We start from the raw sequence: 72,089 nt of genomic DNA, 5'->3' as shown, positions 1-72,089 counted from the left end.
CTTCAAGTGTGGCCATGGAATCTGTATCCTTGTCCCAATAGATTCCTACCAAGGCCACCAAACCTAAAATTTCTAAACCAAAGTCAAAGAAACCCAACTCTGTTGTTTCTCAAAAGACAACAGTTGTAACAAGTACCATAAACCCCAAGGGGAGTGAACATGGTGTGAGTGGTGAGGGGTGGGGTGAACATCAAGAAACCCCCCAGGATAAGGTAGGAGAGGTGAGTGGTACCCCAGCTAGCCAAGTCACAGTTTCTCAAAAGACCGTGGTGGTTGAAAATGATTCAAACTCATCCCTAGTTGCATCCTCCCAAAAGGGTGCAGCTATTAAAAATAATCCCCAACCAAGGACACAGAACAAAAGAGGGCGGGGCCACACACTCACCTGTAAAAGCCTTTACAAGAAGAAAGAAGGTCAAAACCTTAGTTTCCACACAGGGTGCATACACTGCACATATATACCCACCTGTATCTATGCCTTCTCAAATTCAGCTTGATGTGACTCCAACAAATGTGGAGTCACAGCCCCATTCTCTCAAAATTGACACACATCAATCACCAAATTCTCCATCACCATCTCTGGATGTGGACATGATATTCACATCAATTCCTGATTCTCCCTCTTTACAAATCAGGGAGGAGCCCCACTCAAATACTGGTGATCATCATCTTTTAGATGATTTGTTGGATCATCAGCCAATTCTTTCAGACTTAGTTGAAGAATCTGTGTCACCTAAATTAAAATCAATCCACACAGATTCAACAATTATGTCACTTTCAATTTCTACTTCTTTTCCTTCTTCAACGGATATTCCTCATCCGTTGACAAGTGGTTGTTCTTCGACGGATAAGCTTAATAGCAGTTATCCGTTGATACCATCGGTTCCTACTTCAACGGATACTCCCTATCCGTTGATAGTCTCTACGCAAATAACTGAATCAATTCCAAGTGTAGAAGACATGGTTACTGTACAATCACTTCTAGGATTGAGGGAAGGGAGTGAAAATTTGAGTGAGAGGTTGGGTTGCTCCCAGGAAAAAGGAGAGCTTGAGAGTCTAAATATGCATGTTATTTCTTCCAGCATGGCAAAAGAAAGTGAGAGGAGTGCCACCTTAGTAGGTGAAGGTGAGGGTGTGAGGAGTGTGAGCCAAGGGGAGCCCCTGATGCAAGAAAAGAGAGAAATTGAGAGAAAAGCAGGTACAGAAGGTATAAGGGTGGATCCAGCCATTGCTAATGAGTCAATGATTGTGGATGATGCTGAAAAGGAAAGACAATTTCAGCAACATTACAAAACTGTAATTGATAACATTTTCTTGGATGCTGACACTTTTACTCATCCTATGTCAGCCTATCAATTGTTGGCTACTCAGGGCAATGAGGAGGCAGAAAAGACTTTAAATCTAGTACATACTTCAGAATCTCTACAAAGGGATAAAACTGCTGTCAATTTGATGCATTCTACAGCCGGTGAGCCATCTGAAGAATTTGGAGTAAACTCTAATGATGATGACTCTGTTTTATTTGATGGAAGCATGAACTCAGGGGGAAATGAAGGCCCAAGTTCTATTCCAGATTTACCTGAATTGGCATTGACAAAAGAGTCAACACCAGGACAATTCAATGTATCCTTAGTCAAACAAATCATGTCTATCCAAAAAGCCATTCAGGACACCTCCAATGCTGGTACCAAGGCTCTTCTTCAACCCCACCTAGATTCTCTACATCTTATGAAGATACAACAATTAAGACAGAATCTGAGTGTGGTTGAACTCAAGAAGGATATAGCTGACTTGAAGTCCTATAATTCTGAGAAGCTGGATTTAGTCATGCCCTATGGTACCATATAGGACTTGTTACTGAGACTGAGAAGAGAATCAGATGCTGAAAAGAGGCTGGCCAAGTTGGAGGACAGAGTTCAAGTCATTGAAAACTCTGTGGTCACCATTCTTCAAAATCAACAGTCTCAAATAAGTCTTCTAATGCAACTGGCTAAAGCACAAGGCTTGACTCCTCTCCTTGATGATAACAAGAAGGGGGAGAATAAAGTCGAAGGGGGAGGGGAACTATCTACAAATATTCAAATATCCAAAGTGCTAGTTCCTGCCATCACTATTTTTTCAACACTTCAAATCAAAGGAAATCTTGATGAAATTGATCTAATCCAGCTAGCAGCAGCTGAGATGAAGGTGAAGGAGCAAAAGAAAAAAATTGATGAAAGGATGCAACAGGTGTTTGGCTCTACAACTTCAAAATCATTTTCTGTGAAATATAGCACAAAGGTTGAGCCAATCATTATGGAGCACAAGCCAGTAAGGAGGAATAAGGTTGGAGAAACTTCTTTCAGGAATTTGAAACCCATGGTACTCAAGCCATCCAATAGATTCAACAGGTACTCTACAAAGAACCCTCTAAACTTTAGTCAACTAAAAGAAGTGGATTTTCCTCTTCCAAAACCTGACGAAGACAAAGTTTTGGGTGGTAGCATCATAAAGCATAAAGAGACCAATGATGTAGTGGAAAGAATGAATATGGCTATCATTTATAGAGAGGGAAAGAGTATTTGTGTGATGCAAGGACATCCCAAATTCTCAAAAGCCAAGAGGGAAGAAACCTGAGCTTAAAGGAAGAAGCTAAAAAGATGAAGGCTGACAAAAGAGCACAAGCAAAGCTTGAAAAATAGCTAAAGTCAAGTCAGACTAAAGAAAAGAAGAAGATTGAAGACAAGAGTGAAAAAGACAAGATTGAAAGCAGAAATGTGGATATGGGGAATGTGGTTGGTGAGAGTGTGGAGGAAAGAAAGGAATGACAGAAAGGGAACAGAAAGAAGGCCAATGCAATAAGGAAGAGTGGAGATGACACTGTGGAAACCCAATCAAAATCTAAACCACTACCTCCCATTCCTGAACCTTTTTTTGCTGATCCTAGTATAAATGTACATGGTGAACCAATCATCCCTAAAGAAGAACCTATTGATTGGGACACCATCAACTTGCCTACCTTCCCGACTACCTCTCCACCACCAAAGAAATTGAAAAGAAAATCCAAATCAACACCTCCCCCAACCTCAAGTAAATTCACTCAGAAATATAAACCTAAGCCTAAGCCACAAGCCTCAAAGGATGATTATGTTCACATTTGTGACATAAAAGAGTTTACAGATATTGAACTCTATCTGGATGAGCTGGAGGAAGTAAGGGGAATAAGTGCATACAAACAGCTCCCAGAAAGGCTAGTGTTCAAGTATAAAGGAAGTGAGGAAAGGACTTGGCCTCTTCAAAGAATTCTGAATGAAGGCTATTCTACCTTGGTTAGAGTCTACTCAGCTATCAAAAGGGATTCTGGCTTTACCAGGACGACCAAAACTGAGATTCTCAACAAGATTGCCAACATAAGGAAAACTTGGTGGGAGTCTAATTCCTTGCCTAGAACATTACTCATACCTGAGCATGGAATTACAATTCATAAATCACCTCATTGATTGTTAGGAATATGTGTATTAGTTTGATGATAAGTTAAACAAAACACTTAAGTAGAAATCTAGTATTTGTAGCCTCAACGGATAAGACCATTTTGACTATCCGTTGATGGAGTAGCTTTACTTAGAAATAAGTTTAGTATTGTAGCACATTTCAGTTTCTGTATTTAAGTTATAATTCTTAGATGTTGTGGGAAATTATAAGTCATGTTGACTACTAGTGGATATGCAAATAGGAGGGCTAATTGTAAATATTTCATGCCTTGTAATTTTGTATAAATGAAGTAGTATCAACTGATAAATTAAAGGCCTTCAACGGATGAGATACAAAGCTTCAACGGATGTCTCTAAAGCTTCAACGGATAACATCCATCAACGGATGAGTGCATCAACGGATAAAGCTTCAACTGCTAATGCATCAACGGATAAAGCTTCAACTGATAAAACATCAACGGATGAGTGCATCAACAGATAAAGCCATCAACAGATGAAAGCTTCAACGGATGCTCTGTTCAATAGCAGTTGACAGTGACAATTCATAAGCTGACAGAGGCACATGGGTTGACAGAGATAATTGGAATGTGGTAGCCTCTTGGAGGAATCAAGAAAATGCAGCATTTCCATTCTGGTGCAAACAAGGAAGTATTCAAAGATTCACAGATTATCCTAGATTGCATTGGATAGAGGAATGAAGAAGAAACATGTGAAGAACCTTTTTAATTGTATTTGTACTTTTATCTTCACTTGTAAACTTGGTGATATATAAACCAAGTTGCAACTAGTAATTAGAGTGTGAATTTTTCCAGAGCTGTTTAGAAAAATCCAGAGAAAAAATCATCTAGTTTGTACTAGGACGCAGCTGTGATTAATTCTTTGAATCACAGATTTTCTGAAATACACATCTCTGGTGGAACAACAAATCCACCAGAAAAGTTTTTGAAGCCTTTGTGTTCTTTACATTTGTGTCTTGAATATATATCTGTCTGCACCTGCTCAAAGCAATTCACACACAACTGTTCATCAAAACACTTAGCCTTTGAAACTGCTCAAAACTTCAAAAAAGTTTTGAGATTTACATTCAACCCCCTTATGTAAATCTCATTATTAGTTCCTTGGGAATAACAAGAAGTCTATACTAAGACCCCTCCAAATTCCACAGTCAGTCAAACAAGTCTTAGTAAACTTTGATCTAGACACCTATACTGCTATATATCCTGATGTACAACCATCCCAACTTCCATCAGCACCTACAGCCAATCAACCACCTACCACTTCTCAACCTCAACCAACTCAACCAACCATCAGAACATATTTCCAGCCAGCTCAGTCATCTCAACCCCAACCATCAATACCTACCATCAGAACTTCATCCTCCAGGCCTAAAAGAGCAAAATCAGTTCCTAAATCTCCACCAAGGAGAAGAAAGATGATTCTTAGGGATGAATATGATAATGAAGAGGAGCAAGTCCAGGTTCATGCATCAGAATCTGTGACTATAGCAGCTAAAAAGGATACTTCTCAGAAAGAAACTGAAGCTGAAAATTCTGATATTTTGAAGAGAAAAAGAACTTCAAGTTCTGATGATGCTCAGGCAACTCCTTATCTATCAAGAAGATCAAAGAAACAGAGGGCAGGAAGGCATATGGCACAACCTCCATCTGAGGATACTTATGAAGCTGAGGAAGGGGATCAGGAATCTCTGATCTCAAAGCCAATAGTAATTGAATCTTTGCCACCTCCAACTTAGGCTGAAGACACTGTTCAGGATACAGTGATCACACCTCATGTCTCTCCTATTCATGATAATGTTATAGTTGAAGATTCAGGACTAAGTCCTGAAATTGACCTTCATTAACTGATCGTTCCAACTGTGCTCTATCTGGAAGCTCCTACTGCAGCTCAGCCAACTATTGCTACTTCTCCTATCTTACAGGCTGAGATACCAACAACTCCAATTCTGGAGATACATTCTGATGATCAGAACTTAGATGAAGTTACTGCGGAATCACCTTCAGTGACACATACTTTAGTATTGTCAGAAGATGATGAATTTTCTGCAAATTCTGGAGAGTCAGCTCCAGTTAATACTCCAGCTCCCATTCTTGGAAAAGAGGCATTGATTGAAAAATTTGTTGAACAAGCTGCTCAAATTCCTTGGGAAGAAACTCACAGAGGAGTGGAGTGGACCAAGAAGTTGAATGAATCTGAGTTCATTCTAAGCTCAAAAGTTCTGATAGAGCACATTGCCAAAGCTGATGAGCTGATGACAAATTCTGATTTCAAGACACAACTTAAAGTCACAGCTCTAAGTACCAAATCACTTCAAGGTCTACAATCTCAAACTAATGAAAAGGTTGACAAACTTCTGGAAAAAGTTAAAAAGCTGGATATGGAGATCAAGCTAGATAAAAAGAGGTTTATCAGACCTATTTCTGAGAAAGTTGAAGCTATTGAGAAGGTTTAAGAACAGCAACAGGCCCAAATTACTGAGGTCATGCAGAATCAAGCCTCTCAACAAGCTCAACTAAATGAAATTCAATCTTCAGTAGAACTTCTTCTCTCTCTCCTACTACCAGATGATGCCAAAAAGGGGGAGAAGGCAGTTAAGTCTAAATGCTCTCCTACTCAAACACCGAAGAAGAAAAATGATAAAGGTGATGACCAGGGAAACCCTAGCAAGGGCAAGGGTCAAGGTCAAGGGCACAACAAAGTTTCTTCAAGGAAACTAATTTCTGATTCAAGCAAATCTTCTACTTAAAAGAAGACAAATTATGATGCTGTAAATGCTCAAGCTCTGATAGCAAGTTCTGATAGTCAAAATCTGATATCAAGTTCTGATGTTCTGATTCAAGGAGGAAGTAAAGACTCTCAGAAGTTTTTGCAAACTCTGAAGCTCAAAGGAAAACAGACTACTATCTACTACAAATATACTAAAATTCTGACACTTGATGAAGAAATTGCTAGAAGACTATTTCTTAAGCATAATACTGGAATGGATTTAGAGAATCTCAAGGAGGAAGAAGCTAGATTTGCAGCTGAGAAGACAAATCTAAAGTCTAAAGCTTCTGATGCTAGGAAAACTCCAAGGCCTAAGGTAAAAGGCATTGTGATCAAGGAAAAGTCAAATTATGAGGATTCAAAGCCCAAGACAAGATCACAAGTTGAGATTGATCCCAAAGATAAAGGGAAAGGAAAAGTTGATGAACCAACAAAAGCACAGGAGATGAAAATTCTTCTAATCCTGATGAAACCTGTAAAAGTTTCATGACTTTTGGATTGAAAGCCAGAGAAGCAAGAGACGGAGCTGGACTAGGTTCTGATGAAGCTAAGATCAAGACAAGAGTTGAAGTACTTACAAGAGATCCATTTTTATTGACTAACAAACCTCTTGAAGATGTTCCAAAGAAACACCTTGATAAGGTTATATCTGTTCAAATGGTACTGGATGCTCATGATAAACATAAAGTCAAAGAAAATCTGATTCTATTTCTTGAAGATGGAAGGACATATCAAATGTTAGAATCAGATGTGCTGAACAAATCTCTGAAAGAACTTCAATTCTTTCATTATCTTTTAGAGATAAAGTCTGAGATTACCAAGAGATGGTCAAATTTCGTTATGAAGACCATAAGAGATAAAACAAGAATTTCTGGTTCAAGGGTTACAAAATTCATTCATAATATAGTTGAAGATGATGGAAGTGAAATTTCAATGAAGAAGGATTCTGCTAAACTTGAAGTGATTCTGAAAGAGAAATGTCTGTGCTACAATGGAGATTCTTCTCATCCAAGGGTGATCATACTTGGTGATGGTTTGAAAAAAAAACATATCTCAGCACTTAGGACTGCAATCTACCAGATTGGAAGTCAGAATGAACAATTGAAGCAAGTCAAAGCTACAATAGCTCAAGTCCTGAGGAATAAAGAAGAAAAGCTGATATCAAACTTTGTCAAGAATCACTTTGGATTCAGATTGACTCAGTGAGATTGGTAAAAGCTACAAGGACTGTAAGTTGTAGTTAGTTGTCTTATTAAACTCTCATTGCATTTGTACTTAAAATGTTTTTGACATCATCAAATCTATTAATTTGTATAATTTGTATATTTTGCATAATTTATAAGTTGGGGGAGATTGTTAGATATATTTGAGATGTCATGTCTAATCTGATTTGTGTTTAGTTTTCAGAACTTAACAACAGGACATATCAGGACTTACTGAAATTAGAACTTACTGAAGTCAGAACTTAATATCAGAACTTAAGTCGTCAGAAGATATATATCAGGATTTAAGTGCGGGACGACTTCAGATAAGGAATGCGGCTGATTTACAGGAGAAGATATGGACTAAAACAAAAGAAGATATGCATGAAGAGTTAGAGGACTAGAAGACTTGTAGAAGATATCTGATTGATATATTTTAGAAGATATAATTATATTCCATATCAATTAGAATATATCTTGTAACTGTGTACTATATAAACACAGCATAGGGTTTACACTATATGTGTTATCATTATCGAGAAGATTATACATTGTAACCTAGCAGCACTTAGTGATATTGTTCATCATTGAGAGAGAACAACAGTTCTATTGTAACAGAGTTTATTTGAATATACTTGATCTTTGTTACATACTTGTGTTGAAATCGATTTGATTGTATAAACACTATATTCAACCCCCTTCTATAGTGTTGTGTGACCTAACAAGTGAACCCTCCATGGTTTGCCACCCATAATATATATACTAAGATGATTATTAAATGATATACAAGATACCAGATATGTGCTCATATGATCAAATTTTAATATGGACTATAACTAAGTGGTACTAAAATTACCTCACATAAATGATAACATATAGACATTTACACGTATTTTGGCAAGTTAACTAATTTTTTTTATGTTAAAATAGTATATTTCAAAGTTGATAGTTCCGGAGTGCAAAATTTTGAAGACCGTCGGTCCAAGATGAATTGACCTAAATGTAAGGTCAGAGTCATTTCTTAAATTCTAAACAAAATTTTCCTTTGGATGCGAGATATTTTTTCCCAAAAAAGCAAACTCTCTGTTAATGATAAACTAAGATTGAATCAGAAAAAGATGATAATATTTTCTTCATTATTCGTATCTTATGATTTTTGATATTTAAGCGACAATACTGTTTTTGATCACTTGACAGTATTAAGTCATTATAATTGTTAAGGCCAAATTATTTATATGAATTATGTGTCTAAAATTTCTTTTCTTTTTTGTAATGTAATTAAAAAAGTCTGTTCGATAATACCCGGGCATCGTTGAAACCATTATTATCTTACGGATTTTACTATAATTTTTCTTATTCACGTATATATAAAATAGTCAATTTTTCTTGACTATATTGAAATAAATTAGACATGCATATATATATTTTTTTGCAATTCTTTCGGTGTTTATTACTAATTGTAGCAATGTAATGTAATGAATAATAAATTATCTTACATTCTGATGGTTAGTAGTTTTGTAATAGGCTTCAAATTTGACAATATGAAACGTGTGATCTATATAGATTTCGTTTAAAGAAAAATATATTAACCATGTTTTATAAATAAGATAAATCGGTCGAATTAGTACTCAGAACTTTTTCGCGTTTATGCAGCTACTTAGTCACTAAGTACTCGATGTTAAAAAAAATTTAAAAATGATGTTGTATAAATCAGTTGATTAATTGAATTTCGTAGAAATAATTAAATAAAATCGATATTCAATTTTTATAATAATGTTTTATTGTATAATTTTGAATATAAATTAAGAAACTCAATATGAATAACATTGATGTAAGTTTTTATAGAAATTTTAAATTTTATTGTTATATTTACTTAAGTTAAAAAGATAAAAATATTACATTTGCGTAGCACGGGCACATTGTTTGGGGCTGGAAAGGAAACAAGTTTTAAAAGTTATTTCGTTCGAATGTGGGGTAATGGATCCGTGATCGTAGCGAAAACATCAATTTCTATCATTTATCCGCTAATCACTATTCAAATTTTTAGTAGTATTCTTTCTACTGAATAAAATATAAGAACAGACTTTTTTTTTAATTTCTTACTTCATTCTTTTATAATTACAAAAATAATTGAACCCGTGTGCATAGCACAGGCATATTGCTATGTGAAATAATTGGTTGAGATGATTAGCAAAATTAATCTGTAAATTGGGTCAAAATCTCCATTATCTGGGAGTAAGGGGTCATTTGTTTAATCTGAATACCTAAATCTGAATAATTCAAAAATCTGGATGATTAATAAATCTGAATATGAATGAATAATATCGTTTGACATCTAGCTTTTCTGAACCACAAAATATAATGTATAATCAACTTTTATATTATAATAAATTGATTTTTTTTAAATTATTAACTTTTTTATTCAAAACATATAATTATAATATTTTTTATAATATTTTTTTTAAAAAATAATTGCAACTTATATATAATTATAATAAGTACATAAATAAATAAATTGACTATTAATTATAATAAAAAATTCAAAACATTAAATTCAGCAAAAAAATATTAAGCAAGAAAATGGTTCACTGGACAAATATAATACTTATAGATAAAATCACATGTATACATTTAAAACAATTTTAAAGATGATATAATAAGAGATAATATAGTAGATGAGTAGTAAAAGTCATAGTGCATCACACTTCAAAATCATTTCATGAATGGTTCATGTAGAATTTTTAGCATGAATGGTTCAGTTTCATATGGACGATTCATGGGAGAAAAAATTAAAAACAAATAATCTTATTGCATGAATCGGTCAGCTTAGATCTCATTCAGCCCTCTTCAGGTCCAAACAAATGGCCCCTGAAGGTCCAAAATTTCATATGGCGGGACGGAGTGTCCAAAATATCATTCAATAAGCATACATATTTTTTTAATATTTTTTTACAAAAAAACGTATGTATGACATTCACATTCATTGCTAAAGTACAAGGTATACGCATTTCCAACATGAGTATCTTGTTAACTTGCAGATTTATGATGATGACCTTATTCAAGATGTACGAAGAGAATGCAGATTATGGGACTTAGTTATTGTACGTGATAGGGTTTTTGTAATTTTATTTGACTGGGTAAATAAGTTTATCTTCAAAACAAACTCTATCTTGATAAACCTATTTGAACTATTCAAATCTTATCTTTTATACGGTTTATCTTTTACAACTAACTAACGGGTTGTTACAAAGACTTATTTAAATATTTTCAAACAAATAGATTTTCCAATCTTATCTCTTCTTTGTTTTGAAAATCAAACCTATTAGATTTGTGTTTATAAATACATAACATCTTGTTTTTCAGATTCAACAAAAGAGTGCTTATTCCACTTTCAATTTTCATTCTCTGAATAACTCTTCTTATTTCATTCTCTTGAATATCTTATTAAATAAGAAGACACATCTCATGTTTTCAGATTACACCTAATGCTTTCATGTTCAATCTTTATGCTCTGAAAACCATTCTTATTTTATATCTCTTGAATATCCAGTCAAAAAAGTAGCCTAGTTTGAGTTATAATCTTTCATTTTTATACACTGCGTGTATTCATATCAACTTTGTGTCGGGATGTGGCAAGGCTTGATTTCAAAGTATAGCAAGGTAGCTAGAAGGCTAAGGAATAGCAGTGGGCTAGGTAGCAAGGTTAGCTTGAAAAAGGGTTTCTTTCGGGTGCTATATTTGTAATCAAGGAAAAGATTGTAAGTTCTTTTATTGAAGTTGATATAATACATTCTCTATGCTAGTTGGCATGGGGACTTGGATGTAGGCCATAGACTAGGTGCAGGGGCCGAACCAAGTGAAAACTCTTGGTATTTAGCATTGTTTAATTTCTTTATTACTGCATTTTTATTTCAGTAATTTATTTTTTGCAGAGTAATTGAGACTGTCTCATTGCCTGTCTCATTCATAAATGGTCTGTCCCATTTACATAGGAGACTGTCCCATTTGCCATATCAGTTAGATAATTGTTTATATCATTTGGGCCTTTGAATTTCAATTGGTATCAGAACAGGTGCATTTAATTCTATTTTTAGTGTTTATTTTACTAGCGATCCATGGCTCAACCAGATAGGTATTCAAATAATTATCCACCACTGCTTCAAGGTGCTGAAAACTACAATGATTGGAAATTCCGGATGAAAATCTTTCTCCAGCGTGATGCATTCGAGTGAGATGTTGTAGAAAATGGCTTTACAATTTCAATGAAAGATGGGAAACCCATATCCCTCAAGGATATCTCTCCGGAAGAAGTAAATACAATGAACTCCAATACTAAAGCTATGAACTCACTTCTTAATGGCATGGTAGCTACCGAGTTACGATAAGTATCAGCATGTACTACTGCAAAACACATCCGGGATACGATCAAAGTCAGCCACGAAGGCACTTTTAAGGAACATGAAGTCAAATTAAGTATGCTAATGAGCGATTATGAAGGTTTCAGGTTGGAAAGAGATGAAAGCGTATGGGATGCTCAAGGAAGATTCCTGACACTTATGAACTCTATCTCACTATTGGAAAGGATCATCCCTCAATCTGAGATCAATAGGAAAATCCTCAGGGCAATGCCAAAGAAGTTTGCTCCAAAGGTTACCATTCTGCTGGATTCAGCACTTCTTTCGACTACGGACACTTTAACACTCTTCAGTGAATTGGAAGAGTTCGAAAATCAGCTACGCAGATTAATAAAGAAGATGAAGCTCCTCATAAAATGACTATTGCACTCAATGCCGAAGCTGATGAGTTTTCTGATGATTCTGATGAGGAAATTGCTCTTCTAACCAAGAAGTTTCATAAATTTCTTGCCAAACAGAATGCCTCTAAATGACCTATGAAGTCACAGTTCCCAAAGAAGGACTTCAAATCTATTCCTAGAAAGGAGAATAAAGCAAATTAAAGCAAGGATACATGCTTTGAATGTGGAAAGAAAGGGCATTTCAAAAGGACTTCTACAAGCTGAAGAACAAAAAGAAAGCATTGATCACTTGGAGTGATGATGAGTCTGATGTTGAGATCGATTCATATAATGAAGTGGTTCAACTATGTTTTGCTGGACTTGAAAACAGTTCTAGTGACAACGATGAGGTACAAAATGTTCAATGTTAGATATATTTGATAATGTCATGTCTAATATGATTTATGTTTAGTTTTCAGATCTTACTTAAATAGGACAAATCAGTACTTAACTGAAATTAGCATTTATACTGAAGTCAGAACTTAAGTCATCAGTACTTAAGGTTCAGAAGATAATATCAGGACTTAAAGGAAACGTTCAGGTAAGGAAAGCAGCTGATTTACAGGAAGAGAAGATCGAGACAAAACATAAGAAGAGATATGCATGAAGATGGGATTCTATGAAGAATAGAATAATTGGAAGAAAAGATATCTGATTGATATATTTTAGGAAGCAGACTTATATTCCATATCAATTAGCGATTATCTTGTAACTCTGTAGTATAAAAACACAGACATAGGGTTTACACTATAAGTGTTATCATTATCGAGAAGATTATTCATTGTAACCCTAGCAGCTCTCGTGATATTTGTTCATCACTGAGAGAGGACAGTTTCATACTGTAACAGAGTTTATTGTTTTGAATAAAGTTTGTCTGTTACTTGAGTTATTAAAGTTCGATTTGATTGTGCTATACACTGTATTCACCCCCCTCTACAGTGTATGTGACCTAACAAGTGGTATCAGAGCCTATCTATTAACACACAAACAGTTTAAGATCCAAAAACAATCATGTCAGAAGTAGAAACTCCAACTAAGCCCACCAAAACTAAAGAACCTCCAAAGACACAAATTCAAAGTCAATATGAGACTATTAGAGTTCTCATATTGAGACCATCTGAATATCCCATATGGAAGGTGAGGATGACCATGTTTCTGGAAGCTACAAATCCAGAATATCTTGATAGAATCAAGGAAGGGCCTCACAAACCAACCAAGCTCGGTGTTGCAGTTGCAGGTGAAGTAGCAAAGTCAGTATCAAAGGAAAAGAGTGATTACACTGCTGAAGATATCGCATCAATTGCTAAGGATGCTAAGATACGACACTTACTGCATAGTGCCATTAATAATATAATGTCAAACAGGGTAATAAACTGCAAGACTGCAAAGGAGATATGGGATGTCTTGGAAACAAGATGTCAGGAAACTGATACGATTAAGAAGAACAGGAAGACAATACTCACTCAAGAGTATGAACACTTTGACTCAAAGGCTAATGAGTCATTGACTGATTTATATGATAGATTTGTCAAACTCTTGAACGATTTGTCACTGGTTGATAAGGAGTATGATCTTGAAGATTCAAACCTTAAATTCCTGTTGGCTTTTCCTGAAATCTGGGATTTGAAGGCAACAACAATAAGAGACAACTATAATCTTGATGAAACAACTCTTGATGAAATTTATGGGATGCTCAAGACTCATGAACTTGAGATGGAACAAAGAAGCAAGAGGAAAGGAGGAAAGTCAAGGACAGTTGCTCTTAAGGCTGAAGAAGAATCCCCCAAGGCAGCTACCTCAAGGAAAGGCAAGAGTAAAGCTCTCTTCACAAAGTCTGATACTGAGTCATCAAGTTTTGTAAGTGATGATGACTCAGAATCTGAAAGCTTTCCTGAGACGGATGCTGATGAAGAGATGATGAAGCTGTGTGCTATTATGGTGAAAGGAATCACAAAGATTGCATACAGGAAGTTTAGGAAGGGAAAGAAGTTTTCCAGGAAAGGCGCAAATTATGATAAGAAGAATTTCAGAAAATCTGAGGGCAGAGGAGGAAAGTCTGACAGAGGAGATTATACAAATGTCAAATGCTACAACTGTGGTGAGAAAGACCACATATCTCCTGATTGCAAGAAAGTGAAGAGTGACAAAGGCAAGGCTCTTGTCACAAAGAATAAAAGCTGGACATACACCTCAGATTCTGAAAGTGAGAAAATTATGCCTTGATGGCAAATGCAGATATGGCAAGTGCTGAAAGCAGTTCTGAAGCTGCTGAGTTAAAGGTACCTCAAACTACTTATGCCTTTCATACTGATGATATTAATGAGTTGAGAAGATATCTTAAAACCATGTTCATTAGCTATAGAGATCAAACTTTAACATGTGAAAAATTAACTTCTGAAAATCTTGTTTGCAAAAAGAGGAATGATTATTTAGAAAAAGAGTTAGTCATGTTCCATCAAACTCAGAAAGATAGAGATGATGCTTTCTATATTAGAGATGAAGTGCTTAAAATGAATGAATCTCTAGAAGCTGAGTTAGAAAAGGAAAGAGAGATTATCTGGACTTGGTCTAACTCTGGCAGAACAACTCAGAATTTGTTAAGTAGTGAAAACTGGAAAGAGGGCTTAGGTTATGGAGAGGATAAGAATGATAAAGGAACTGTTGATATTAAGCCTATAGTTGTTAAATAAAAGCCAAAGTTAAAACATGTTAAGTTTGTAGCTGTAAAGTCTGATACTGAGAAATCAGAAGTTAAAAAGGAATTAACTTCTGACAAACTAAAACAGGAAAAGACAACTGAAGTAAACGTAGGCTTAATGACAAAGAAGCAGCTTAAGCATAAGCTGAAAGATGTTAAGAATGCAAACAAGGTAAAATCACCTAGGAAAAATAGGAATGGAAAGGAAGGTGTGAATAAAAGCAATGATTATAAGTCTGTTCCTGATGCTCCTAGAAAAACATGTCATAACTGTGGAAGTTCTAACCATCTAGCTTCTTTTTGCAGGAAGAATAAGAACATAAACTCCTTACCTTCAAAGTCAGGAGTTAAGAGTCAGTCTGTTAGATATAAGCCATAAAATCCTTGTTTTCATTGTGGTAGTTTATGGCATTTCATTTATACTTGTAAGGAATATCATAGTCTGTACTAAGATTATTATCAAATAAAACCTTCGTTAAAGAAAGTTAGCATTGTTCCTTCTAGTATAAGTTCTGATTCAAAGTCTGATAGTGTAAATTCTGATAAGAAAATTGTTAACACAAACTCTGATGCTAAATCCGCTGTAAATGTTAACAAACTTAATAAGGCCAAAGGATCCAAGCAAATCTGGGTCCTTAAAACTAATCACTAGTGGTCTTTGTGATTGCAGGGCAACAGGAAAAACATCCTAGTTCTGGATAGTGGATGTTCAGGTCATATGACTGGAAATAAAGCCCTGCTATCAGACTTTGTGGAGAAGGCTGACCCAAGTGTTTCTTATGGAGATGACAACATTGGAAAAACATTGGGATATGGCAATACCAATCTTTGGAATGTCATCATTAAAGAAGTAGCTCTGATCTCAGGACTTAAACATAATCTGCTGAGTGTCAGTCAAATCTGTGACAGAGGTTATCATGTGGATTTCTTTGAAGAACACTGTGAAGTTGTAAGTAAATCTACAGGCAAAGTTGTTCTGAAAGGATACAGGCGTGGTAACATTTATGAAGCCAAGCTTTCAACAAGTAATGATGGTTATGCAATCTGTCTGATGAGTAGAGCATCAATTGAAGAAAGCTGGAATTGGCACAAGAAACTCTCTCATTTAAATTTCAACAATATAAATGAACTAGTCAAGAAAGATCTTGTGAGAGGACTGCCAAAGTCAGTATTTGCTCCTGATGGCCTTTGTGATTCTTGTTAGAAGGCTAAACAAAGGAAATCCTCATTCAAGAGCAAGACTGAATCATAAATTCTTGAGCCTTATCACTTACTGCATGTTGATCTATTTGGTCCAGTAAATGTCATGTCTATTGCAAAGAAGAAATATACTATGGTCATAGTGGATGAGTTCACCAGATACACATGGGTGTATTTCTTGCACACAAAAAGTGAAACTGCATCTATCTTGATTGATCATGTCAGGCAACTGGATAAGTTGGTCAAAGATTCTGTGAAGAAAATAAGAAGTGATAATGGTACTGAGTTCAAGAATTTGATAATGGAAGAGTTCTGCAAAAACCATGGAATCAAGCAGGAATTCTCTGCTCCTGGAACTCCACAGCAAAATGGAGTTGTTGAAAGAAAGAATAGAACTCTCATTGAAGCTGCACGTACAATGCTTGATGAAGCAAAGCTTCCAACCTATTTCTGGGCTGAAGCTGTGCAGACTACTTGTTTTAGTCAGAATGCAACACTCATTAACAAGCAAGGAAAGACACCATATAAGATGGTGAAGAAAAAGAAGCCAAATCTGAAGTATTTTCATGTATTTGGATGCAAGTGTTTTGTTCTTAAGACTCATCCTGAACAGCTATCCAAATTTGATCTAAAAGCTGATGAAGGAATCTTTGTTGGATATCCACTTTCCATAAAAGCCTTCAGAGTCTATAACTTGAGAACAAGAGTGGTCATGGAATCTATCAATGTCTCTTTGATGATAAGAAGATTACTGGACTTGAAGATTTCAATGATCATGATCAGCTGAGATTTGAAAATGAAGACTTAAATTCTGATACTGAAAATCCTGACAGTCTAAATCCTGATACTGCAAACTCTGATGGATTAAACTCTGATGTTATTAAAACTGTGGTGACTACGCCAAAGGAAGATGCACCTATGCAGGGGGAGCATACTCAAGATACAACCACATCTCAAGAAGCATCAGAACATACATCTGGCTCTTCAAGTTCTGATTTGTCAAGTTCTGATAAGCCAAGTTCTGATAGTTCTGAAAATCTAAATTCTGAAGGATCCAACTCAGAGAGCATAGTTTCAGGGGGAGCATCAGAAAATGTTGATGAAGATAGCATGGATCATGGGGGAGCATCCGGTTCTAGAGAAAACCTTCCATCTGCAAGGAAGTGGACTAAATCACATACACCTGACTTAATAATTGGAAATCCTGATGCATGAGTCAGAACTAAAACAACTACTTCAAGTGAATGTCTTTACAATTCTTTTCTTTCTCAGACTGAACCAAAGAAAGTGGAAGAAGCTCTTCAATATGCTGATTGGGTGCAAGCAATGCAGGAAGAGTTAAATGAATTTGAAAGAAACAAAGTCTGGACCCTAGTGCCAAGACCAAAGAACAGATCTGTTATTGGTACAAAGTGGGTATTCAGAAATAAAACTGATAGTGATGGCATAATTACAAGGAATAAGGCAAGGTTGGTTGCAAAAGGATATTCTTAACAGGAGGGAATTGATTATGATGAAATATTTGCACCAGTTGCTAGATTGGAAGCCATAAGGATATTTTTGGCTTATGCTGCTCACAAAAAGTTTACTGTCTTTCAAATGGATGTGAAAAGTGCTTTTCTCAATGGAGAATTGGAGGAGGAAGTATATGTTGAACAACCTCCAGGCTTTGTAGATTCCAAATATCCAGATTATGTCTACAGGCTTGATAAAGCACTTTATGGCCTTAAGTAAGCTCCAAGAGCATGGTATGAGACTTTAGCTCAATTTCTTCTGGAAAGTGGATTTAACAGAGGAACTATAGACAAAACATTGTTCTGCCTCAACCATGGAAATGACTTACTTCTGCTTCAGATATATGTTGATGATATCATTTTTGGTTCTACAAATGATAGACTTTGCAAGAAGTTTGCCAAACTGATGCAGTCAAGATATCAAATGAGTATGATGGGGGAACTTAGCTATTTTTTGGGCCTTCAAGTCAAGCAGAATGAAGAAGGCACTTTTATTTGTCAAACCAGGTACACCAGAAATTTGCTGAAGAAATTGGGATGCAAGATTGTTCAAGTGCATCCACTTCCATGGCCACTGCAACAAAACTGGATAAGGATACTGGTAAATCAGTAGATATTACTGATTACAGAGGTATGATTGGCTCTCTACTCTATCTAACTGCTAGTAGACCTGATATCATGTATGCTACCTGTCTTTGTGCAAGATTTCAAGCAGATCCAAGAGAACCTCACCTAACAGCTGTGAAAAGGATTTTCAAATATCCTAAGGGAACAGCTGATCTGGGATTGTGGTATCCCATAGAATCAGATTTTAAACTAATAGGTTACTCAGATGCAGATTTTGCAGGTTGCAAAATTGACAGGAAAAGCACAAGTGGAAGTTGCCAATTTCTTGGAGGCAGATTAGTTTCTTGGTTTAGCAAGAAACAAAAGTCAATTTCCACATCAACTGCAGAAGCAGAGTACATTGCTGTAGGAAGCTGTTGTGCATAGATTCTTTGGATAACGAATCAGTTATTGGATTATGGGTTAACATATTTTAAAATCCCTATTTACGGTGATAATCAAAGTGTTATTGCTATGACAGGTAATCCAGTTCAACACTCAATGACAAAGCACATCAGCATTAGGTACCACTTCATAAGGGAACATGTGGATGAAGGTACAGTGGAATTGCACTTTGTTCCAACAGATCAACAACTAGCAGATATCTTCACAAAACCACTGTGTGAAGCTACTTTTACAAGATTGGTAAATGAACTTTGAATGGTTTCAGGTTCTTTCTCTAAATCTACTTAGTTTTTATTCTGATGCATCAGACTTTATGATCAGTATTTACATATAATAATCTCTCTGTGTATTCTGTGTTTAATTGAAAATTGCTTAAGTACTGATTGTTATCTGATGTGAATTTCTAAACTCTGATAGTGATATGATTGTTTCTGTGACTATTCAATCCTATGAGGATAACTGTGCTAGATGCTGACCTAGTAGTCTTCAATATACTAGAGATCCCATGTTAGAAGTAATTATTTATGTGGAAATCCATTGACACAAGGAAATTCTGATATTGAGCTTAGTTAAGTTTACTTTGTCTATCTTATTACTAAGTCAAAAACTAGAAGAATGCTTCTCATCTGTTAAGTTCTGATGTTAATAAATCTGTTGAATGTACTAAGTGCTGATAAACCTCTCTTATCAAAAGAAAAAGGGAAAGAAAAAGAAATAAAAATCAGGTACTCCTTTGAGGTCTAGAGTAAAAATGTGGAAGGGACGACCCAAGTGCATTGCTGGTATTAAGTAATATGCATCAGAAAAGCAAAATATTTTTCTTGGTGACTTTTCACACTCTATGATTACTGGAGAAATACTCTGATAATAGCATAAATTCTGATAAGCAGTCGTGACTCACTTACACTGAGAAGCCACTGCAAAATGAAATTTAAAAAGATGCACAAAATTATCACAAGACAGTTGAGGTGGACACATGCATGAACTCATTCAATAGTAGGCTTCAGAATAATGACAGATTTTAAGTAAAGTTTTAGTTATGCCTTATTTTTAAGATGTACTGAAGAGAATCAAACTTTACTCTTTGTCTGATATTTAGCTTAATGCACACACTAACACTCCATATGAATGATAAAAATTACTGTGGTGATCTATGTTATTGTAGATGAACAGTTTATGTGTCAGATTGCATAAATTCTGAGGACAGGTTCTGTTGAACGTTCTGATGATTAAGTTCTGAAGAATCGATATCAGAATTTGGGTGAAGAATTACGGAGATAGGCATTTATTTTTCGAGTTAAGAAATCATGTTCTGATGACTGTTAAGTTCTGATATAAGTCTAAGTTCTGATATTAAATTCTGATCCTTTACTTGACTTATTTGTGGTTAAAATATGAAACAGTCTCATTTTAAATCAGAATATGTTTGGGTGGAATATTAACAGTCAATCTAATTAGGGTTAGTAGATCATGTACATGCACAATAATTTTTTTTACTTGTTTGTTGTGCGCATTAAACCCTGTTTTACTTTTCCAATGACTATTTTTCTTCTTCCCAGTCTAGGGAGACGAGGTAGAATTATTTCTACCTGTCAGCATTAAATTTCCTTGCGTCTCCTGGTATTCTCTTGCCTATATAAACCAACACTTCACATCTACCTCCACATCATTTCTTTTCTCACATACTCACTCTCCTTTCCTTCATACAAACACAAACATGGTCAACTACAATATGTTTTTGAACTATGAGACCTTCAACATGGAGCTGAGTTGTGAGGCCTGGCAGCAGGAATGGCACGTAACTGTCATTCCTGATGAGATTTGGGACTCGGTTCCCCAGGAGGTTCTCACACACCTCCTATTCTTTTACATGGACTATCATCGCCATCTGGAGCGATTGGAAGAAGAAAGGCTGGAAGCTCTCCGCCAATAAGAGCGAATCATTCGACTCGCTATTCTTTTTGTAGAGAGTCGGAAGAAGAAATAATTTATTTTCTTCTTCCTGTTTTTCTTCATCGTCAGCTTTGTCCGGCTTTTTAGCCAAGGACAAAAGCTGTTGATGTTAGGTTTAGAAGCTTAGGACAGTCTTGTAATACTCTGATGTAATTTCAATTTCATGAATGTATTCTCTTAATATATTAATGGAATTTCTTATTTTTGCAAGATTCTGTCTCTGAGATGTTTGCAATTTAACTGCACTGTTAAATCCTGATATATCCATGTTCTGATGAACATTTTAATCATTGATTTAAATTAAGTTCTGATTTTAAAATATCAGTACTTGTTTACTTGTTTATTTTGGTCATTCTCACACTCGAAATTTATTTTCAGAATATTGGTTTTGCAGTGAAAATAATTGAATAAGTGGGAACAGTTTAAATTTTGAATTAAAACTGACTTACCTCAATTAATGGGATTACTGGGTAAGTGGAACGGTTTTTCCCTTGAAAAACTGTATGTGATAAGTAATGATTACTGTTTTCCCGTGCCCATTAACTATTCATTATTGCTGCATGTCTAACAGGTGTCCAACGGTTATATTTTTTTAACCATGTATAAGTAAGAGAGAGAGAAGATTATACAATCTTTTATTTACTTTTACACTTTATCTCTCTTTCTTCACTTTTACTATCTCTCATCTCCTGAAGTTGTTTTTCATACAGACATTTTATCAAACACCTTACAGGCACTCTCAATTTTCAATTTTTCTCATGGCACCTAAGGTGATCATTGATGGAGCTAAGTTCGTTCCAAATAACTATGCTGCAATTCTCAATCATGATGAAGCTCCGTCTGAGTTGTATTTTGTGTAAGATCTTCTTGCATACAGTGAAATTGGGTATGCATTGACCCAACCTTCAGTCTTTTCAAGCCAACAAGTTCTGACGTTTTGGCGGACTGGGCATTTTGATAATGGTGGTGCAACTGGTACTCCCAGTATTGTTTTTGAAGTGGATGATTCTGAACACGTGGTAACTCCTGGTACAATTCGTAAGGCCTTACATTTACCAGAAGGCTGTATTTTTTCAACACCGGAGGAATCAGCTCTACAAGAGTTAATGGACAGTTTGGGGTATGAAAGGAGTTTGGCTAAGCTTGGACAGTTGAAACGGGCACATATCAGAAATGAATGGAGCTTCTTCTTCGACTGCATCACTAAAGCCTTCGGGAATAAGTGTTCCAACTTTGATGCCATTCCAATAATGATTCAGCACATCGGGTATGCTATTATTAATCAAACTCATTTTGATTTTGCAAGTGCTGTGATAGGTTTTATTGGGGATAGGATGACAGAGGATAGGAATGTTGTCTACTTTGCTAGAGTCTGTCAGCTTATATATAATTTCTGTTGTGCTGATGAACCCCAACCTACTACTGACTTATATCCACCTTTTAAACTTGCAAAACGAGCCTTTAATGACTTGGTAAATGCTGACCTTAAGAAAATGGTGGTTAGACCTTTACAGATTCCTCAGTCTGTAAAACAGATCTTGGTAAATGCTGATCCTGAAACCTATAGATCTGTTTATCCTGATGTACAACCTACCACCACATCCCAAACACCACAGCAACCATCAGAACATACCACTCATACATCTATACCTCAACCCTCCCTCAAAACATATCTCAAATCATATCTCACACCTTCACAGACAGCTCAACCTTCATCCTCAGCACCTACTGTGAAGCCTTCATCTTCCAAGCCCAAAAGGACAAAGATTATTCCTCAAACACCACAGAAGAGAAGGAGGATTGTTCTGAGAGATGAGTCTGATAGTGAGGAATAGGTTTCTGCATCAGAACCTGTTGTTACAGAAGCTGAGAAGGTTTCTTCTCAGAAGGATTCTGGAATTGGGGGATCTAAGCTTCTCAAAAGGCTTAGAAGAATGACTTCTGTTGAACCTCCCAAGGAATCCCCACCTTCAAAGAGATACAAGAAACAGAGAGCTAAAAGGCCAGCTTCAAATGATGAGGAAGCAGCAGCTAAGGCAGGATATCAGGAATCTTTGATCTCACAAGAACCAGAATTTGCTGAAGCTACTGCATCTCCTTCTCCATTGACCTCAACTCAGGAAGCTGCTACAGACAAGGCAAACACACCATCTGTGTCTCTTGTACATGAAACTGTATCTCCTGTAGACCCAGGCACAAGTGCTGAAATTGATATTCACAACCTGGTTGTGCCTGAGGTTCTCTACTTAGAAGCTCCAACAACAATTCATCCATCAACAACACATGTTACTAATGCTACTCAAACTCCAGAATTGTCTATTACACCTTCTCTGCATCTAGATGTTGATGATCAGAATATAGGTGAGCATCAGGATATGGCTGTTGATCAGAACTTGGAACCAGATCAGCACTTAGAGGATGATTCTGAAGCCTCAATTATTTCTCATACTGTTGTTTTATCAGAAGATGCTGATTCTATTAGTTCTGATGCTTCAAATGCTGATCCTACTGGTGATGCTGCTATTAATGCAGATGCTGATGCAGCTGGTCCTTCAGGACATGCACCTCAACAAATTGTTCATAAATCTGAACTAGTTAAGAAGTTTGTTACAAGAGAAGCACCAGTACCTTGGAGTGAAACTCCTAGAGGACAGGAGTGGACTAAGGAATGAAACTTGGTTACCTTCATTCCATCTGACAAGATTCTTGCTGAGCAATTGGACAAAGCTGATGAAATGTTAATTAATGATGATTTCAAGACACAGCTTCGAGTCACTGCATTGAGTACTAGACATCTGCAAGGTCTCCATTCAACAACTCATGCAGAGTTACGTCAAGTTAAGGAAGAATTGCTCAAGCAAGAGATGACTAGGACACTTGATAAGAAAAAATTCTTCAAACCTACCTTTGACAGAGTTGCTTACATTGAGAAGACTCAAGAGAAACAACAGTCTCAGATTGATGATATTTTGAAAAATCAAGCTTCTCAGCAATCTCAACTCAATGAAATCCAAGCCTCAGTGGAATTGTTTGTCTCTCTTCTCTTACCTGCTGATGCCAAAAAGGGGGAGAAAGTAATTAAGTCCAAATGCAAAACTGCTCAGACACTGAAGGGGAAAGATGATGAAAAAGAGGACCAGGGAAACTCTGGAATGGGTGGAGGTCATGGTCAAGGTAGAAATTTCTCATCAAGAAAAGCTGAAATCACAAGTCACAGGACAAGTTCTGATGCTGGAAAAGGAATTACTTCTGCTACTGGTAAAAGGATAAGTTCTTATGAACTTTCGGATGTTGATGAAGAAATGTCAAGACAGTTATTTTTTAAGGAAAATCCAGGAATGGACTTGGAGAGTCTGATGGAAGAAGAAGCTAGACTTAAGTCAGAAAAAGTCAAATCTAAATCTGAAGCTTCTGTTGGTAAAAAGAAACTTCCAAAAGTCAAAGGCATTGTGATAAAAGAAAGAACAAATCCTGAAGCAACCAAGGCTAAATCACAATTGCAGATAGATCCAAGGTCTAAGGGAAAAGAGAAAATTGGTGAAGAAATTATTGTTGAAGATGCTGATCTTGCTCTGATTTCAAGAAAAATTTCTAAGACAATCTCTGACATGGCTCAAGTTGTTCAGACTCAAGAGATAATTAGTTCTGATCTCTCAAAGAAGCAAGTAACCTCTGACATAGCTCAAGTTAACTTGATATCAGAAGATAAATCAAAGGAAACCTCTGACACTGCTCATGTTAAACCTTCAAAGATACTCCTACCAGGATTCACCAAAGCCAAAACAGACTCAACCTTTGAAGACTGCCTTTGAAGCAAGAGTGGTTACTGGAAAGGAAGCAAGAGATAAAACTGGACTGGGAAGTGCTGATGAAAGAAGAATACATAACACAACCAATGATCCAACTTTCTTAAGTGAACCAGGTATTGGAGCAACTCCTGAAAGATTGAATCAACTAGAATCTGTACAGATGGTTTACCATACCTGCTTGAAAGAACACATCTTATTGTACTTCATGACACATAGTAGGGTTTATCATATAAGGGAAAATGCCATTCCACTAAAGTATTTTGAAGAACCGGAACATGTATTATTCTTACTTCAAGTGAATGACAAAATAACAGAAAGTGCTGCAAACTTTTTGAAGAGTCAAATTCAGAAACAGAAAAGGCTTTATTCTGTTAAGTCTGACAGCACATATCTTCCAAAGTACAGAGATCACAAGGGTGATATTGTTGAGATGAAGCCTAACTCTGCTAAGATTATAACTACCTTTCTGGGTTACAAGGCTGTGGAATTTAATCTTGAGTCTGACAAGGCATATTTGATCAGACTGGATCAGGATATAAGGAAAGCTAAAATTAATGATCTCAGGGCTGCAATCTTTCAAACTAGTGAAGATTCTGAAGAACTTAAAGATGCTAAAAGGAGGATGGTTGATGAACTCAGATATGCTGAGAGATGTTTGTTGAAGAACTATCTCAGAACAACTCCTGACATCAGAGAGATCAGAAGATGAAGCCAAGGCAAGATCTACAACTGCTCAAATTCTGATATGAATACAGACTGAAGTTGTTATCAGAAGTTAAAGTTGGTAAAGCTTTAAGGACTGTAAGTTGTAGTTATCTAGTCAAATTCTCATACATTTGTACTTAATGTTTTTGACATCATCAAATATTTGTTAACTTGTATATTATGCTAATTTACAAGTTGGGGGAGATTGTTAGATATATTTGATAATGTCATGTCTAATATGATTTATGTTTAGTTTTCAGATCTTACTTAAACAAGACAAATCAGTACTTAACTAAAATCAGCACTTATACTGAAGTCAAAACTTAAGTCATCAGTACTTAAGGTTCAGAAGATATCTATCAGAAGATAATATCAGGACTTAAAGGAAACGTTCAGGTAAGGAAAGCAGCTGATTTATAGGAAGAGAAGATCGAGACAAAACATAAGAAGAGATATGCATGAAGATGGAATTCTATGAAGAATATAATACTTGGAAGAAAAGATATCTGATTGATATATTTTAGGAAGCAGACTTATATTCCATATCAATTAGCTATTATCTTGTAACTGTGTAGTATAAAAACACAGACATAGGGTTTACACTTATCATTATCGAGAAGATTATTTATTGTAACCCTAGCAGCTCTCGTGATATTTGTTCATCACTGAGAGAGGACAGTTCCATACTGTAACAGAGTTTATTATTTTGAATAAAGTTTGTTTTCTGTTACTTGAGTTATTAAAGTTCGATTTGATTGTGCTATACACTGTATTCACCCCCCTCTACAGTGTGTGTGACCTAACATTCAATATAGTAAATATTCCAATATATCTCAAATTGTACTAACCTTGCAGGCTCAGAATAGAAAGTTAAAAGAAAAGAATGCTTATTTGAAATAAGCATTAAGTGAAGTTCTTAGTGAAATGGACGATCCTATGAAGGATGAAGCCGTGGCTGCAGAAAATAGATCTTTGCTTGAAAAGGTTTCTAAGCTTACTGAGGAAAATCAATATCTCAAGAATGAGATTGAGATGAAGGATGTATGTCTGGAAGCATTGAAGAAAGAGACAACCTCAGTTGTTCTAGAAACTGTCAAAAGAGGCAGTGCTCCTGACCCTTTGGTTCCCGAACTGAAGCAGAAAGTGGCACAGCTTGAAAAAGATTTAGCAAAGTGTTTTCATGGTGAAGGAACTCTAAATACTTTATTTGCTGAACAAAAATCTTCTCTTGATAAAGGAGGATTATGATGTGAATCAATCAAGAAACGTGCATTTCAAGGTGGTTACAAGCGAGCTCCAATAAAATATAAGATGCCTTATGAGAAATGTCGAGATTGTGGCAAATCTGGTCACACTTCTTCTGAATCTAGATTATGTGGTATCAAGGGCCACCCTTCTAACTCATCTTATAGATCGTCTGCTAAATATAAATCTTCTAATGCCTCTACTCATATTGTTCAGATGTGGATTAGAAAATCAAATAGACATTTATATAAAATCTGTGATACTAACCTACAAGGACCCAAGGTTAAGTGGGTACCTAAAAGATAAAGCAATTTTTGCAGGTCTGCTTGAAAGTCCATGTTCCGCGAAATAAATGGATCATCGACAATGGAATTCACATCATATGACCGATGATAAATCCAAGTTTCTATCTCTAGTTACCGGGGAAGGTGGTTTAGTTACTCTTGGAGATTCTAACACCGTCCAAAATATTGGAAAAGGCACCATTGGTAATGATAGGTTTTCTATTTCTAATGTTCGTTTAGTAGATGATTTGAAATACAATCTTATTAGTGTAAGTCAACTTACCGATGCAGGTCATAAAGTTAATTTTGATAAAGATGTATGCTATATTGGTACTCAATCTAATGAGTTTGATTTAGTTGCCAAAAGAAAAAGGAATATTTTCGTGTTAGATTTTGATAAATAGCAGGAGGAAATCTGTCTTGCTACTGTTCAAGATCAGCAGAATATTTGGCATCGACGTCTAGGTCATGTTCGAATGGATCTTCTTCGGAAGATATCTTCTCATGATCTGGTACGAGGTCTGCCCAAGCTGAAATACAAGAAGGTTGAACCTTGCTCGGCATGTCAGCTAGGAAAATAGGTGAAAACATCTTTTATTGATAAAAATCGTGTTTCAACAACTGATCCTTTGCAACTTCTTCAGCTAGATCTTTTTGGTCCTGAAAGGTATGTAAGTCTTGGAGGTAAAAATTATGCATTTTTCATAGTTGATGATTACTCACGTTTTACATGTGTATTATTCTTACGTTCTAAAGATGAAGCTTTTGTTGAGTTTAAAGACCTTATCACTAACCTTGAGACTAAGTATTCATATAAGCTTAAGACTATCCGTAGTGACCATGGAGGTGAATTCGAGAAGGATTTCATAACCTTTTGCAAATCGAGAGGGATCACGCATTAATTCTCAGTCCTCATACTCCTCAACGGAATGGAGTAGTGGAACGCAAGAACAAGACATTACAGGAGACAGCAAGAACTCTTATGCATGAGAGTAAGCTTCCTCATAATTTTTGGGTTGAAGTTGTTCATACATCATGTTATGTTCTTAATAGAGTTCTTATCCGTCCTATATTGCTTAAAACTCCTTATGAATTGCTTAAGAAAAAGACTCCTAACATTAGTTATTTTCGAGTATTTGGTTTCAAGTGTTTTATTTTAGATACTCAGAATAATCGAGGCAAGTTCGATGCAAAATCTACGCAAGGAATATTCTTGGGTTATTCTACAACAAGCAAGGCTTATCGATTTTTTAATTAAAAGATTTTTTAATTGACGAAGACAATGCGAATCAATCGTCTCATTCCCAAATGAGACAATTTCATTCTGAAAAGAGTCAGTCTCATTCTGATAAATCGAGTAGTCAAGACTCTCCAGGTCCATCGCAGTCTTCTGATAACTCTTCAGGTTCTTCTCAAGATTCAGATAAATCTTCTAGCTCTCCAAAGACTCCTGATAGTGTCTCAAATGTAATCTCTACTACTCCTCCAGATAAATCTTCAAAAGCAGAAATGAGACCGTCTCATTCAAATGAGACAACTCCTATTCAGTTCCAGGCTGACAACTCTAATGAGGAAGAGATGAGTAATATTCGTTCCCAAGTCATCTAGAACTGTGAAGAATCATCCACCAGATAATCTTCTCACTGATTTAGATCAAGAAATCTCTACACGAAGCAGACTTCATAATTTATGTGCATTATGTGTGTTGTGCATATGTTGTGTACTTGATGATTTCATAAACAAAACATCTAAGTAGATTTTACTTAGTGAAATTATGTAGTACTCGACGGATAAGAATTACAGTCCCGGCAGATAACTCATTATAGTCCCGACGGATGATTAACTTATTATCCATCGAGTGAGTAGCTTATGTAATAATAAGTTTGTAGCACAGTTATGTATACACCTTTGTATAGAATCTGTAGTAACATATAAGTCATGTTGATTTTAACTAGATATGCAGAATAGGTTGATTAATTGTACATAAATGATGTCTTGTAATTCTGCATAAGTGATATAGAGTCAAGTGCCAAAATAGCTACCGACGAATGATTAACAAAGCCATCGACGGATGATCAAATAAATCATCAACAGATGTTCTGAAAGTCGACGGAAAATCGTATGAAGAATTCAAACAGCAGTTGAACAGTGAAAGCTGACACACAGCCATCGAGATGTATACAAACATACTGTAGAAGCCCATTAACTGGGTAATAGAGGACGAAAAGCAGCAAAGCTTAAGACTGTTAGATTTTATATTTGTTCAGTCTTTTTTGACTTTGTAATCTTGGTATTATATAAACCAAGAGAGTAGCAAATAGAAAAATAACTGAGATAGCTGAGAAACACAAAAAAAACAAAGAAATCTTTGTAAGCAGAATCATTAGCATTTCCTGAATTCTCAGTAGTTCCATTTGTAAGCAGCTGTGAGCATTTCTGCACACAGAGTCCTCTCGATATATTATATATATCTCTGGTGGAATTGTTTAAATCCACCAGAAAGTTTTTAAAGACTCTTGTTTTTAATTACTTATGTTTTGATTCAATTAAGTTTACATTCCTCATTGTGCTAATCAAAACAAATATATCTATAATCGAGTTGAATATTTTTATATCAAGAAAAAGGTTCAAGAATTCCTGTTAGGCCCCAATGTGTTTGTAGAAGGGGGGTTGAATACAAACAGTACCGAATAATCGAATAAATGCGGAATAAAAAATGTGAAACAAAATTCAAGTTAAATAAAAATATTATTAAACTTGAAAGGTGTTATAACAACTGTATCGATTACAAGGAATTAATCTCAAATTAATTATCACAAATCTAGAATAAATTCGACATGAACTTTTTCTATTTTTGTAATAAAAAGATTCAAATGCTAAACGCAATTTGAGATTAAGTTCTAGGGATTTTGATCCGCTAGATTGTTACACAAGAACAAGATAAAGATTTCTAGTTGATTGGATTTAACTTTACAATCTAGAAATTTAATCTTGAAGTATGCAGATGAAAAGATGAAATATTGCTGCTTGTTTTTCTTTTCTGCTTTGTTCTTGACTTCTGTGTTCTGAATGATTGTTGAATGTGTTCTGCTTCTTTTAATTAAACAGCCGAATAGAATGAACTGCAATGACAATCGGTGAGACAATCCAATTGTACTAGCAAGACAATCTGTTGAACTGGAGAGACTTTCGGTATGACAATTGTTTGTACTAGCAAGACAATCTGATTGAACTAGCAAGACAATTCTCTTCCGGTGTAACTTTCGGCAAGACAATTGTTTGTACTAGCATGACTTTCGGTATGACTATTGATTGTCATACCGATTGTCATACTAGTACAATCAGTTTGACTTGCTGAATTTAAATGAATTTTAATCCAATTTAAATTCTGAAAATCCTTAATATTAATTCTGAATTAATTAATCAATTAATTCAATTAATCAATAAATTAATCTTTGCAGATATAATTTATTTTCTTAATTAAATTATATGACTTAATTAATTAATAGAGAATTAATACTAATCCTGAGCAGCAACCATTCTTCTGAATATCTTCTGAAAATCACTGAAAATTATGAATCAATTCCACCACTTCAATGTTGACACTCGATGTACTGTCTGGTTCATGAGTGACTAACTTCCGTGACGTTTCTTCATGTCTTGACTTTGATACTCTGATTTTCTTCAGATTAAATCCTTGTAATTAATGATACTCTGACGAGATCTCTGTCACTTGATTAAATCCACGATCTTGATTTATATCACTGAGGCTTGATCAATTTCTTGAACTTCTTCCAGTGATTAACTCCTCAAGTCTGTAGATGAACCTTATTTCTGAATCCTCTGACAGATGTTACTTTGCGAGATCTCTCTGACGGTAGATCCACTATTTACTTATTACATTCTTATTTGAGTTGAGTTGAATCCTCGAATATACAAATAGGCTATGACATATGACGTACAATTCCATTCAACCCCCCTTCTGTAATTCTTGCTATATTGTTAAGGGACTAACAATTGGTATCAGAGCAAGCTCTTAATCTACAAAGAGTTTAAAGATCAAAACAATTCAGCAAGATGAACAAGAAAGATGTTGGAGTCAAGATTCCTTTTCTTGATAAAGATAATTACCATCATTGAAAGGTAAAGATGCATCTTCATATACTTTCTCAAGATGAGGCCTATGTGGACTGCATAGAAAGAGGCCCTCATGTTTCAATGAGAGCTGCAACAGGAAACGAGCCATTTGTTCCAAAGCCAAGGCACAAATGGTCTGACCCTGATATTGAACAAGTCAGGAAGGATAAAAAGGCCATGAACATTCTGTTCAATGGAGTCGATGCAGACATATTTGATAATATTATCAACTACAAAACTGCCAAGGAAGTTTGGGACACAATACAGATAATTTGTGATGGCACTGAGCAAGTAAGAGAAAATAAAATGCAGCTCCTGATTCAGCAATATGAGCATTTTCATAATGAAGAAAGTGAGTCACTCACTGACATTTTTAGTAGATTCCAAAAACTACTAAATGCTCTTAAGTTGCATGGAAGAGTCTATCAGACTAAAGACTCTAATCTGAAATTTCTCAGATTTTTCCAAAGGAATGGAAACCAATGACAGTCTCATTGAGAAACTCACAAGATTATAAGGAGTTTACTTTGGAGAGACTGTATGGCATTCTGAAGACCTATGAGCTTGAGATAGAGCATGATGAAAGAATGGAGAGAGGAAAAAAGAAAGGAGGATCCATTGCACTAGTTGCTGATCTAGAAAAGGAGAAGGAAGTGAAGATGGAAGCTGTAGAATCAACTTCAAAGGTCTGTGAGAATAAGGGTAAGGGGCTAGCTGCAGAAAGTGAAGATTCATTAAGCCAAGATGACATGGATGACATTGATGAGCACCTAGCATTTCTTTCAAGAAGATTTTCCAAGCTCAAGTTCAAGAAGAACTTTGGAGCAGCCAAGCCAAATAGAAACATGATGGATAAGTCAAAATTCAAATGTTTCAAATGTGGCTTGGCAGGGCATTTTGCAAATGAGTGTAGAAAGTCAGATTCCAGTAAGAAAAGGTTTGAGTCTGTGGATTATAAGCAAAAATATTTTGATCTACTCAAACAAAAGGAAAGGGCTTTTATTACACAAGAGAATGACTGGGCAGCTGATGGTTTGGATGAAAATGAAGATGTCAGCTATGTCAATCTAGCCCTAATGGCCAAGTCTGATGAAACAGAGATAAGTTCCTCAAGCAATCAGGTAATCACCACAAACCTTGCACATTTATCTAAAGCTGAGTGTAATGATGCAATAAATGACATGTCTACAGAATTGTATCATTTGCGTGTTACACTTAAGTCTCTCACTAAAGAAAATGCTAAAATCAAAGAAAATAACTTGTTTTTAAGTGAGAGGAATAATGTGCTTGAGTCTCAGTTTGTTGAGTTTGAGAAACTAAAAATTGAGTGTAAGATTGCCAAGGAGGAATTAATTGAGTCCTTGAAAAAGGAAGAAATTTAGAAGCAGCTCGAGCGTGAACAAGAGGTGATTAAAGCATGGAAAACATCCAGGGATGTTCATGCTCAAATCACCAAAGTTCAAGGAATTGAGTCTTTTTGTGATGAAGCCTGGAAAAAGAATAAAGAGAAACTAGAACCTATTTTGGTAGATGGGTTGCTAACAGATGTAGACTCGACGGATGATGAGGACTATCCGACGGATAACAAAAAATGTTATCCATCGAATGATAAAAATCCTCATCCGTCGGCTGTAAGCAAACCCATTAGCAAAGCCAAATTAATCATGCTAAATGATAAGTATGGGTCTGTTTCCAAGAACTTTGTTTCAGGAGAGTCAAGTCAAGCTAAGAAAGGGAAAAAGGCTAATGTTGGTCACATGACTGTCAAACAGTTAAGTGACAGACTTGAGAAAATAGAGGTAAAAACAGATACTAAAAAGAAAAATAATAGGAATGGTAAAGTAGGGATTAACAAACACAATAACTACACACCTGATAAATATGCTCCTAGAAAAATCTGTGTCAAGTGTGGTAGTGTAAATCATTTATCTGTTAATTGCAAATCTGCCATGCCTACTCCCATGTCTGTTCAGCCTCAATTTCCTAACATGAATGTCATGCCTCCCATGCCTGTTAATGCTATGCCTACACAGAACATGAATGCACAGTTTGCTAAAATGCCATTTGCACCTAATTCATATTATGCTGCATACAATATGCCTCAAATGCCATTTAGCATGCCTTACTGGAATAACATGTTTGCACCAAGCATGTCATTTCTTGTTAGCCATAATATGCATGATAATTCTGTTGCATTAAATGGTTTCAAAGGCCCAACCCAAATGACTAAGGAAGAATCTGAAATTCCTAAGTCAAATGAGTTAAGACCTAAGAAACAGAAGAAGAAAGCTAACAAGGCAGGACCCAAGGAAACTTGGGTACCAAAATCAACTTGATTTGATTTTGATGTGTGTAGGGAAACAGAAAGAATCTTTGGTACTTGGATAGTGGCTGTTCAAGACACATGACTAGTGATTCTACCCTGCTCACAGAGTTTAAGGAGAGAGCTGGCCCAAGTATTACTTTTGGAGATGACAGTAAAGGTTATACTGTGGGATATGGATTGATTTCAAAGGATAATGTCATCATTGAAGAGGTTGCCTTAGTGGATGGTCTCAAACACAATCTGTTGAGTATCAGCCAGCTTTATGACAAAGGCAACTCAGTAACCTTCAACAAAGAAGCCTGTGTTGTGACTAACAATCAAAACAACAAAGTGGTTCTCACTGGTGTGAGAAGAGGAAATGTGTACCTAGCTGACTTCAACTCAACTAAAGCAGAATCTGTAACTTGTCTTCTCAGTAAAGCAAGTCAAGATGAAAGTTGGCTATGGCACAAGAAGCTATCCCATTTAAACTTCAAGACCATGAATGAGCTGGTAAAGAAAGAACTAGTAAGAGGAATTCCTCTAGTAAAGTTTACAAAGGATGGACTGTGTGATGCCTGCCAAAAAGGGAAGCAGATCAAAGCATCATTCAGGAAGAAACTTGATTCAGCAATTGAAGAACCTCTGCAACTGCTTCACATGGATTTGTTTGGACCAGTCAATGTATTATCAATTTCAAAGAAAAGATTTTGCCTAGTAATTGTAGATGATTTCTCAAAGTTCTCTTGGACATATTTCCTAAAGTCTAAAGATGAGGCTAGTGAAATCATCATCAATCACATAAGGCAAGTTAACAATCATCCTGATTTCAAAGTTAGAAGAATCAGGAGTGACAATGTAACTGAGTTCAAGAACTATGTCATGAGAGCATTTTGTGAGGAAAATGGGATCTTGCATGAGTTTTCAGCAGCAAGGACTCCACAACAGAATGGAGTAGTGGAAAGAAAGAATAGATCTCTTATTGAAGCTGCAAGGACAATGCTTGAAGAATCAAAATTACCAACATATTTCTGGGCTGAAGCTGTAAACACTGCATGCTACACTCAGAACATCTCTCTGATTAATCAAACAAGATGCATGACTCCTTATCAATTGTTCAAGAACAAGAAGCCAACTCTAAACTTTTTTCATGTCTTTGGCTGTAAATGCTATATTCTGAGAAATCAAACTGATCAAAATGGGAAGTTTGATGCTAAAGCAGATGAAGGAATTTTTGTTGGATATGTTGTTGGTAAAGCATATAGAGTCTACAATATAAGAACCAACATTGTTGTGGAATCTATACATGTTGTGTTTGATGATAAAAAGATTGAAGGACTGAAAGATGGAGATTACCATGAGAGCCTCAAATTCGACAATGTTGAGATGATCAGTGATGGAAGTGATGATGAGAGTGATCAAGAAACAGTGTCTAAGGATAATGCAGACAAATCTACCACCAATGAAGCACAAAACTCAACATCCATCGAGTTACAAAATGCTTCATCCGTCGGAAGGCAATCTGTGTTATCCGTCGGTAGACAACCTGCCTCATCCGTCGGTACTCAAAATTCACCATCCGTCGGGTTATCAAAGGGAGCAGGAAGTCAAGGCAGATCACCCATAGAAAGTACCCTTTACTCAAATCAAAGATCCACAAAGTCAGGGGGAGTTTTTAGCAATCAAAACTCAATCACACATCAAGACAATATTGAGGTCTCTTCATCTAGAGCTAATCTACCTCAACCAAGGAAATGGACAAAAGATCACCCCTTTGAACTGATTATTGGTGATGTTTCTTCTAGAGTTCAAACAAGAAGAGCAACTCAGAAAGAATGTCTATACAGCAGCTTTCTGTCAAAGGAAGAACCAAAGAAGGTAGAAGAAGCGTTGTTAGATCCTGACTGGATTTTAGCTATGCAGGAGGAGCTAAACCAATTTGAAAGGAATAAAGTTTGGAAGCTGGTACCCAAGCCTAAAGGAAAGAATCCAATAGACACCAAATGGGTATTCAGAAACAAGATGGATGAAAATGGCATAGTAGTAAGGAACAAAGCCAGATTAGTTGCTAAAGGCTATTGCAAGCAAGAAGGAATAGATTTTAATAAAACATTTGACCCTGTTGCAAGACTTGAAGCCATCAGAATCTTCTTAGCCTATGCAGCGCATGCCAATTTCAAGGTCTATCAAATGGATGTCAAAAGTGCCTTTCTGAATGGAGATTTGGAGGAAGAAGTGTATGTTAGTCAACCTCCTGGCTTTGAAGATCCAAATTTTCCAGAGTATGTCTATTATCTACTGAAAGCACTTTATAGACTGAAGCAAGCACATAGAGCCTGGTATGACACTTTATCAAAGTTCCTTTTGGAAAATCACTTCATAAGAGGTACTGTAGATAAAACTTTATTTTCAGAAATATTAATGGCTCTAGCATACTTGTTCAAATTTATGTAGATGATATTATTTTTGGCTCTACAGATGAGAAACTTTGTAAAAAGTTTGACAAACTGATGCAAAGTAAGTATGAAATGAGTATGATGGGAGAACTAACTTACTTTCTTGATTTACAAGTTAAGCAAGTTAGTGATGGAATATTCATTAGTCAAACTAAATATATTTTTGATCTTTTAAAGAAGTTTGATCTAATGGATTGCACATCTGCAAAAACTCCCATGGCCACTTCAACTAAGCTTGAACTAAACACTACTGAAAAGTCTGTGGATATTTCAAGCTATAGAGGCATAGTTGGCTCACTTCTGTACTTAACAGCTAGTAGGCCAGATATAATGTTTGCTACATGTTTATGTGCTAGATTTCAGGCTGATCCTAGAGAGTCTCACTTGATAGCTATTAATAGAATTTTCAGATATCTCAAGGGAACACCAAAACTTGGCATTTGGTATCCTAGAGATTCTGGTTTTGATCTAACTGGTTATTCAGATGCAGATTATGCAGGTTGCAGAATTGACAGAAAAAGCACAACAGGAACTTGTCAATTTCTAGGAAACAAGCTTGTGTCCTGGTTCAATAAAAAGCAAAATTCAGTTTCTACTTCTATAGCTGAAGCTGAATATATTGCTACTGGCAGTTGCTGTGCACAGATTTTATGGATGAAAAATCAATTGCTAGACTATGGTTTGCAAGTTGAGAGGATTCCTATTTTCTGTGATAACACAAGTGCAATTGCCATCACTGAAAATCCAGTGCAACATTCAAGGACAAAGCACATAGACATTAAGTACCATTTCATAAGAGAACATGTAATGAATGGTACTGTAGAGTTACATTTTGTTCCAAGTGAGAAGCAACTTACAGATATCTTTACCAAGCCACTGGATGAATCCACCTTTTCTAGGTTGGTAAGTGAGTTAGGTATGCTTAATTACTCTTGAATTTATCTGAGTTATTTTGCAAGTTGAAAAGTAGCCAGAAATTTAGCTGATTTTTAGTAATGGATGAAATTTTGGCTAAGTCAAAATTTGCATCTCGACAGATGACCATTATCCATCGAGTTGAGTCATCCGTCGATATACTATTTGCAAATAAAAATCAATTACTTTTCTGGAACCTTTTAAAACTTGACGGATTACAGTTTATTCTCATCCGTCGAAGTGTCTAAATCTTAACCGTTAATTCCCTGAACATTATCCATCGAGTATACTTACAGTTTATAAGTATTACACGACGGATAATGGGTGGAATTTTTACAGTTTATTTTTAAACGGCTATTTTAGGCAATTTCTATTGGGTAATTTACTTTTCTTTATTATTTTAATCCGTTGTTCTTGAGATAGTATAAAAGCTTATTTCATTCCAATTATTTTCTTTTATCATTCTCAAATTCAACTACTTTTATTTTATTCTCTCTCAAGCAAATATCTTCTTTCTCTTCAAGCTTTCACTCTCTAACAATGGCACCTGTAGTAAAGATTATGTTTTAGACTGGGTTTATTTATGAGAAGAACAACTTCACTGCTTTGGTCAATAAGGGTATTCAGCAATCAGAAGACTATCACAAGATGATGGACTTCGTGAAGAACTGCAAGTTAAGTTATGCCATGCTTGAATCACCCACAATTTTCTATGAAAGATGTGGACCTCTGCAATCTACAACTCTACCGATAAAACCATCACTCTAACTATCAAAGGTAATGAGTTCTGTATCAATAGTGATGTGATAAAAGCATGTTTCAAAATTCCTGATGATAATATAACTTCACCACACACTGACACTGATATTATCAATATGCTTAATTCCATGCATTATGCACTTCCTACTACTAAGCTAAGTGATATTAGAAGATTAGGTCTTAGGAAGGAATGGAGTTTCATGTGTGATGTTGTGACTAAAGTTTTCTCTGGAAAAATCAGTAATTTTGATTCTGTGAACATTTCCATGCTTAACATGCTATACATGCTAGCTACAGATAAATTTTATAATTTCAGTGACCTTGTCTTGTATGAGTTAGGTTTTAAACTAGGTGAGTTAGCCAAAAGGGGAAAGAATGTATATTATGCTAGATTTTTTATGCTATTGGCTAACCATCTTTGTCAAGAGATTGTACTTGAGAACCCAAACAACAAATTAGCTTGTTGGGTTCAAGAGAGAAGAATCATTGCAGATTTGAACAGAGCCAACCATCATAAGGATGTGCCAATGTTCTACTTTCCTGTAATGCAGACACCTCAGGTAAGTAAGGTAAGTTCATCCATACCCTCAACTATTCCAATCTCCTCAATTTCTTTGAGTTCAGGAGTAGCTATGGCAACTGTGACAATGACCAAACAGTTGCCTACCAAAGCTGCCAAAACAACTGTAATTTCCAAATCCAAGTCAAAGAAAACCCCATCTGGTATCTCTCAAAAGGTACTAGTTGAAAAATCTACCAAAGCCAAAGAGGGGAGTGTGAAGGAGGGTCAGTTAGGTGAGGGAAGGGGTGAACATCAAAGAAACCCCAAGGATAAGGTTGGAGAGTTGAGTGAATCCCAGCCTAGCCACACTGCAGTTTCCCAACAAACTGCAGTGCTTAAAAAGGACAAAAGCTCACTTCTAGCTGCATCCTCCCAAAAGGATGTGGCTATTGAACAAAGCTCTCATCCAAGAGCTCAGGCCAAAAGGGTTAGGGACACAAGCTTACCCCAAACTTACACAAGAAAGAAGAAATCTAAAACAATTGGGGATGCACAGGGCACACACACAGTGCAAACTGGTGCTAAAGACACAGTCCCTGCACTTTCCCAAATTCAGATTGATGTGGCTCCAATAAATGTGGAGTCACAGCCAAAGTCTCTTATAATAGAAGCCTCTGAAACACCATACTCACCAACAAACTCTATGGAAGTGGATATGATAAACACTTCAATTCCTGATTCCCCTTCTTTAACTCTGTTGGGGAAGCCAAAATCTAGTGCAAGTGAGCATCATCTTTTAGATGATTTGTTGGCTCACTTGCCAATTCTTTCATATACTATTGTGACATCTGTGCCTCAAATAACTTCAATCAACACAGAGTCAACAATAGTTTCTCTTCCCACCTCATTCATTTCTACTCTCTCGATGGATATTGCTCATCCGTCGAGTAGTGATTGTATCCCGACGGATAAGCTTAACAGCAGTTATCCATCGGATAGCTTTACCACTCACCCGATGGATATCACTTATCCGTCGAGTGTCTCTGCACAACTTCAAACTTCAATTATTTCTAGTGCAGAAGATTTAGTGGTAATACAGTCACTCTTAGGACTGAGAGAGGAGAGTGCATTGAGTGAGAGGCTGGGTTGCTCCCAGGAAAAAGGAGAGGAAAAGAGTGAATCTCAGCAATCCATTTATTCAGGATTGGCAAAAGTGAGTGAGAGGAGTCCCACCTTAGTAGGTGAAGGTGAGGGTGTGAGGGTGGGGAGCCAGGGTGAGACCCTGATACAACAAAAGAGAGATTATGAGAGAAAGGTAGGTACAAGAGAAATAAGGGTGGATCCAGCCATTGCTAGTGAGTCAATGATTGTGGATGATGCTGAAAAGGGAAGACAATTTCAGCAACATTACAAAGCTGAAATTGATAACATTTCCTTGGATGCTGATACTTTTACTCATCCTGTGTCAGCCTATCAATTGTTGGCTGCTCAGGAAAATGTGGAGGTAGAACATACCTTGAATCTAGTACACACCTCAGAATCTCTTCAAAGAGATAAAGCTGCTGTCAATAGGATGCCTTCTCAAACTGGTGAGCCATCTGAAGAATTTGGAGTAAATTCTAATAATGATGACTCTGTTTCTTTGGATGGAAGCATGAACTTAGGGGGAGATGAAGGCCCAAGTTCTGTTTTAAATTTACCTGGATGGGCATGGACAAAGGAATTTACACCAGGACAATTTGATGTGTCTTTGGTCAAGCAAGTGATGGCTATTCAAAAGGCCCTTCAGGAAACTTCAGATGCTGCTACCAAGGCTATTCTTCAAGCTTACCTTGACTCTCTACATCTCATGAAGATCCAGCACTTAAGACAGAATATGAGTGTGGATGAACTAAAAAGAGATATAGCTGACTTGAAGACATACAATTCTGAGAAGCTGGATTCAGTAATGCCATATGGTACCATGCAAGATCTATTACTAAGATTGAGGAGAGAATCAGATTCTGAAAAGAAGCTAGCCAAGCTGGAAAACAGAGTTCAAGTTATTGAGAATTCAGTGGCTATCCTTCTTCAAAATCAACAGACTCAGACAAATCTTCTCATGCAACTGGCTAAAGCACAAGGCCTAACTCCTCAACTTGATGATAACAAAAAGGGGGAGAGAGAATCAAGTAAGGGGGAGAAAGGACCAACTGAGGGGGAGAAACTTCAAGTACAAATCAGCAAAGTAATTGTACCTTCAATTACAGTCTCCAAGCCAACAGTTGCAGATGGTATAGATCTAATTAAAGCAGCAGCAGCAAATTTGAAAGTTGCTGAAAAAGGAAAGTTGAGTTTGATCAACTGGAATAAGATTGATGAGGAGATACAGAAAAAAATTGAACTAGTCAAGGAGCCAGTTCAGTCAGCCATCCATCACTCTCATGTCAAGCCAATCAGTGTGAATGAGATGAGCATGAACTATCTAGAAAAAGGATAAACTTCCTGCATCAAGTCTACAAAGGTTGAAACAATTCTTAAACCAAGGGCAAATTATCCAAAATCTTCTTGGAAGAACCCTATGGACACTGTGTATGAGACACCCAAGCCTGATGAAAATAAGCTTCTGTCAAGATCTATTGTCTTCTATAAAGATCCAGCTAATTCAGCTTCAAAAAGGAGAATTGCTAAGATATTCAGAAAAGGAAAGGAAATTTGTGTGGTAGCTGGACATCCACAATTTGCTCAAGCAAAGAAAGAAGAAAAAGCCAGATTAAAGCAGGAAAAGAGGCAAGCTGCTCTAGATGCAAAGAAGCCTAAACAAAAGAAAGAACAGATTGCTATCTTGGCCAAGCTACAGGCTGTAAACTCTTCTCAAAAAATTCCCTCTCAACCATCTGAAGCTGCTGAATCAAAGAAGAAAATTGAAGAACAGAAGAAATCCCCAAGGAAGAAAGAATTGGCTAGAAGAACAAAAAGGAAACTGGATGTTGTTGACAAGGAATTGGAAGATCAATTTCCTAAGGAATCCACTCCAGCTACAACTCAAGCATCAAAGCCCTCTGTGGTATTTGAAGACATAAGGGTGGTGGATCCCTACAGGAACATACATGGTGAACCTATTGTGCCAAAGGATGAGCCAATAGAGTGGGATAAAATACCAATTCCTGACTTCAACTTACCAATCCTTAGCAAGCCAAAAAGGACAAAGTCAAGGGCAGTCAAGAAAGTGAAGCTGTCACCTCTCAAATCCAAGTCAGTAGTTAAAGCTCAACCCAAGGTCAACATGGGAGACTACTTGTACTTGTGTGACATCAAAGAATTTTCAGATCTAAATCTTTATCTGGATGAACTGGATGAAGTAAGGGTAATTGATGCATACAGAAACCTACCTGAAAGGTTAGTGTTCAAGTACAAAGGAGGAAGGGAGATTCAATGGCCACTTCACAGGATTCTTCAAGAAAGCCAAGATGTACTGATTAAAGTTTATTCGTCCTTCAAGAAGAACTTTGGGTTCAACATTACTGCAAGAAGATTGGTACTGAAGAAGATTGAAGAGCTAAGGAGTGTTAGAGCCAAAGATTCACTACCCAAAACTCTTATCATCCCATACACAGGGAGAAGAGTGCATCTAAGGCCCTACTGGCTGATGGAATTCATGGATGACAAGGGTGTAAGAAGATTCTTCAGATTAGAAGACCAATTGAGTATCTCTAGCAATGAGACTCTCTTGGAAATGCAAGAAAAGCTAGATCTCTCAGGATCTGATGAACTAGAATTCCACAGGCAGCTCCAGAATCAAATTGAAGAAAATAACAGAAAGCTTGGAAGAAGATCCAGACCTTCAAGGAACTAGAAAAATCTGCTCAGGCTAGAGGAGCATCTTGAATTGACTGTGAGCCAAACCTTGTTCATTTTAATTAATTAAAGCACTTTCAGTTCTATCTACTTATCTTTAAAGATATATGTTCAGGATGTTTTGTTATCATCAAGTATCTCTTAATTTATGGCTACAATTCCAGTAGACATAAATTGGGGGAGATTGTTGTGCATATATTGTGTACTTGATGATTTCATAAACAAAACATCTAAGTAGATTTTACTTAGTGAAATTATGTAGCACTCGACGGATAAGAATTATAGTCCCGACGGATAACCCATTATAGTCCCGACGGATGATTAACTTATTATCCATCGAGTGAGTAGCTTATGTAATAATAAGTTTGTAGCACAGTTATGTATGCACCTTTGTATAGAATCTGTAGTAGCATATAAGTCATGTTGATTTTAACTAGATATGCAGAATAGGTTGATTAATTGTACATAAATGATGTCTTGTAATTCTGCATAAGTGATATAGAGTCAAGTGCCAAAGCTACCGACGGATGATTAACAAAGCCATCGACGGATGATCAAATAAATCATCAACGGATGTTCTGAAAGTCGGCGGATAATCGTATAAAGAATTTAAACAGCAGTTGAACAGTGAAAGCTGACACACAGCCGTCGAGATGTATACAAACACACTATGGAAGCCCATTAACTGGGTAATAGAGGACGAAAAGCAGCAAAGCTTAAGACTGTTAGATTTTATATTTGTTCAGTCTTTTTGACTTTGTAATCTTGGTATTATATAAACCAAGAGAGTAGCAAATAGAAAAATAACTGAGATAGCTGAGAAACACAAAAAAAACAGAGAAATCTTTGTAAGCAGAATTATTAGCATTTCCTGAATTCTCAGTAGTTCCATTTGTAAGCAGCTGTGAGTATTTCTGCACACAGAGTCCTCTCGATATATTATATATATCTCTGGTGGAATTGTTTAAATCCACCAGAAAGTTTTTAAAGACTCTTGTTTTTAATTACTTATGTTTTGATTCAATTAAGTTTACATTCCTCATTGTGCTAATCAAAACAAATATATCTATAATCGAGTTGAACATTTTTATTTCAAGAAAAAGGTTCAAGAATTCCATTCAACCCCCCTTCTGTAATTCTTGCTATATTGTTAAGGGACTAACAATGTGCTTTTGTCCCTGACTTCGAACCCATGAATGCTCAAGAAGCTGTTACAGATGAGCATTGGTCAGTTGTAATGCAGGATGTTAGGAATATATTGTGAATTTGATGATAAGCTAAACAAAACACCTTAATAGATTTAACTTAGTGAATATTGTAGCACTCGACGGATGATCAAATTTAGTCCCGGCGGATAAACTTTAGAGTCCCGACAGATGACAGATAAACATCCATCGAGTGAGTAGCTTATGTAACAATAAGAACTGTAGCACATTTCTGCAAACAACATATACAAGTCAAGTAGATTGCTTAGGGTTCTATAAGTAATGTAGACTACTAGATTGATATGCAGAATAGGCTGATTAATTGTAAATATGAGATGTCTTGTAATTCTGTATAAGTGAAATGGAGTCAAGTGACAAATAGACACCCGACGGATAATCTACAAGACTCCCGACGGATAATCAACAAAGCTTCCCGACGGATGACAAGTATAGACTCGATAGATGATCAAATTCAAATAGCTGTTGACAGTGACAACACAGTCACATGGGTTGGGTGTTTGTAAAAGGAATGTGGCAGCCTGTTAAGCAGGAATTTGAGAACAAAGAAGCATTGCCATTTCCATGCAATTGTGAAGATATTCAAAGATGCTGGAATAGAGTAGTGAAACAGCATGAAGTTAGACTAGATATATTTTGCTTCATTATCTTGTGTTATTATCATGTAAACTTGGTGATATATATAAACCAAGTATAGCAAGTAGAATAATTAACTAAGCAGATACATCTTCAAGGAAACATATCAAGCTATATCCTGTAAGTATTTCTCTGTAGTTTAGTTGTTCAAACTTGTAAGCAGTTGTGAACTATCCAAGCTTCACAGGGTTCTCATTTGATATATATATATATATGGTGGATACTTTCAAATCCACCAAAAAGTTTTAAAAGCTTTTGTTTTTATTACTCAGTGTTTTGATTTCTATCATCTTTTTATTCCGCACAACTGCTAATCAAACACTGTTATATTTATCAAGTTAGAACTGTTTTAAAATCTGAAAAAATAGCCAGAATTACATTCAACCACCCTTCTTTAATTCTTGTTGTATTGTTAGGGAATAACAATTGGTATCAGAGCAAGCTCATAAAGTACAAAGAGTGTAAAGATCACAACAAACAGCAAGATGAACAAGAAGGATGGAGTCAAAATTTCATTTCTGGTCAAAGATGATTATCACCACTGGAAGGTGAAGATGCACCTACATCTTCTTTCCCAAGATGAGGCCAATGTGGATTGCATAGAGAGAGGTCCTCATGTACCAGTGAGAGCTGCAACTAGCAATGAGCCATGTTCCAAAACCTAGGCATGAATGGTCATACCCTGATATTGAGCAAGTCAGGAAGGATAAGAAAGCCATGAACATATTATTCAATGGAGTTGATGGTGATATGTTTGATAACATCATTAACTGTAAAATAACCAAAGAGGTTTGGGACACAATCCAGATTATTTGTTATGGTACTAAGCAAGTAAGGGAAAACAAGATTAAGCTACTAATTTAGCAAAAGCTACTAAATGCTCTGAAGTTACATGGAAGAGTCTATCAAACAAAAGACTCTAACTCAAGTTCCTTAGATCTCTTCCAAAGGGGTGGAAGCCAATGACAGTCTCATTGAGAAATTCACAGGATTACAAGGAGTTCACCTTGGAGAGACTGTATGGCATCCTGAAAACTTATGAGCTTGAAATTGAGCAAGATGAGAGGATGAAGAAAGGAAGGAAGAAAGGAGGGTCCATAGCACTGGTTGCTGAGTTAGAGAAGGAGAAAGAGATGAAGTTAGAAGCTGTTGAGTCTACATCAAAGGTCTACGAAAGCAAGGGTAAAGGGATGGTAGCTGAAAATGAAGATCACTTGAGCCAAGATGACATGGATGATATTGATGAACATCTAGCATTCCTATCCAGAAGATTTTCCAAGCTCAAATTCAAAAAGAATTTTGGAGCAGCCAAGCCAAATGGAAACATGGTGAATAAATCCAAATTCAAATATTTCAAATGTGGCTTGGCAGGACATTTTGCCAGTGAGTGTAGAAAGTTTGATTATAGCAAAAAGAAGTTTGAGCCTGTTGATTATAAACAGAAATACTTTGAGTTGCTCAAATAAAAGGAAAGGGCTTTCATCACACATGAGAATGATTGGGCTGTAGATGGATTGGATGAAGATGAAGAAACAAGCTATGTCAATCTAGCCCTAATGGCCAAATCTGATGAAACAGAATCAAGTTCTTCAAGCAATCAGGTAATCACCACTAACCTAGCACATTTATCTAAAGCTGAGTGTAATGATGCAATAAATAACATGTCCACAGAATTATATCACCTGTGTGTTACCCTTAAGTCCCTCACTAAGGAAAATGCTAAAATTAAAGAAAATAACTTGTTTTTAAGTGAGAGGAACAATGTGCTAGAGTCTCAGTTTATTAAATTTGAGAAATTGAGAATTGAGTGAAAAACTGCTATGGATGAATTAACTGAGTCCTTGAAGAAAGAAGAGATTTTAAAGAAGCAGCTTGAACGAAAACATGAGGTGATCAAGGCATGGAAATCATCCAGAGATGTTCATGCTCAAATCACTAAAGTTCAAGGTATTGAGTCCTTTTGTGATGCAGCCTGGAAGAAGAGTAAAGAGAAACTTGAATACAATTTGATTGAAGGATTGTTGACAGATGTGGACTCGGCGGATGATGAAAATCATCCGTCGGATAATCAAAAAGAATATCTATCGAGTGATAAGGAGCTACATCTGTCGGTTGTGAGTAAAACAGTTAGCAAAGCTAAGCTAGCTAAGTTAAATGAGAAATATGGATCAATTTTTAAAAACTTTATTACAGGAGAATCAAGTCAAGTCAGGAAGGAAAAGAAAGTTAATATTGGTCATCATCAAGCAATTGAATGACAGATTAGAAAAGATTGAGGTTAAAATAGAAGCCAAAAGGAAAAATGATAGAAATGGGAAAGTAGGAATTAACAAACATAATAACTACACACCTGATAAATATGCTCCAAGAAAAATATGTGTTAAGTGTGGTAGTGTTAATCATTTGTCTGTTAATTACAAACTTGCCATGCCTACTCCTATGTCTGCACTCTCTTCTTTTCCAACATGACTGCCATGCCTACCATGCCTATGAATGCTATGTCTGCTCAGAATATGAATGCACAATTTGCTAATATGCCATTTGCACTTAATCCTTATTATGTTGCATTTAGTATGCTTCAAATGCCATTTAGCATGCGTTACTGGAATAACATGTTTGCAAATAGCATGCCTTTTCCTGTTAATCAAAATGTGCATGATAATTCTATTTTAATGACTGATTTCAAAGGTCCAACTCATATGACTAAGGATGAATCAGAAATTCCCAAGTCAAATGAGATCAAACCTAAGAAACCAAAGAAGAAAGCTAACAAGGCAGGACCCAAGGAAACTTGGGTACCAAAATCAACTTGATTTGATTTTGATGTGTGCAGGGCAACATAAAGAATCTTTGGTATCTGGACAGTGGTTGCTCAAGGCACATGACTGGAGATTCTACCCTGATCACTGAGTTCAAGGAAAGAGCTGCCCCAAGTATTACTTTTGGAGATGACAGCAAGGGTTATACTGTGGGATATGGCTTTATTTCAAAAGACAATATCATCATTATAGAGGTTGCCCTAGTGGATGGTCTCAAGCATAATTTGTTGAGTATCATCCAGCTTTGTGCTAAGGGCAACTTAGTAACCTTCACTTCAGAAGTCTGTGTTGTGACAAACAAAAAGAGCAACAAAGTGGTTCTCAGTGGAGTAAGAAAAGGAAATGTTTACTTAGATGATTTCAACTCATCAAATGCAGAATCAGTAACTTGTCTTCTCAGTAGAGCAAGTCAAGATGAAAGCTGGCTTTGGCACAAGAAGCTGTCCCATCTAAACTTCAAGACCATAAATGAACTTGTCAAGAAATAACTGGTTAGAGATATTCCTCAAGTGGAGTTTACTAAGGATGGATTGTGTGATGCCTGCCAGAAAGGAAAGAAGATCAAAGCATCATTCAGAAAGAAGCTTGATTCAACAATTGAAGAACCTTTGCAATTGCTACACATAGATTTGTTTGTACTAGTCAATGTGTTGTCCATCTCAAGGAAAAGATTTTGCCTAGTAATTGTGGATGATTTCTCAAATTTTTCTTGGACATATTTCCTAAAGTCCAAAGATGAAGCTAGTGAAATTATCATCAATCACATAAAGCAAGTCAACAATCATCCCGACTTTAAAGTTAGAAGAATCAGGAGTGACAATGGAATTGAGTTCAAGAATTCTGTGATGAGATCATTTTATGAAGAGAATGGGATTACGCATGAGTTTTCTGCAGCAAGAACTCCACAACAAAATGGAGTGGTGGAAAGGAAGAACAGATCACTTATTGAAGCTGCAAGGACAATGCTTGAAGAATCAAAGTTACCAACATATTTTTGGGCTGAAGCAGTGAATACTGCCTGCTACACTCAAAATATCTCTTTGATTAATCAAGCAAAGTGCATGACACCCTACCAATTGTTCAAGAACAGGAAGCCAACTCTAAATTTTCTTCATGTCTTTGGCTGTAAATGTTATATCTTAAGGAATCAAGCTGATCAACATGGGAAGTTTGATGCTAAAGTAGATGAAGGAATTTTTGTTCGATATATTGTGGGAAAGGCATATAGAGTCTACAATCTAAGAACCAACATTGTTATGGAATCAGTACATGTTGTGTTTGATGATAAAATGATTGAAGGACTGTAAGATGGAGATTTCCATGAAAGCCTCAAATTTGATAATGTGGAGATGGTTAGTGATGACAGTGATGATGAAAGTGATCAAGAAACAGTGAATAAGGATAATACAGAAAAATGTACAACTAATGAAGCACATAATTTAACATCCGTTGAGTCATAAAATGCTTCATCCGTCGGGAGATAATCTGCCTTATCCGTCGGGAGACAATCAGCTTCATCCGTCGGGACACAAAGTGCATCATCCGTCGGAACATGAAGAGAGGCTGAAAGTCAGAATAGATCACCTACAGAAAGTTCCCATATTTTAAATTAAAGTATCACGAACTCAGGGGGAATTTCTTATAATCAAAACTTAGTCACACATGAAGACAACAATGAAGCATCTTCATCTAGAGCTAATCTACCTCAACAAAAGAAATGGACTAAAGATCACCCTTTTGAGCTCATCATTGGTGATGCATCTTCTTGAGTTCAAAAAAGGAGAGCAACTCAAGAAGAATGTCTATATAGCAGCTTCCTATCTAAGGAAGAACCAAAGAAGGTAGAATAAGCTTTGTTGGATCCTGATTGGATTTTAGCTATGCAGGATGAGCTAAACCAATTTGAAAGGAACAAGGTATGGAAGCTGGTAACCCAAACCTAAAGGAAAGAATCCAATTGACATCAAGTGGGTATTCAGAAACAAGATGGATTAAAATGGCATAGTGGTCAGGAACAAAGCTAGATTGGTTGCTAAGGGCTACTGTCAATAAGAAGGAAGAGATTTTGATGAAACTTTTGCTCCTGTTGCAAGACTTGAAGCCATCAGAATTTTCTTAGCCTATGCAGCTCATGCCAATTTTAAGGTCTATCAAATGGATGTCAAAAGTGCTTTTCTAAATGGAGATTTGGAGGAGGAAGTCTATGTCAGTCACCCTCCTGATTTTGAAGATCCAAATTTTCCAGAATATGTCTACTATCTTTTGAAAGCACTTTATGGACTAAAGCCAGCACCTAGAGCCTGATATGACACTTTATCAAAGTTTCTTTTGGAAAATCACTTCACAAGAGGTACTGTTGATAAAACTTTATTCTTTAGAAATGTTAATGGCTCTAGTATACTTGTTCAAATCTATGTAGATGATATTATATTTGGCTCTATAGATGATAAACTTTGTAAAAAGTTTGCCAAATTGATGCAAAGTAAGTATGAAATGAGCATGATGGGAGAACTAACTTACTTTCTTGGTTTACAAGTTAAGCAAGTTAGTGATGGAATATTCATTAGTCAAACCAAATATATTCAGGATCTTTTAATGAAGTTTGATCTAATGGATTGCACATCTACAAAAACTCTCATGGCCACTGCAACTAAGTTTGAATTAAACACTACTGAAAAGTCTGTGGATATTTCAATCTAAAGGGGCATGGTTGGCTCACTTCTGTACTTAACAAGCCAGATATAATGTTTGCTACTTATCTTTGTGCTAGATTTTAGGCTGATCCTAGAGAATCTCACTTAGTAGCTATTAAGAGAATTTTCAGATATCTCAAGGGAACACCAAAACTTGGCATTTGGTACCCTAGAGATTCTGGTTTTGATCTAACTGGTTATTCAGATGCAGATTATGCAGGTTGTAAAATAGACATAAAAAGTACAACAAGAACCTGTCAATTTCTAGGGAACAAGCTTGTGTCCTGGTTCAGTAAAAAGCAAAATTTTGTTTCCACTTCTACAGCTGAAGCTGAATATATTGCTGCTAGTAGTTGCTGTGCACATATTTTGTGGATGAAAAACCAATTATTGAACTATGGTCTACAAGTGGATAGAATTCCCATTTTCTGTGATAACACAAGTGCAATTTCCATCACTAAAAATCCAGTATAGCATTCAAGAACAAAGCATATAGACATCAAGTACCACTTTATTAGGGAACATGTGATGAATGGTACTGTGGAACTTCATTTTGTTCCAAGTGAAAAGCAGCTTGCAGATATATTTACCAAGCCACTTGATGAATCCACCTTTTCAAGGTTGATAAATGAGTTAGGTATGCTTAATTATTCTTGAATCATTTCAGATATTTTTACAAGTTATAATGCAGCCAGAAACCTAATTGATTTTTCTATTTTGGATGAAATTTTGGCTAAGTCAAAATTTACATCCTGACGGATGCTCATTATCCATCGAGTCTGATCATCCGTTAGAATATTATCTGTTAATAAGGATCAATTACTTTTATGGATTATTTTATAACCGACGGATATATGTTTTACTCTCATCCGTCGAATTGTCTCAATCTTAGCCGTTAAAACTCTGAACAATATCCATTAGGTATACTTATAGTTTGAAAGTATAACACGACGGATAAGTGACAGAATTTTTACAGTTTATTTATTTTTAAACGGCTATTTTGGGCTATTTTGATTGGTTACTTTATTTCACTTTGTTAGATATATTTGATAATGTCATGTCTAATATGATTTGTGTTTAGTTTTCAGATCTTACTTAAACAGGACAAATCAATACTTAACTGGATATCAGCACTTATACTGAAGACAGAACTTAAGTTATCAGAACTTAAGGTTCAGGAGATATTTATCAGGAGATAATATCAGGACTTAAAGGAAACTTTCAGATAAGGAAGGCGGCTGATTGAAAGGAAAGAAGATCAAGACAAACGTAAGAAGAGTTATGCATGAAGAAGGAATTTTATGAAGAATAGAATACTTGGAAGAAAAGATAACTGTTTGATATATTTTAGAAAGCAAAATTATATTCCATATCAATTAGTGATTATCTTGTAACTGTGTAGTATATAAACACAGACATAGGGTTTACACTATATGTGTTGTCATTATCGAGAATAATATTCATTGTAACCCTAGCAGCTCTCGTGATATTTTGCTCATCACTGAGAGAGGACAGTTCTACATTGTAACAGAGTTTAATAAAGTTTGTTTTCTGTTACTTGTGTTCTTTGAATTCGATTTGATTGTGCTATACACTGTATTCAACCCCCCTTCTACAGTGTGTGTGACCTAACAAGTGGTATCAGAGCCTATCTGTTAACACACTAATAGTTTAAGATCAAAAAACAATCATGTCTGAAGCAGAAACTCCAACCAAGCCCACCAAAACTGAAGAACCTCCAAAGACTCAAATCCATAGTCGATATGAGGCTATTAGAGTTCCCATACTGAAACCATCTGAATATCCCATATGGAAGGTGATGATGACGATGTTTCTGGAAGCTACAGATCCAGGATATCTTGACAGAATCAATGAAGGAACTCACAAACCAACCAAACTCGCAGTTGCAGTTGCAGGTGAAGCAGCAAAATCTGTACCAAAGGAGAAGAGTGATTACACTGCTGAAGATATCGCATCAATTGCTAAGGATGCTAAGGTACAACACTTGCTGCATAGTACCATTGATAATGTAATGTCAAACAGGGTAATTAACTGCAAGACTGCAAATGAGATATGGGATGCCTTGGAGACAAGATGCCAGGGAACTGATTCGATTAAGAAGAACATGAAGACTATACTCACTCAAGAGTATGAACACTTTGACTCAAAGCCTAATGAGTCATTGACTGATTTATATGACAGATTCGTCAAACTCTTGAATGATTTGTCACTAGTTGATAAGGAGTATGATCTTGAAGATTCAAACCTTAAATTCCTGTTAGCTCTTCCTGAAAGTTGGGATTTGAAGGCCACAATTATAAGAGACAACTATAATCTTGAAGAAACAACTCTTGATGAAATTTATGGGATGCTCAAGACTCATGAACTTGAGATGGAACAAAGAAGTAAGAGGCAAGGAGGAAAGTCAAGGACAGTTGCTCTTAAAGCTGAGGAAGAATCCCCCAAAGTAGCTACCTCAAGGAAAAGCAAGGAAAAAGCGCTCATCACAAAGTCTGATACTGAGTCATCAAGTTCTGATAGTGATGATGACTCAGAAACTGAAAGCTTGCCTGAGATGGATGCTGATGAAGAGATGATGAAGCTGTGTGCTCTTATGGTAAAAGGAATCAAAAGGATTGCATACAGAAAGTTCAGGAAGGGAAAGAAGTTTTCCAGGAAAGGTGCAAGTTCTGATAAGAAGAGTTTCAAAAAATCTGAAGGCAAAGGAGGGAAGTCTGACAGAGGAGATTACACAAATGTCAAATGCTACAACTGTGGTGAGAAAGGCCACATATCTCCTGATTGCAAGAAAGTGAAGAGTGACAAAGGCAAGGCTCTTGTCACAAAGAAGAATAGTTGGACAGACACTTCAGATTCTGAAAGTGAGGTGATCTATGCCTTGATGGCAAATGCTGATAGCAGTTCTGAAGCTGCTGAGTTAAAGATACCTCAAACTACTTATGCCTTTCATACTGATGACATTAATGAGTTGAGAAGATATCTTAAAACCATGTTCATTAGTTATAGAGATCAAACTTTAACATGTGAAAGATTAACTTCTGAAAATCTTGCATGTAAAAAGAGGAATGATTATTTAGAAAAAGAGTTAGTCATGTTCCATCAAACTCAGAAAGATAGAGATGATGCTTTCTATGTTAGGGATGAAGTACTTAAAATGAATGAATATCCAAAAACTGAGTTAGAAAAGGAAAGATAGATTATCAGGACTTGGACTAACTCTGGCAGAACAACGCAGAATTTGTTAAGTAATGGAAACTGGAAAGAGGGCTTAGGTTATGAAGATGACAAGAATGATAAAAGAACTGTAGAAATTAAGCCTATAGTTGTTAAACAAAAGCCAAAGGTAAAACCTGTTAAGTTTGTAGCTGTAAAGTCTGAAACTGAGAAATCAGAAGTTAAAGAGGAATTAACCTCTGACAAACTAACACAGGAAAAGCCAACTGAAGTTAACGTAGGCTTAATGACAAAGAAGCATCTTAAGTATAAGCTGAAAGATGTTAAGAATGTAAACAAGGTAAAGTCACCTAGGAAAAATAGGAATGGAAAGGAAGGTGTAAATAAAAGTAATGATTTTTAGCCTGTTCCTAATGCTCCTAGAAAAACATGTCATAACTGTGGAAGTTCTAACCATCTGGCTTCTTTTTGCAGGAAGAATAAAAAAATAAACTCCTTACCCTCAAAGTCAGGAGTTAAGAGTCAGTCTGTTAGATATAGGCCACAAAATCCTTATTTTCATTATGGTAGTTTATGGCATTCCATCTATACTTGTAAGGAATATCATAGTTTGTACTATGATTATTATCAAACAAAACCTTCTTTAAAGAAAGTTAGCATTGTTCCTTCTAGTGTAAGTTCTGATACAAAGTCTGATAGTGTAAATGCTGATAAGAAAAATGTTAACATAAACTCTGATACTAAATCCGCTGCAAATGTTAACAAACTTAATAAGGCCAAAGGATCCAAGCAAGTCTGGGTCCTTAAAACTAATCATTAGTGGTCTTTGTGATTGCAGGGCAACAAGAAAAACATCCTAGTTCTGGACAGTGGATGTTCAGGACATATGACTGGAAATAAAGCCCTGCTATCAGACTTTGTGGAGAAAGTTGGCCCAAGTGTTTCTTATGGAGATGGCAACATTGGAAAAACACTGGGATATGTCAATATCAATCTTGGGAATGTCATCATTAAAGAAGTAGCTCTGGTCTCAGGACTTAAACATAATCTGCTGAGTGTTGGTCAAATCTGTGACAAAGGTTATCATGTGGATTTCTTTGAAGAACACTGTGAAGTTGTAAGCAAATCTACAGAAAAAATTGTTCTGAAAGGATACAGGCATGGTAACATTTATGAAGCCAAGCAAGGCTGGTTGCAAAAGGATATTCTCAACAGAAGGGAATTGATTATGATGAAACATTTGCACCAGTTGCTAGATTGGAAGCCATAAGGATATTTTTGGCTTATGCTGGTCACAAAAAGTTTACTGTCTTTCAAATGGATGTGAAAAGTGCTTTTCTCAATGGAGAATTGGAAGAGGAAGTATATGTTGAACAACCTCCAGGATTTGAAGATCCAAAATTTCCAAATCATGTCTACAGACTTGACAAAGCACTTATGGCCTTAAGCAAACTCCAAGAGCATGGTATGAGACATTAGCTCAATTCCTTCTGGAAAGTGGATTTCATAGAGGTACAATTGATAAAACTCTGTTCTACCTCAACCATGGAAAGGACTTACTTTTGGTACATATATATGTTGATGATATCATATTTGGTTCTACAAATGCCAAACTCTGTGAAAGGTTTGCAAAGCTAATGCAGTCAAGATATCAAATGAGTATGATGGGAGAACTTAGCTATTTTCTGGGACTTCAAGTCAAGCAAAATGAAGTAGGAACTTTTATTTGTCAATCCAAGTACACCAGAAATTTGCTGAAGAAATTTAGAATGCAAGATTGTTCAAGTGCATCCACTCACATGGCCACCGCAACAAAATTGGATAAGGATACTGGTATATCAGTAGATATTACTGATTATAGAGGTATGATTGGCTCTCTACTCTATTTAACTGCTAGTAGACCTGATATCATGTATGCTACCTGTCTTTGTGCAAGATTTCAAGCAGATCCAAGAGAACCTCACTTAACAGTTGTGAAAAGAATTTTCAAGTATCTTAAGGGAACAATTGATCTGGGATTGTGGTATCCTAGAGAATCAGACTATAAGCTAATAGGTTACTCAGATGCAGATTTTGCAGGATGCAAAATTGACAGGAAAAGCACAAGTGGAAGCTGCCAATTTTTTGAAGGCAGATTAGTTTCTTGGTTTAGCAAGAAATAAAAGTCAATTTCCACATCAATTGCAGAAGCAGAGTACATTGCTGCACGAAGCTGTTGTGCACAGATTCTTTGGATGAAGAATCAGTTACTGGATTATGGGTTAACATATTTTAAAATCCCTATTTACTGTGATAATCAAAATGTTATTGCTATGACAGGTAATCCAGTTCAACACTCAATGACAAAGCACATCAGCATTAGGTACCACTTCATAAGGGAACATGGATGAAGGTACAGTGAAATTGCACTTTGTTCCAACAGATCAACAACTAGCAGATATCTTCACAAAACCACTGTGTGAAGCTACTTTTACAAGATTGGTAAATGAACTTGGAATGGTTTCAGGTTCTTTCTCTAAGTCTGCTTAGTTTATGATTCTGTTTCATCAGACTTTATGATCAGTATTTACAGATACTACTATCTTTGTGCTTAATTGAAAATTGCTTAAGTACTGATTGTTGTCTGATGTGAATTTCTAAACTCTGATAGTGAGATGAATGTTTCCGTGACTATTCAATCCAATGAGGATAACCATGCTCGATACTGACCTAGTAGTCTTTAATAAACTAAAGATCCCATGTTTGAAGTAATTGTTTATGTGGAAATCTTTTAACACAAGCAAATTCTGATATTGAGCTTAGTTAAGTTTACTTTATCTATCTTATTACTAAGTCAAAAACTAGAATAATGCTTCTTATCTGTTAAGTTCTGATGTTAGTAAATCTGGAGAATGTACTAAGTGCTGATAAGCCTCACTTATCAAAAGAAAAGGAAAAGAAAAAGAAATAAAAATCAGGTACTCCTTTGAGATATAGAGTAAAAATGTGAAAAGGAAGACCCAAGTGCATTGCTGGTATTAAGTAATATGCATCAGAAAAGCAAAATAAATATTTTCTTGGTGACTTTTCACACTCTATGATTACTGGAGAAATACTCTGATTATAGCATAAATTCTGATAAGCAATCGTGACTCACTTACACTGAGAAGCCACTGTAAAATGGAATTTCAAAAGATGCACAAAATGAGCACAAAACAGTTGAGGTGGATTCATGCATGAACTCATTCTAAAGTAGACTTCAGAATCATGACAGATTTTGAGCAAAGTTCTCAGTTATGCCTTATTTCTAAGATGTACTGAAGTGAATCATACTTTAATCTTTATCTGATATTTAGCTTACTACACACACATACACTCCATATGAATGATGAAAATTACTGTGGTGATAAATGTTGTTTAAGATGAACAAGTTAAGTGTCAGTTGCATAAATTCTGAGGACAAGTTCTGATGGAAGTTCTGATGATTAAGTTCTGAAGAGACGAAATCGGAATTTGTGTGAAGAATTACAGAAATAGGCATTCACCTTTCGAGTTAAGGAATCATGTTCTGATGACTATTAAGTTCTGATATAAGTTTAAGTTTTGATATTAAATCATGATTCTTTACTTGACTTATTTGTGATTAAAATCTGAAATAGTCTTATTTAAAATCAGAATATGTTTGGGTGAGATATTAACAGTCAACATAAATTGGGTTAGTGGTACTCGTCTATGCATAGTTATTTTTACTTGTTTCGTGTGCGCATTAAATCCTGTTTGTAAGCTTCCAATGACTGTTATTATTCTCATCAGCCTAGGGAGACGAGGTAGAATTATTTCTACCTGTAACTATTCAATTTTCCTTGCGTCTCTTGGTATTCTATTGGTTATATAAACCAACACCTCATTCCAACCAACACATCTCTCATTTTCTCTCAAACTCATTTTTTTTGTCATCAAAACATGGTTCGTTTTAACTTAGTTCTAAACTATGACACTTTCACTATCGAGTTGAGTTGTACTGAGTGGAGGCAGGAGTGGCATGTCACTGCCATTCCTGATGATATCTGGGACTCAGTTCCCCAAGAGGTTCTCACAGACCTCTTATTCTTCTACATGGACTATCATCTCCATCTTGAGCATCTGGAAGAGGAAAGGAGAGAAGCTCTCCGACAGCAAGAATGGATCATTCATCTTGCTGTTCTTTTTGTTGAGAGTAGGAAGAAGAAATAATTATTATCTATCTATTTCTCTTCACCGTCAGCTTTGTTTGGCTTCTTAGATTAGGACTAAAGCTGTTGATGTTAGGATTTGTAGCTTAGGACAATCTTGTAATTTTAAGCATGTAATTTAAATTTCATGAAATGTATTTGCTCAATATATTAAAGAAATTTTATATTTTTGCAAGATTTTGTCTCTGAGTCGTTTCATATTCTGATAATATTATAAATCCTGATACTAACCATATTCTGATGACCTTTTTAGCTCTGATACAAATCAAGTTCTGATTCTGACGTGGTAGTATTTATTTACTTGGTTTATTTATGGTCATTCTCTCATTGGTCATATTTTTACAGAATATTGGTAAAGCAGTAATAATAATTTCTTAAGTGGGAACAGTTTTAAAATTTAAAATAAAACTGAACGTTCTTGATTAATGGGATTACTTGGTAAGTGGAACGGTTTTTCCTTGAAAAACTGCATGTGATAAGTAATGATTATTGAATACCCATGCCCATTAATTATCTTTTACTGCTGCATGTCTGACAGGTGTCTCAATGGTTACTTTTTCTACCGTGTATAAGTAAAAGAGAGAAAAGATTGTAAAATCTTTTATTTACTTTCATATTTTATCTCTCTCTTTTTACTTTTATTCTCTCTCATCTACTGACGATTTTTCATTCAGACATTTTCTCAAACACCATACAGGCAATTTTCTTTCTCACGAATTTCTAATGGTACCCAAGGACATAATTTTTGATGGAGCTACGTTTGTTCCTAATAACTTCTCTGCTATTCATACCAACTCAGAAGCCCCATCTGAACTTCACTTCATTCAGGACTTTCTTGCTAGTTCTGATATTGGGTATGCTCTGACTGAACCCGAAGCAGTCTCTGGTACTCAAGTACCGGAGTTCTGGAGAAGCGGTGTATATGATGATTGTAATATCCGGGATATAACGTGTAATTATTTTTACTATTAAATAATTAATATGTGTGTTCATTATATATTCTGTGAGTTAATTGTTAAGTGATATATGTACTTGAATATTCAAAAATAATATTAATTGAGTATTTTAATTTTTATATGTCTAAAATAAAATATAGATAATTGTCATATCTTCCTAATTATTTTTATGTTGATTTATAGATTTATAAGAATCATATGAAATTTTTAAAATCTTTTTCCGGGTAATTAAAATTTATTTTATAAAAACGGGAACCAACCGACGTCAATCGTTTTTACGTTTTTGGAACCCGAAACTCTTCCGAGAACTCCTTCCTAACCTAATTGTAATATTCCGAGCATTTTCCATGTTTCGACTTTTTCGATCCGGCGTACGGTTTGTCCTGCGCGGGTCCCGGCACAACATTTTCTATACAATATTCATTTCGGTAAATTAATAAAACCCGTATTTTCGATAAACGGGAGCTTTTTATTAAACTATCCCAATTATCACTTCGTAGTATGTGTAACTGGGTGCTGAGACCAAGACCGCAGTACAAGTTGTACTGATTTGGATAATTATCCCGAAAACCGATACCGTTTGGATCAGTTTTTATAAATAAACGTACCATTTTATATCCGGAATGATCCAACGGGATACTAATTTTCTGTAATTATAAATAGCCTTTTACCGTATTTTATTTCGTATCAAAATCATTTGCAGACAGATAAATATATAATTTTACAGAGAAAAATCATATATTCATAAACCTTTCTGAGAATCAAACCACAAATTCAAGGCGTTAGTGAAATCCGTTTGAAAAGTTGGAGTAACCGATTTGAAGGTCTCAAGGAGTACTATCAGATTCTAAGCTTTGTTTCACTGCAGAATCAAAGGTTGAATTTCTAAAAATTTATTTATTTTCGAATTTATTTTATTAAAAATATGAATTTTTGTTCGGATGATTGTTTGTATGATTTGATGATTGCATGTTGTAGAGCTTGTTTTCCTGATGATTTTCATATGTTATACGTCTTATTTGGAGTTCAATAACATGTTCAAATTTGAGTTTGATTTTCGAATTTTAAAATTAGGGTTTATAACCCGTATGAATGTTCTTAATTGAAAATTGAGGGTTTCTTATTCTGTGATAGATTGATGTTGTGATATAGTGGGTTGTGTTCTCTGTGAAATTAGCAATCCAGTCGTATAAGTTTCATGAACCAACGAGGTCTGTAGAGAAGGGAGTTGTGTTTTGAAGTTTTCCGATGTTCGCCGGAAACTGGAAAATTTCACGGCCAAATTCCGTCCAACTCAGGGATTGTTAGGTTGTTTTGATTGCATGGTTGTGTTCCTGGTGTTATGTAGATGTGATCTGGAGGTGTTGGTGGGGTGAGGACGCCGGGAACGTGTTCTCCGGCCACCTCTGTGTTTTCCGGCGATCCCCTGTAAAAATTGCAGTTTGGTCCCTGAAGTTTTGGGGACGATGCAGTTTGGTCCCTGTAATTTCCAGACTTTGCAAAAATAGGATTCCTGTTTTAAAAATGTTTAAAAATTATATTTCCCATTTATTTTTATTATAAAAATTCGTTTTTAATTTCTGAAAATTCTAAAAATTATTATTTTAATTCCAAAAATTATTTTTAATTCACAAATAAATCTAAATTAATTAGTTAATTAATTTCAGTTAATTTTTAATTGATTAATTAGTCAATTAATTCAAAAATTAATTGATTAATTGATTTAATTAATTATTAATTGATTTTTAATTAATTATTTAATTAGATTTAAATATTTAAAAATGATTTAAAAATTTAGAAAAATAGTTTCGAGCTTTAAAATATTATTCTAAATTATTTTCAAGGCTCGATAATTATTCTAAAATTGTTTCGGAGCCAGAATTGGCCAACCGAACCCTGTTTATTAATCCGAAATTGATCCAGCGACTCGTTTTAATTCCGAAAAATGTTTTAAAAATCACTTTAAATACCAGAAAGCCTATTTATGACCCGAGACTTCTTTATAAATGATATACCATTGATTACGTGATGTATTATGTGTTATACGTGACTTGTTGTTTGACTATCAGTCTATATATTCGATATTTACTTGGTTATTGCATAGATTTCAATCCGTTAATCGGATTTGGGTAAAACGAAAGGTAGATAGAAGTGTGTGTTGAATAGAATCTTGTGAGTTGATGATTGATAGATGCTTATGATATGTGAGCAGAAAAGGCAAGACGTAGGAAAGGAAAACAGATAGTTGAAGAGTAAGACGGTTGTGATTGGAAGTGAGTGCAGAGTAGTAAGCTAATACCAAACAAGTGTTCTGAACTTTCTCGAGATATTGTAATTCTTGATAGTCTTGTTGACATTGCAAGTGCTTTGAAGTACGGAAACCTAAACCCTGATTTCAATTATTGTTCTTGAGCCATGAACCATATTCTTTCTAAGCCATTAATTATTGTAAACCCAAACTCGAACCTCAAGTATACAATACTATTCCATAAATACATGCAAACAAAATCCCAAACACGGAACTGAATTACTTGTACATTCAACCATTGTATCATATGCTTTGATAGCCCAAATCTTTGAAACCCTGAAATATTGATTCTTTTGTTATCCAATTCTTTCATTACCCAGCATTCAAGCTTTTAAACTACTTTATTGATCCTTACAAAGATTGAAACCCTTTCATTGTTAAACACTCATTGTTGTTAATGATTCTGGTTATTGTTTATTATTGCATATTCTGTTATTATGTTAGAATTGGATTGTTTTTATAAAATTGTGGACCAGATTCGTGGTCAGACCATATAATGGTCAAGTTAGGCTAATGTGTGCCTTGGATCCAGTAGTTAGAGCAATGTTGTGTGCCTTGCTCGGGGTTAGTGCGTGACTGATCAGCAGCCTAACCTTGGTTTTTAAATTAAAAGTATAATATCCAATTCTAAATCATAATCAAATGTTCACTTGATATCATAATCATAGTCACCTGATGATCATTATTTTCAGTTTTGTCATTGTGACTTGCTGAGCTAGTTAGCTCATTTGTGCGATGTTGTTTATATTCTTTCCAGTTAAAAAGGAACCAGTTGGTAGCGAGGATCCCCAGTCCAGCGCGAGAGCTAGGGGTTCAGGGTGAGGAAGCTGAGCTAGCAGGCTTCTTTTGGGATAATTTAAGTTTGTAAAAGTTTGTAATAATGTTTGATACTCAGTGTGAGTTTGAAATAGTTGGGATTTGAACGGTTTGTAATATATTAGTGTGTTGGCTTGTGTGCATACTTTAACCTGTTGCGGTCCATGGTGGTTGATAAGTAGGGTCACTGCATATATTATTATTATCTTTATTATTGTTATAAGCAGGTTATAATTAAGGTGTGTGTGTGGACCCCAAACTTCTGACCCGGGTTTGGAGGGCGCCACAGGTTTGGTATCAGAGCTACAGGTTATAAGTCACTAACACAAGCCTAGGTTAACGGGAATGGGTAGAGGGTTAGGATTAGAAGTAAGGCATAGGATGATAGAACGTTGAGAGGTTGAGTGTTTCAGTATATCAGATATTAGTATAGTTCGTGTTATGGTACGAGATTCTTATATTGCGATATGATTTCAAATAGCAGTAATGGCCGACTCTTTTATTCCCGTATCCGCTGATCACTCAGAGTCTTCAGTTGGAGTGCCGTCTTCAGATCCACGTCCTGTTGTTCCACCAGCATTGGCTATTCTACCTCCACCTGTGTTGCAGCCCGTACCACTGCAGGCTATTCCACCTCCAGGCGTGAGGCCACCTGTCAGAGGACCCCCACCAGCTGATTCAGATTCCACTGGGCATTCAGTAGCGAGTGCCCCATTTCAGTCTACATTGCCCCCAGTTCCTTATTACCGGTATGAGGCTCTTCTGTTGGAACGTGATTCCTTGTTGGCTCAGATCAGAGAGTTACAGCATATCATCAGGACTACAGATGTTGATCGTGGTGTGAGGGAGCTTCGAGAGGAGATTCATGTGACACGGAGGGTTCTTGAGGCTAGGCTACATGGAGCTACACTACCTGGCAGAGGCCCTGATGCACTGATGGGCTGGGCTACTGAGGTGATGGAGGACTTTGAGAGGCTGGCAGGACCAGAGTTTCCTTGGAGCTGAGTTAGAGATTCAGGGATGGAGATGCGGAGCAGTGTTGTATGGTTATGTAGTATGTACAGTAGTGTGTAGTGTGTATCAGTAGACTTTTGAGTTGTATTTATAGACTAGCTATGCTGACTAGTGAGTAGGTTGTTGTACCCTTTTTGCTTTTACTTCCGAAGCGTCTTTACGCTTGTACTACCCTAAAACTTTTGATCTATATATATCAGTACCTTTTTCCTTTCCAGCACTGTTATTTATTTTATTGCACCTGTTTTACCTTACCTTATTTATTGCACCAGTTATACCCTGTGATACCATGTGCCCTGTTTTCCATAACTGTTTATATTCTGTAAAGAAGCATGCAATTTATTTAGTCACAACTGTTTTCAAAAAGAAATATTTCTATTTTACAAAACTATTCTTTTATGTAAAAGATTGATTCAAAAGCTAAATAAGTTGATTGATTCTTTACAGAAAATGCCTCCCAAAAGAAATACCCGCACCAACACCCGAAATGAAGAAACTAACAACAACAACAATCAAGATGATACAAACCCGAATGTGAACCCAGGACCTATGGACCCAGCAATAGCCCAGATTCTTCAAATCTTGGCCCAACAAACAGTTCACCTAGCACAATAACAACAAAGACAGACCAATCCCCAGGTAACCTTCAAGACTTTTCAGGCAATAAACCCACCAGAATTCAAGGGTTCCTTAGAGCCAATTGAAGCAAATGTTTGGTTAAAGGAAATAGAAAAGGCATTTGCCTTAGTGAAAGTAAAGGAAGAACAGAAGGTTGAGTTTGCAAGTTATTATCTGAAGAATGAAGCCACCTATTGGTGGGAGATGGTGAAGACATTGGAAGGTACGGATGTTATTACTTGGGAAAGGTTCAAGGAATTGTTTCTAGAAAAGTATTTTCCTCAATTTGTTCAAGATCAGATGGAGCTAAAGTTTTTAGAGTTAAAACAAGGGAATATGTCGGTAATAGATTATGAGGGGAAGTTTAAGGAATTGTCAAGGTATGTGCCGTCGTATGTTGATACTGATAGAAAGAAAGCTAAGAGATTCCAGCAAGGCTTGAAGCCATGGATCAGAGGGAAGGTAGCTATTTTTGAATTGGATACTTATGTCGGGGTTGTACGGAAAGCTATGATCGCAGAGACAGAGAGTGAGATGTTCCAGAAAGATAAGGAAAACAAGAAAAGGAAAGTTGAGGGAAGTGAGGGTCAGTCACAAACAGGGAAGTTTCCAAATTTTAAGAAGGGCAAGTTCCAGCCAGGGAGAAATTTTAATTTCAGGAGACAAAATGCAGGAGACGGAGGCCAAGGCAATCGTCCAGCTAATGTGAATCAGCCGAATCAGTTGAGATTAACTTTTCCAGATTGTCAAGTTTGTGGAAAGAAGCATGGAGGAGTTTGTAACAAGTTGAATGTGGTATGTTTTAAATGCAACCAGAAAGGGCACTATTCAAGGGAATGCCGAAATCAGCCAGCAAATAAGGATCAGCCTATCCGAAATCCAGCAGTGAAGGTTCCAGTCATTGGATTTACATGCTTTAAATGTGGGAAGCCAGGACATATGGCCAGGGATTGCAAGACACCAGCCCCAGTCAGTAATACATTGAGGATTATGGGATCTACCCCAACAATGAATGAGACTCCAAGGGCTAGAGTTTTTGACATGTCAGTGAAGGATGCGATCCAGGATACGGATGTCGTGGCAGGTACGCTTAATGTGAATTCTTTATGTGCCAAAGTGTTAATAGACTCGGGAGCAACTCGATCGTTTGTTTCACAAGATTTTGTTAGTAAATTAAACTGTCCAGTTGAGTGCTTAAATGAAATAATGACTGTGGAATTAGCAAATCAAGAACGTGTAACTGTGAATCAAGTTTGTGAGAATTGTGAGGTTGAGATTTCTGGTAGTAAGTTTTGTGTAGATTTGATACCATTTAAGTTAGGAAGATTTGATGTGATATTAGGGATGGATTGGTTATCTAAGCATGATGCTCAGATAGATTGTCGAAATAAGAAAGTAATGGTGAAAACGCCAGACGAAAGAATAGTAACGTTCAAGGGACAGAAGCAGGTAAAGAAGTTCTTAACGATGATTCAAGCCAAGAAGTTACTACGGCAAGGATGCGAGCATTTCGTAGCATACGTGATTGACAAAAGTCAGGAGCCAGCAAAACTTGAAGATATCCCAGTAGTGAATGAATTTCCAGATGTATTTCCCGACGAGTTACTAGGACTTCCTCCAGATAGAGAAATTGAATTTGCGATCGACTTAGAACCTGGAACAGAACCGGTGTCCAAAGCCCCGTACAGAATGGCGCCTGTTGAGATGAAAGAGCTAGCAAGGCAATTGCAAGAATTGTTAGAGAAAGGAGTAATTAGACCCAGCGTATCCCCGTGGGGAGCCCCGGTATTATTTGTCAAGAAGAAAGATGGAAGTATGGGACTGTGCATTGACTATAGGGAGCTCAACAAGCTGACAATCAAGAACAAGTATCTGTTACCCAGAATCGATGATCTGTTTGACCAATTGAAGGGAGCCAAGTATTTCTCCAAAATTGATTTAAGATCGGGATATCATCAACTAAAGATCAAGCCAGAAGATATACCAAAGACAGCTTTCAGAACAAGGTATGGGCATTATGAATTTCTAGTGATGTCTTTTGGATTGACCAACGCCCCAGCAGCGTTTATGGACCTGATGAATAGAATTTTCAAAGAGTATTTGGATAAGTTTGTTATTGTGTTTATAGATGATATTTTAATTTATTCCAAGACAAAAGAGGATCATGCGGAACATGTGAGAACGACTTTGGAGATTTTAAGGAAGAAGAAGTTATATGCTAAACTGTCAAAGTGTGAGTTTTGGCTACAGGAAGTTCAGTTCTTAGGACACATAGTCAGTAACGAAGGAATCAAAGTGGACCCGGAAAAGATCGAAGCAATTACGAATTGGGAGAGACCGAGAACACCCACTGAGGTAAGAAGTTTCCTAGGATTGGCGGGATATTATCGTCGATTTGTTCAGAATTTCTCAAGGATTGCCACATCATTAACAAAGCTTACACGAAAGAATGAAAAGTTTATATGGAACGACAAGTGCGAAGAAAGTTTTCAAGAATTGAAGTAGAGATTAATCACGGCACCTGTTTTGTCACTTCCAGACGATCAAGGGAATTTCGTAATTTATAGCGATGCTTCTCATAAAGGACTAGGATGTGTTCTTATGCAGCACGACAAGCTGATTGCTTATGCGTCAAGACAATTGAAACCACATGAACAGAAATATCCTACTCATGACTTGGAGCTAGCAGCTATAGTTTTTGCTTTGAAGATTTGGAGACATTATTTGTATGGAGAAAAGTGTGAGATTTTCACGGATCACAAAAGTTTGAAATATATATTTACCCAGAAGGAACTTAATATGAGGCAAAGGAGATGGTTAGAATTGATTAAGGATTATGATTGCTCGATTAATTATCATCCCGGTAAGGCGAACGTTGTAGCAGATGCATTAAGTCGGAAGGAAAGGTTAAATGTGTTATCTGTACCTGAAGAAATATATGAAGAATTTCAGAAATTAGAATTGGAGGTTAGAATTTGCAAGCCTGAGGAAGCAAAAGTGTACAGTATGATTTTCCACCCGGAGTTATTGGAGAAAATAAAGAAATGCCAGAAAGAGGTAATGGATCAAGATATAAATAGTTTGGTAGGTGAGGAATTATGCACGCAACAAGATGATCAAGGTATTCTTAGGTTTTCTTCAAGAGTTTGGATTCCACCAGTGACGGAGCTGAAAAATGAAATTTTACAAGAAGCACATAGTTCAAGATATTCCATCCATCCAGGGAGTACCAAAATGTACAGAGATTTAAAGAAGAATTATTGGTGGCCAAATATGAAGAGGGAAATTGCGGGATGGGTTAGCAAATGTTATACCTGTCAGAGAGTTAAAGCAGAGCATCAGAGACCAAGCGGATTGCTACAGCCATTAGAGATTCCAGAATGGAAGTGGGAATATATTACCATGGATTTCATAGTTGGATTACCAAGGACAAGGGCTAATCATGATGCCATTTGGGTTATAGTGGATAGACTTACCAAGTCAGCTCATTTTCTGCCTATAAATGAAAGATTTTCGCTCGACAAGTTAGTCCATATGTACCTAAAAGAAATTATAGTTCGTCATGGAGTTCCAGTGTCTATCGTATCTGATCGAGATCCAAGGTTTAATTCAAGATTTTGGAAGAGTTTTCAAGAATGTTTGGGAACAAAATTGAATATGAGTACGGCCTATCACCCGCAGACGGACGGCCAAAGTGAGAGAACAATTCAGACAATCGAAGACATGCTATATGTTTGTGCTATTGATTTCAAAGGAAGTTGGGACGAGCATTTACCCCTGGTAGAATTTGCTTATAACAACAGTTATCACGCCAGCATTGGGATGCCACCTTATGAAGCCCTTTATGGACGCAAATGTAGATCTCCATTATATTGGGACGAAGTAGGAGAACGCAAATTACTCGGACCTGAATTGGTACAGCAGACAAAGGAAGTTGTTGAACTTATCCAGAAAAGATTAATAGCCGCATAAAATCGTCAGAGGAGATATGCAGACCAGTCAAGGAAACACATGGAATTTGAAGAAGGAAGCTTGGTATTATTGAAAGTATCACCGTGGAAAGGACTAACGAGGTTTGGGAAGAAAGGGAAGCTAAGCCCAAGATATGTCGGACCTTTTGAGATCCTAAAGAGCGTTGGCAAAGTCGCTTACGAATTGGCGTTACCTCCGCACATGGAGCACATTCACAATGTTTTTCATGTATCGATGCTCAAGAAATATAATCCAGACTCCAGGCATGTAATAGAATATGAGCCAATAGAACTTCAGGCAGATTTATCATATGTAGAGAATCCAATAGAGATTTTAGAGGAAAGAGAGAAAATATTGAGGAATAAAGTGATAAAGTTAGTAAGAGTATTGTGGAGAAACCCAAAGGTTGAAGAGTCAACCTGGGAATTAGAAAGTGATATGAGAGAAAAGTATCCTCATTTGTTTTCTTAGGAGATTCTGAGGACAGAATCCTTTTAAGGGGGGAAGGATGTAATATACGGGATATAACGTGTAATTATTTTTACTATTAAATAATTAATATGTGTGTTCATTATCTATTCTGTGAGTTAATTGTTAAGTGATATATGTACTTGAATATTCAAAAATAATATTAATTGAGTATTTTAATTTTTATATGTCCAAAATAAAATATAGATAATTGTCATATCTTCCTAATTATTTTTATATTGATTTATAGATTTATAAGAATCATATGAAATTTTTAAAATCTTTTTCCGGGTAATTAAAATTTATTTTATAAAAACGGGAACCAACCGACGTCAATCGTTTTTACATTTTTGGAACCCGAAACTCTTCCGAGAACTCCTTCCTAACCTAATTGTAATATTCTGAGCATTTTCCATGTTTCGACTTTTTCGATCCGGCGTACGGTTTGTCCTGCGCGGGTCCCGGCACAACATTTTTGATACAATATTCGTTTCGGTAAATTAATAAAACCCGTATTTTCGATAAACGGGAGCTTTTTATTAAACTATCCCAATTATCACTTCGTAGTACGTGTAACTGGGTGCTGAGACCAAGACCGCAGTACAAGTTGTATTGATTTGGATAATTATCCCGAAAACCGATACCGTTTGGATCAGTTTTTATAAATAAACGTACCATTTTATATCCGGAATGATCCAACGGGATACTAATTTTCCGTAATTATAAATAGCCTTTTACCGTATTTTATTTCGTATCAAAATCATTTGCAGACAGATAAATATATAATTTTACAGAGAAAAATCATATATTCATAAACCTTTCTGAGAATCAAACCACAAATTCAAGGCGTTAGTGAAATCCGTTTGAAAAGTTGGAGTAACCGATTTGAAGGTCTCAAGGAGTACTATCAGATTCTAAGCTTTGTTTCACTGCAGAATCAAAGGTTGAATTTCTAAAAATTTATTTATTTTCGAATTTATTTTATTAAAAATATGAATTTTTGTTCGGATGATTGTTTGTATGATTTGATGATTGCATGTTGTAGAGCTTGTTTTCTTGATGATTTTCATATATCATACGTCTGATTTGGAGTTCAATAACATGTTCAAATTTGAGTTTGATTTTCGAATTTTAAAATTAGGGTTTATAACCCGTATGAATGTTCTTAATTGAAAATTGGGGGTTTCTAATTCTGTGATAGATTGATGTTGTGATATAGTGGGTTGTGTTCTCTGTGAAATTAGCAATCCAGTTGTATAAGTTTCATGAACCAACGAGGTCTGTAGAGAAGGGAGTTGTGTTTTGAAGTTTTCCGATGTTCGCCGGAAACTGGAAAATTTCACGGCCAAATTCCGTCCAACTCAGGGATTGTTAGGTTGTTTTGATTGCATGGTTGTGTTCCTGGTGTTATGTAGATGTGATCTGGAGGTGTTGGTGGGGTGAGGACGCCGGGAACGTGTTCTCCGGCCACCTCTGTGTTTTCCGGCGATCCCCTGTAAAAATTGCAGTTTGGTCCCTGAAGTTTTGGGGACGATGCAGTTTGGTCCCTGTAATTTCCAGACTTTGCAAAAATAGGATTCCTGTTTTAAAAATGTTTAAAAATTATATTTCCCATTTATTTTTATTATAAAAATTCATTTTTAATTTCTGAAAATTCTAAAAATTATTATTTTAATTCCAAAAATTATTTTTAATTCACAAATAAATCTAAATTAATTAGTTAATTAATTTCAGTTAATTTTTAATTGATTAATTAGTCAATTAATTCAAAAATTAATTGATTAATTGATTTAATTAATTATTAATTGATTTTTAATTAATTATTTAATTAGATTTAAATATTTAAAAATGATTTAAAAATTTAGAAAAATAGTTTCGAGCTTTAAAATATTATTCTAAATTATTTTCAAGGCTTGATAATTATTCTAAAATTGTTTCGGAGCCAGAATTGGCCAACCGAACCCTGTTTATTAATCCGAAATTGATCCAGCGACTCGTTTTAATTCCGAAAAATGTTTTAAAAATCACTTTAAATACCAGAAAGCCTATTTATGACCCGAGACTTCTTTATAAATGATATACCATTGATTACGTGATGTATTATGTGTTATACGTGACTTGTTGTTTGACTATCAGTCTATATATTCGATATTTACTTGGTTATTGCATAGATTTCAATCCGTTAATCGGATTTAGGTAAAACGAAAGGTAGATAGAAGTGTGTGTTGAATAGAATCTTGTGAGTTGATGATTGATAGATGCTTATGATATGTGAGCAGAAAAGGCAAGACGTAGGAAAGGAAAACAGATAGTTGAAGAGTAAGACGGTTGTGATTGGAAGTGAGTGCAGAGTAGTAAGCTAATACCAAGCAAGTGTTCTGAACTTTCTCGAGATATTGTAATTCTTGATAGTCTTGTTGACATTGCAAGTGCTTTGAAGTACGGAAACCTAAACCCTGATTTCAATTATTGTTCTTAAGCCATGAACCATATTCTTTCTAAGCCATTGATTATTGTAAACCCAAACTCGAACCTCAAGTATACAATACTATTCCATAAATACATGCAAACAAAATCCCAAACACGGAACTGAATTACTTGTACATTCAACCATTGTATCCTATGCTTTGATAGCCCAAATCTTTGAAACCCTGAAATATTGATTCTTTTGTTATCCAATTCTTTTATTACCCAGCATTCAAGCTTTTAAACTACTTTATTGATCCTTACAAAGATTGAAACCCTTTTATTGTTAAACACTCATTGTTGTTAATGATTCTGGTTATTGTTTATTATTGCATATTCTGTTATTATGTTAGAATTGGATTGTTTTTATAAAATTGTGGACCAGATTCGTGGTCAGACCATATAATGGTCAAGTTAGGCCAATGTGTGCCTTGGATCCAGTAGTTAGAGCAATGCTGTGTGCCTTGCTCGGGGTTAGTGCGTGACTGATCAGCAGCCTAACCTTGGTTTTTAAATTAAAAGTATAATATCCAATTCTAAATCATAATCAAATGTTCACTTGATATCATAATCATAGTCACCTGATGATCATTATTCTCAATTTTTTCATTGTGACTTGCTGAGCTAGTTAGCTCATTTGTGCGATGTTGTTTATATTCTTTCCAGTTAAAAAGGAACCAGTTGGTAGCGAGGATCCCCAGTCCAGCGCGAGAGCTAGGGGTTCAGGGTGAGGAAGCTGAGCTAGTAGGCTTCTTTTGGGATAATTTAAGTTTGTAAAAGTTTGTAATAATGTTTGATACTCAGTGTGAGTTTGAAATAGTTGGGATTTGAACGGTTTGTAATATATTAGTGTGTTGGCTTGTGTGCATACTTTAACCTGTTGCGGTCCGTAGTGGTTGATAAGTAGGGTCACTGCATATATTATTATTATCTTTATTATTGTTATAAGCAGGTTATAATTAAGGTGTGTGTGTGGACCCCAAACTTCTGACCCGGGTTTGGAGGGCGCCACAATGATGGTGGTGCTCAAGGGTCCCCAAGTATTATTTTTTCATTAGGGGAGGATGAGTATGTTGTGACATTGTCTACGGTTCGACAAGCACTGCAGCTACCTGAGAACTGTGTTTATTCCACTGTTGAAGATCCAGTTCTTCAAAACATGATGTCCAGTCTGGGATATGAGAGGACATTGGCAAAGATGGGCCAGTTGAAGAGATCTTTCATAAGGAGGGAATGGATTTTCTTCTTTGATTGCATAACCAAGGCTTTTGCAAACAAATGTTCCAATTTTGATGCAATTCCCATATTCAGCCAACAAATCGGGTATGCTCTCATAAATCAAACTGATTTTGACTATACAAGTGTTGTCTTAGGTTTTATTGGGGACAGAATGAATGAAGATAGATCTACTGTTTATTTTGCTAGATTCTTTCAGCTTATCTATAGTTTCTGTTGTGATACTAAGCCCCGAAATGCTAGTGAATTTTCATCATTCAGAATAGCTAAAAGAGCTTTTACTGACTTATTATCTACTGATAATAAGAAGGTTGTGTTAAGACCCCTCTTAATTCCTTTATCTGTCAAACAAGCCTTAATAACCTATGATCCCGTTAAATATACTGCACTATATCCTGATGTCCAACTGTCTGCACCTCATCCATCAGCACCTACCACTTCTACTCCACCACCTCAAACTTCTCTACCTCAACCTTCAGATCCTACAGTGCAGCCTTCATCTTCCAAACTTAAGAGGACTAAGAAAGTACCTCAGACACAATAGAAGAGAAGGAGATTCCTTTTGCGAGATGAATCAGATGTTGAGGAACATGTTCCCGTATCAGAACCTGTTGTTCTAGAAGCTAAGAAGGTCTCTTCTCAGGAGGATGTTGATATTGGGAGTTCTAGGCCCCTAAAAAGGCTTAGAAAGCGTAATTCTGATGATACAGCTCCTAAAGTCTCCTTAAAAGCTAAAAGATTCAAAATATTGGCAAAAAGGCCTGAAGATTCTGGTAAAAGAATGGAAGCAGCTCAGGAAGGGGGTCAGGAATCTCTGATCTCACAAGACCCTGTTGAAGCTCACAATTCTCCTAGTGTTGATCCAGACCTTCATGCAACTCATCAATCTCCAGTTCATGCTGATACCCAGGGTCCAAGTGATGAAATTGACATACATAACTTGGAAGTGCCTCAGGTTTTGAATCTAGAAGCTCCACCAACTCAAGACACTCCACCAATAACACCAATTCCTTATGCTGATTTTAATCCAGAATTGCCTACAACACCTTCTCTACATCAGGATACCGAAGATCAGATTTTAGGTGAGCATCAGAATATGGTTGTTGATCTGAACTTAGTTGGAGATCAACACTTAGAGGATGATGTTGAAGCCTCCATAGCCTCTTATACTGTTTTTTTATCAGAGGATGCTAAAGATGTTGACTCTGTAAGTTCTGATGCTGCAAATATTGATGATACTGGTAATGCTGCTACAAATATAGATGCTGATGCAGCTGGTCCTTCTGGACATGCACCTCTACAAGCTCCTTCAAAAGCTGAGATAGTCAAAAAGTTTGTTACAGGGGAAGCACCAGTACCTTGGAGTGAAACTCCTAGAGGACAGGAGTGGACTAAGGAGTGGAACACAGTTACCTTTGTTTCTACTGAAAAGATTCTTGCTGATCACTTGGAAAAAGCTGATGAGATGCTAGTTAATGATGATTTCAAAACACAGCTAAGAGTTACTGCACTTAGTACAAGGCACCTTCAAGGTCAACAATCTGTAACTCAGGCCAAGGTGGACAAGATTCAAGAAACCTTAAATCAGCAAGATACAGTTGTCAAGTTGGACAAGAAAAGGTTTTTCCATCCTTCCTTTGACAAAATTACCAACATTGAGAAAACCCAAGAGAAGCAACAATCTCAGATTGATGAAATTTTGAAAAATCAAGCTTCTCAGCAAGATCAACTCAATGAGATCCAATCCTCAGTGGACTTGTTTGTCTCTCTTCTTTTACCTGCTGATGCCAAAAAGGGGGAGAAAGTAATTAAGTCCAAATGCAAAACTGTTAAGACACTGAAGGGGAAGGATGATGAAAAAGATGATCAGGGAAACT

The sequence above is a fragment of the Apium graveolens genome, chromosome 5 (assembly GCF_009905375.1).
Source record: "Apium graveolens cultivar Ventura chromosome 5, ASM990537v1, whole genome shotgun sequence".
Taxonomy (NCBI): Eukaryota; Viridiplantae; Streptophyta; class Magnoliopsida; order Apiales; family Apiaceae; genus Apium; species Apium graveolens.
Note: the sequence above shows the minus strand (reverse complement) of the source record.